The 72,089-nt window shown below is 42.4% G+C and overlaps 2 protein-coding genes across 2 annotated transcripts in view; one reads left to right on the plus strand and one right to left on the minus strand.

Annotated features, from left to right (window-relative positions):
• Nucleotides 1–296: 296 nt before the first annotated feature.
• Nucleotides 297–40,239, plus strand: LOC103127988 (vomeronasal type-2 receptor 116-like). The gene is made up of 7 exons (XM_060182210.1): nt 297–378; nt 24,705–24,804; nt 24,932–25,223; nt 28,708–29,517; nt 32,999–33,226; nt 34,630–34,750; nt 39,317–40,239. Exons 1-7 carry the CDS (start codon nt 297–299, stop codon nt 40,237–40,239), a joined length of 2,556 nt encoding a protein of 851 aa, XP_060038193.1.
• A 6,132-nt stretch (nt 40,240–46,371) lies between these two features.
• The window catches only part of LOC103127989 (vomeronasal type-2 receptor 116-like), a 32,839-nt gene continuing 7,121 nt past the window's right edge, over nt 46,372–72,089 (minus strand). Inside the window, 6 exon segments of the mRNA XM_060182211.1 lie at nt 46,372–46,632; nt 47,296–47,744; nt 57,493–57,553; nt 65,341–66,233; nt 69,880–70,000; nt 71,846–72,073. Coding sequence (XP_060038194.1) covers nt 46,372–46,632; nt 47,296–47,744; nt 57,493–57,553; nt 65,341–66,233; nt 69,880–70,000; nt 71,846–72,073 — 2,013 coding nt within the window.

Raw genomic sequence — 72,089 nt, forward strand, 5'->3', positions numbered from 1 at the left:
AAGCCTGAGTATAGTTATCAAAAGATTAGTCCCATAAGATAAGCAATTATCAGCTCTGGTAAAGGTTGCTCATGGCTTGCTTTCTAGGGGTCTAAAATTTTACCAGCTAGCATAATCACATGTTCAGTTCCCAGGAGAAGTAGCCATGGTGGATACTCTGCCGAGATGCATCTGACCAGGAGAAGCAGCAGCAGCCAAAGAGACAGTAACTTCTGGCTGGCTGTACATTTAAGTCTATTCAGCCTACCCACAATGCTTTGTACACCACCACATACTGGATCCTCCCACAGTCCACCATGTGCCTGCACAGATCGCTGCATACTATCGCCAAGTCTGACGACATCAGCACTGTGCTGAGACTTCCATCCATGGCCACCAGTATACCGTGTCACCACAGGGGGGAGCCTCAGCAGGGCCTAGAAATCCAAAGAGACTTGGTCCCTGTGATAATAAACCAGGGGAAGGACCCTAGGGTACTGTTGCCTACCAGCTCTAGTTGTATGTGGAGAGATCTCATATGCAAGTGGAACAGGACTGAGGGGGACACCTCATAAGGGATGGGATGTCCTGGGTCCAGAGCCTCTGCAAGGTGGTTCACAGAGCTACACTCTCTCTATGTCTACACAGTCTGCTTTCCAACTCCTTCAAATCTGCTAGAGATGATGTGAAAGAAGCTGAAAACTGTTGGTGAAGCAGCACTTAAGAAGAATTTATATATAGACAGATCATTATGAGAGTAATAGTCAACCCATATCTGTATCCTTGAGAGAATTACTGTTGTTTCCAACAGAGGAAGTGAGCACATAGAACTTTTCCCACTGGTCATCTTCACCAGAAACAACATCATAAACCCTCTGGTGGGCCTCTATAGGACCTTGCCCTCAATGTTGAACAACAATGGTAAAAACTACCCCACTCTCTGAAGGGGTCAACATACTCTGTCACTTGAGGAACACTGGTCCTGAAATGAGTGTAGCCTAGAATGTTCCTAGCCATGACCATGGGATGTGAGCTCAGATCTACAGGGATGAAGAGGTTACATAGGCTCCTGTGCTAAATAGGAATAGACATGAGCCCTAGGTCAGATTGATGGGGTATATAATTAATGTTATATATTTTTTTTCCTTCAAATTTGGGAGCTACTCTCTGGCCTGATCCAGCTTTCTTGGCCTATTCTCAACTCTGACTTCATCTTCCAAGACAATACTCCTAGCCCAACTGCTGTTTGTTTCAGTCAAAAATTAGTAAAGTCATGGGCCTATTGGAATATACCTAAAATAAAGTTCTTAGATCCTTTCAACAGGAGGACACCAAATGTCTTCTGTGATCATTTTACCCTTAGATTCCTGATTACTAAACAGTTTCTTCTACTTTACAGCTTAATGACTTTCAGCCACCAAGTTGTAGATGCTACCATGATACCAACCTGACTTCCCTGAGTAGACAACCTTACCAGTGTAACAAGGAACCCTACCTCCCCAGAGCTTTGCCCCACTTGGGAAAGATAGAAATAGGCTGGGGGTTTGGATTGACCTGTCAACACCCATGTTCAATGGAGAAACAATTACAGAAGCCAGTTGGAATCACCTTCTGTAGCCCATAAAGAACATCAGTCCATATTCCAAGAAGAATAAAGAGTAGGAAAGCTTCCAATGGAGGGGATGGGATTGGAACTCTGGTGGTGGGAATTGTCCTCCTCTTAAGCCACAATTTTGTTAATCACTATTAAATCACTTATAAAGAAAGTTAAAAAAGAACCCTGCCAGTGGGAATGGTGCACAATTATACCCCTGTTATCTCCTAGTTTTGTGTATCTATACTAAGTCACTAGTAATTTTTTAAAAAGATGAATTCACACAGCTGTGACACAGAGAAACACCCTCCATCCTCAGAGTGAACAATTCATATCCTGAATGAACAGCTAGGTAAGATACGACCCCACATACTGAGTGACAAGAGTGGAACCTGTTCTCAAGACTGGATTGGGTTGTTTCCCATTAGGGGAACTGAGACCCGTATGCTGGCGTTAGGATTCCACAATCTAGTTCCATCCCTGGAGAGAAAAGAAGGACAGGAAATGTTCCCACCAAGAAAATATTCCTTTCCTTTGTCAATCCTGAAGCTAAGACATAACCCCCTGTCACCCCTGGCCCCTACTCCACCCCCTAGGTCATCTGTGTCTATTTCCTGATGTCCCCTAATTCCTTATTGTCCCTTTTCCACCATATCTGAGCTAGAGCTATGGCCAGAGTTAATAGAAGGACTCAGGCCCCATGGACACAGACTTAGGACAGGTTCCCAGGAGACCCCTGTCTGGGGCCTGAAGACCCAGAAGGTTAAGAGTCCAGATGGGACCACAAACTCCCAGGCTCCATTCTTTTCTGAGTGGGCCCTGGGACAAGATGAAGCCCTCCCTGTGTCAGTGTGTCCCACACCCCACAGGTCCCCCTTTCATTCCCTGCCATCTCCCTATCCTCAGCGCTCTCCCTTTGGAGTGACACCAACACCTTCCCACACCCAGTAAATCCCTGTCTGTTCCTCTCCCACTCCAACCTGGATCTTCTGCTCCCCCAGCACACAGAGGAGGGCAGGTACCCCCTAAGGCCCTCTCCTCTTTCCTTGACACATTAAGTGCCTTATTACAGATGTCCTGCTATGCAAGAAGAGACTTTAAGGTCCCTCTCAACATTCTGTTGCATCCATGGGGCCACAGACTAAAGCTCTCATGGGGTGACCATATCTTAATAGAAAAAAAATTTTTATTATTTATTGGGGGATGTTTTACATTCAACCATAAATACAATGGTTTGTACAATGCATAACATTTCTCAGTTTTCCACATAACAACAGAACCCTCAACAGGTCCTCTGTCATCCTTTTCCAGGACCTGTACTCTCCCCTTATCCACACCTGAGTCTTTTACTTTGGTGCAATGCATCAACTACAGTCCAGGTTTTGCTCAGTGTTTACTCTTCTGATCTTGTTTGTCAACTTCTGACTGTGAGTGAAATCACCCCATATTCATCCTTCTGTGTTGGTATGCTTCTAATTCTGCTTCTAAAACCCCTTCTGTTTCATTGGTTTAATCCCCCCTGCTTAACACTCTATTTTATTTACATAACCACTGTTAACTAATCAGCGCCCTGCCTGCAGGGCATTGGTTTAATCCCCACTGGTTCATGATGTCTTTTTGCTCTGCCCCTTCTCCTAGTACTCCCTGATTTCCACCAGTCTTTTTTCGCTCCACCTTCTCTATGTCACATCCTGTTTCCACCCTACTTGGCAAGTATATATAAGGATGGGATTGTGATTAGAGATAGATTAGATTGTGCTGCGTTCCACATAAATAAAGAGATACTGCTTCCCAGCCAGCCATCAGTCCCTGATCGTCTGTCTCCCACCAGCGAAGCTAGCCCGGCACTTCTGTTTCTGACTTATTTCACTTAACATGATTTTTTCAAGCTCCATCCAAGATGGGCTAAAAATGGTGAAATCACCATTTTTAAAAACTGAGTAGTATTCCACAACTTTCTCAGACACTCATATGTTGTTGGACACCTGGGTTGCTTCCAGGTTTGGGCTATTACACATTGTGCTGCTAAGAACATATGTGTACACCAATCTTTTTGGATGGGTGTGTTGGGTTCCATAGGATATATCCCCAGGAGAGGAATTGCAGGATCATAGAGTAGGTCCATTTCTAGCCTTTTGAGAGTTCTCCAGACTGCTCTCCACAGGGGTTGGACCAACTTACATTGCCACAAGTAGTGCAGGAGGGTTCCTTTGTCCCCACAACCTCTCCAGCATTCTGGATGGCTGGGCATGGTGCACCTGGCTTTTGCTTACACATTGTACAAGGATCCTTAAGCACAAGGACAGGGGTCAGAGCCCCTGGCTCCCCACATGTGGGGGGGGAATACTTCACAAGTGGTGAAGCATGTCTGTAGGTGTCTCTCTTTCTCTCTTCCTCCTCTGTATCACACCATTTCCTCTCTCAATTTATCTCTAACCTATGCAATAATATGGAAAAATAGCTGGCGGGGCCTGTGGATTTATAGTGTCAGAACTGAGCCCTAGCAATAATCCTGGAGGCAAAAAAAAGACAGTTCTCTTTCTCTCAAACACAGAGGAGAAACCCCATTTCCTACTCTGTCCTCCCACCACTCAGTTTCTAAACAGTCCCACTGAATCAGGTCTCCATGGGCTGGAGCTGTCAGCACCCTCTCCCCATGGCCCACTGGTTCATTTTGACTCCATCCTTCCCCCAAACCTTCTCTGTGCTTCCAGGGAGGAAAAGTGAGTTGAGGGATGGAAGCCACGGTCAGGGTTTGATGAAAGATGGACCACCTTTTCTCAGGCATGGGAAGAGGAGCCCTCAGTGGAGCTAGAGTGTGAACTGCGACCTCAGGCCAGTCTCTGTGTGAATTTACTCTGGGTGGAATTCTGGATGGAAATATCTTCTCTGAAGGCTGAGTTGGGATAAACACAGAGGGCTGCACAGAGGAACATGCTGGAGGCATTGTCTTTCTTCTGCTAAGAAGAGACCATACCTGCATGGATAGGACTCTGCCACACACATCTGGAATCACCCCAGGACATGATACACTGCATGGGGATCTAGAGAAGATGGATGGATGGAGACAGATGGAGGGCCAGGAGACACAGTATACCAGGCTCTAACTTGAGGGCTCTTGTAGAAGGTCTAACATCTCCATGCCCTGCATTTAAAAAATATTTAACTCTTTTTCAGCCACCAGGTTCTATACTACCATAATGTCAACCACACTTCCCAGGGCAGAGGACCCCACCATTGTGTCCTGGAACTCCACTTCCCTTGGAGGCAAAAAAAAAAAAAGTCTGACACTTTCAACTCTCTCTTGTCTGTTGTATGGCATTTAAAGATCTCCTCCCATTCTGTGAGAGGTCTCTTGGTTTGGGTATTGGTTTCTTTTGCTGTGCAGAAGCTTTTTAATTTGTTGTAGTTCTATAGGGTTATACTTGTCTTAGTCTTCTTTGTAATTGGATTCCTTTCACTGAAGATGTCTTTACAATTTATGCAGGAAAGAGTTCTGCCAATATTTTCCTCTAAGTATCTGATAGTTTCTGGTCTAACATCCAAGTCCTTGATCCACTTGGAATTAACTTTTCTATTTGGTGAAATATAGTGGTTTAATTTCATTCTTCTGCATGTGTCAACCCATTTTATTCCAACACCATTTATTGAGAGCACTCTGATCTCTGCCATTTAATAGACTGGGCACCTTTGTCAAATATTAGATGTCCAGAGGTGTTGACATTGTGTCTATTAATGTTCCAGTACCAAGAACTTTTTATTACAGTGGCCCTATAATACAACTTGAGATCTGGGAGTGTGATACCTCCAGTTCTGTTCTTTCTCCTCAAGATTGTTTTAGTAATTCTAGTCTTTTCTGGTTCCAGATAAACATTTGTAGCATTTGTTCTATTCTGCTAAAAATGTGGTTGAGATATTGATGGGGATAGCATTAAATTTGTATATGGTTATGGGTAGCATATTTACTTTGGTGATGTCAATTCTGCCAACACATGAACATGGAATATATTTCCACTTCTTTGTGTCTTTTTCAATTTCCTCGAGTAGTGACTCATAATTTTCAGTATACAAGTCTTCCACTTCTTTAGTTAGGTTTACTCCTAGATATTTTACTATCTTTGTTGCTATAATAAAAGGAATTGACTACTGGATTTCAACTTCTAACTTGATGTATTTAGATGGCTTCTCATTGGGTGCATAGATGTTAATAATTGTTAAGTCCTCTTGATTCTGAGCATTAAGTAGTGCCCATCCCTATCTTTTTAAATTTTATTTATTTTAAAGTCTACCATGTCAGGTATGAGAATAGCTTTTCCTGCCATTTTTTGTGGTCCATTGACTTCTATGATAGTTTTCCATCCTTTCACTTTAAGTTTGTGTTTTTCTTTTTGAGTTAGGTGGGTTTTCTGCAGACAGCATATTGTTGGGTTGTGCTTTCTGATCCATCTTCCTACTCTGTGTCTTTTAATAGGTGAATTCAGACCATTGAAATTTATTGATATCATAGACTGAAGATATTTTGACACCATTATTGTAGATTTTTAGAGTGTTTTGATATATGACATATTTATGGTGGCCTGACTGGTTATAGGAGACCTTTCACAAGGTCATTCAGGTCAGGCATGGTGATACTTGATTCTTTCAACTGTTGCTTTTCTGAGAAGACATTTATGCCTCCATAAAGTCTGATTGACAGTCTAGCAGGATACGGGAGTTTCCAGAACCTGTTCAGGAACCAGAGGCTGGGCTAGCTTCACGGGTGGGAGACAGATGACCAGGGACTCATGGCTGATCTGGGATGCAATGTAATGCCGTGCTGGCTTTATTCATCTGCATTTATACTGTACAGGAAGGAAGTGGTGGGGTGTCAAAACAGGGTGTGACTAGGAGAGAGGCAGAGCGAAAAGAGAGTGCAAACTAGTGGGATTAAACCAGTGCCCTGCAGGCAGGGCGGGTCTCAGGTAAAACAGTGATTTTTAAGTAGACAACAGCGTTAAGCAATGCAGGGGAACTTGACATGATGATCAAAACATAAGGGGTCTTAGAAGCAGAATTTGAAGCAGACCAACATTTCCACCTTTCTTTTAAACTAATGGTCATAGTATCAGGAGTGTGGGGTGAACAGAAATCTATATCATGAAGGAGTTTTCAAAAGAACTGGCATAAGACATGGAGGAACAAATAGGAGAGCAGCAAGAACCAGTGTGATGCCAAGGGGAGGCCTGAAGGGGACTTTTCCTGCCTCAAAGTGCAGGGCCTAGTAGGCGAAAGGGTGTTTACTGCCTCTGGGGGAGTCTTTTGCCTCTGGGGGCATTTCATGCCTCAAAGGGTGTTTACTGCCTCTGGGGGCAGAACCTAGTAAGGAGGGGGTTTCGCTGGCTCTGGGGGCAGGGCCTGAAGGAGAGGGGGCGTGCCCTATAGAGTCCCAAGGAAGCTGGCCGCAAAGTCCATGGACTGTTGCAGTCATGCTTTGAGAAACCCAGCAGCATAAAGGGAAGCTGCTGTAAAGTTGTATAAAGTGTCCAATAGGTGTACCAGTAAGTCCAATAGAAATTCAGTCCAAAGCAGATGACCACGGAAGAAATGCCAGGGGATGAAATGCTGCATGTCTGTCTCGATGGCGAAGGTCAACCACTGTAATTCTGCTTTTCTGTAGAGAGTGAGCTTTGGAGTCTGTGAATTAGTTTATTCAGGTCGTTCCAGGTCACATAATTGTTTTCGGGGGGTGCATGGTAGTCATGCTGTCTTGTGGGCGATGTCAGAGAACAGGGGTCCAAATGGATTTCCAGGGATTCCATATGAGCAGATGGTTTTTTATGTGAAGACTTAACAGCTGTAATTCACTTACTTGTGAAGCAAAAACTTGTAGCGGATTAGAAGTTTACTATAATTGATAACTTGATTATAATTGGTTTAAGTACCTTTATAATTTTGGAAATCCTTTCTAGTATGATTTCAAGGTTGTTTAAACAGTATAAGCTCAATAGAAGAACCATGGTTAGAAGCCACAGGCATGAGAATCATTAGCATAACCATTGTGCTATCTACCCAGCCCATACTCATACAGTTTTCAGGATTAAATGTTTCACATTAATACCAAGACAAAAAAGAAAAATCCAAAGAGGAAAAAAACAATTTTTTGGATCATTTCTGGATGGCTCTAGAAATGATGGCTATGTCCTATGTCCAGCATTTTTTTTGTAAAGTCAATGTCATACAAAAATTCAGTCATTCAAATTACTCTCTTATGAAATGCAACTGAAAGCAGACAGCAAACTTAGGATATTCAGAGAGAACAATGAGGGGGGAATGTAGAGAAAAGTGGTAGGTAATTTATGTTTTTTTCACCATGAAACAGATTATTTAGATCTCACTATGTCACATCATGAGTCCAAGGAGTGTATCCTAGTCCAAAAAGCTCATCAATAGACCATTTAGGGTGCTTCTGACAGTTCCTGCAAGTAGTCTTGGTTAAAAGTCTTTCTCATTGAGCACTCAATAGATATCTTGCCATTCTCTTCTGTCCTGTAGTGTTTGTATGGAGAAGACTGCTGCTAATATTATGGGTTTTTTTATGTAGGTGACTCTGTTATTTCTCTTGCAGCCTTCATCCTTATTCCTTTCCATTATCAATATGATGTGTCTTGGTGTCTTTGAGTCTGAGTCAATTCTGTTTGGGATCCTCTGGGCTTCTTGAACTTTTATGTTGTCTAGACTAGAGAAGTTCTCAGATATCATTTCCTGAAGAATGCTTTTTTCCTCTCCCTCTATTCCTCTGGTAAGCCAATAATGCATATATTATTTCTTTTGAAATCATCCCATATGTCTCTGTTGTTGTTTTTAGTACATATTATTGTCATTTTGAGATCTCTTACTTCTGTTTAGTTGTCTCTAATTCATCCTCAATCTTGCTAATTCTGTCTTCACCCTCATTTATTCTATTCTCTCTCCCCTCTACTGTTTTCTGTAGTTCATCTATTTTGTTACCCTGTTCTGATACTGGTTAGCTTGTTCAACTAGTTGTGTTCTTATCTCAGCTATTTCAACTTTCACATATAATGACCTTGAGATAAGTAGTGTTTTCTTCCAGAGTCTCATGTTGTTTCTGCATTTATGATGACAATTCTTTCAAACTCTTTACTTACTCCTGTGACTATTTCCTTAACTAGCATTTGGATGTTGACCTCATTATTTTTTGGTTCAGCCTTTGGGGGCCTTTTAGCTGGACTCTTGTCCTGGTCCATTTCACCAAAATTTTTTTCTTGTTGGATTAACCATTCTATATAGTATATTATGAGGCCTGTGATGGGACTACGTGTAAGCGTGATAGAGCTTAGGGAGAACCACCCCCCTCCTTGGATGGAGGTATGAGAAGATAACCTCTTGGTAAGTCTCTCTCAACCGAGGTGAGCATCAGGGGGGAAACTCAGACTTGGTTCTTTCCTTCTTGACTCTCAGGCCCACAGAAACTCCAGTACTTCCCTCCATTAACTGCAGGCTACATGGCCACAGATTCGCTTATCTAAAGTCACCTTCTGATCACAGAAGAACACATCTTATCACACAACTTCATCACACACCTCAGACCCAAGACAAGAGAAATCCCAAAATATATGGCTCTTTGATATCCATCTACTCTCTGTCTCACCCTATGGGTTTAACCCCTATGTTTCTCTCAAATACCTTTGGATAATAAAGTTGCTTGTGTTATGGAGAATAGCTGTCTTGTGTCTCATCAATTCCTGTCATACCAGTCCCCTACTTTAGGGGCATGCCGAACGTTAAGAAACCTGTAATTTCTGACATATTTCAGTAATATTCCCTTCGTTTGTTTTTCTTTTTAACTCATGTCCACCTTGCTAATAAAGGAGTTCTGAGTTCTGAGTTAACATGCTGAGGAGCTCCCCGGTGTCTTTTACTTCATGTCACCCCTATCGTGAGCGAGAAAGAACCAGTCCATTACCTTTCCCCTGGAGATCACCCCGCCAGTGAGAGAGACCACGAAATCGAGGCCTGTCTCTCAGTACTTTTCAAATTATTGTCACTCTTGCCTCTAATGACTTGTGTAAAATTAAGGTACTTCAAGAGTTCACAGTTGTGGAAATTAACAGTTGTTTCAATATTATTTAAATCCCTGAGTTGGAGAACAGTGGCTGTTAAAGCCTTTTTTGTTCTTTTTCTTTCATGTAGGCTATGGGAGCCTGAGGGCTTTTAAATTATAAATAGGCTTATTAGCTTAATCACTCACCCTGGAACAAGATATAAATCAGGGTAGGGGAGAGATAGCACAGTGGTTATGCAAAGAGACTCTCACACCCCAAGGAGCCAAAGCTCTGGGCTTAATTCAGCTTCTCTGCCAAGCCTGGCAGCACTGATAGGCCTTGTGAATTTCTAAGAGTCCTGTTCATAGTCTGTAGGTTCCAAGGCAATTATTCACCATGTTCTCATCAGGAGAAAAATGTGGAAAGGCTTCCACTGCACAGCCCCACCACTAGGCTGTAGCTCCTCTCTTGAGTTTCCTGGTCAGATTCCTGTCCCCTGATGTCAGCACAGGGCCTCTCCACTGCTGCTCCAGCCTCTGAAGGAAGTAGCAATGGAGACTCACGGTTACATTTGGTGAGTCTTAGAGGAGACCTCTCCTTTCAGCAGTCTTTTTGTTGGTTAAATAGACTAGAGGTGGTCCCTCAACTGGTAAACTTCCAGACTGTTACCAGCCACTCAGTCAGTCTCTTCTTAGGTGATTTGGTGGCTTCCTGAAGTCATTGTAGTGATGCCTTGTTGTGGTCCCAGGTGATCTCCTGAGTCTGGGAGTATGGATCATCCTGCCAATGCCAATGTTCAGCAGGGAAGCAAATACAGAAGGCAGACCTTCCACCTTCTGCATTCTATAATGACCCTGGGTCCATACTCCTAGAGGGATAAAGAGTAGGAAAACTATCAGGGAATGGGATAGGCTACAGAGTTCTGGTTTTGAGAACTGTGTGGAGTTGTACATCTCTCATCCTATGATTTTTGTCAGTGTTACCTTTTATAAATACAAATCTTTTAAAAATGAGACCAAGGCAATGTGTCCATTTTCAAGAGTGTAGTGAACATGTAACCCCAATGTAGTGAATATTTAAATGTAGTGAACATATAACCCTAATGTAGTCAATATATAAATGTAGTGAACATGAACTTGTAAACCAAGTGTAACTTTAGTAACCATAGTGCACCTGCATGGAGTGAGTGATAAGATAGAAACATATGTGTGCCTTAGATAAGACATCAACCTGAACCTTGCCAAAGGAGATGGAACTCTGAGAGGCAAGCTAAGTATAAATAGAAGCTCAGAAATCAGCTAGAAGAAGCAATTCCACCTTTAATGACTGAATGGGATGCTGTGAGTGTGGCTAAAATCTTAAAGCACAGGTGGCTGCCTTCAGTAACAAGTTTCCTGGCTTCCAGAGACCCCTCGCTAATCTGGTTGCACCAGCAAAACAAAGGGCCTCTTCAGGCAACACAGCAGATGGTGACCACTTCCTGAGCCTTACCTGTGTTGTTAAGTAAGGTGAGGGTTGTCAGGTTTGACTGTGTGTTGTATGAATTGTGTGATCATTCTATGGCATCTAAACATAAGTAAAAAAACTATTGTTTAACCCTGATACGCTCTCTGAGTGAGTCCTTGGCTTTAATTGCTTTTCTTACAACAAAGAGGCAGAAGAGAGGAAAACTTCTACTCTTTCCTGCACTGCAATTTCCTGTTGTTTTTATTTCCTAACCATGACACCCATTTTGACATTGCAGATAATTGAAAATCCATGACACTGGGTATAGCAATTTTCTCCTGTTATGGTACAGGATAAATGACTTCCATAAAACATCATATGAATTAAGGTAGAGGGGCTAAAGTTGGATTCACACCCTGACCTTTCTGACCCTGCAGATGCTCAGAGCTCTGTTCTGTAGCCACAATACCCCCCTGGCTCCTTGCAGGGACTGGCACAAACGAGATTGCAGAGCCTCTCGCCTCAGGGCAGAAAGGCCCCTGGGACCTTGTGGTCACTGAGCCTGATGACATCCTGTTTGTCAAGGGAAGAGAATCCAAACATGTTTTGACCCAATGTTTTCCACTGTGATGAACAGAGAGGGGCAGGTGCAGAGCCCCAGGGCAGAAGGATCCCAGAGCTCCTTCAAAGCACTGCAGTGAAGCTGTTAAAAGGAAGGGACACTGAAAGCTGTTTGAACAAAGAATCACAGGGGCTGAAGTCTCTGTACTGTGACTCCCAGGAAAGTACCTGCATCCTAAACTTGGCACTGCTCCTAGTCCTGCCTTTGTCCTGGGCATTAGTCTGGCTCTTGCCCTATTGATTCCATGAGTTTAAGACGGAAAAACACTGGATCTGTGCTGCCATCAGCAGCTCAGCAGAGATGCAAACCTTTGAACCTTCACTAACAGGCAGTGTCATGCCATCCTATGTGATCTGTCTGTTTCTTTTCCTTCAATCTTTTCCTGTTCTTTGCAAGATGGACATTTCTCACTGCCCTCTGAAGCCTAGTGTTGACAGGGATGGGGACTGGATATTGGGTGGATTCTTCCCTCTCTACTCCCTGAATATGCAACTAGAGTCACAGAAATTCTATTGGCTGAACAAGCCAATCCGAATGTCACCCAGCAAGTAAGTGATTTATTATTATTATTTTAATTTCTTTATTGGGAAATTAATGTTTTACCTTCAACAGTAAATACAATAGTTTGTACATGCATAACATTTCCCAGTTTTCCATGTAACAATACAACCCCCACTAGGTCCTCTGTCATCTTTCTTGGACCTGTATTCTCCCCACCCAGCCACCCCAGAGTCTTTTACTTTTTTGCAATATGCCAATTCCAGTTCAGGTTCTTCTTGTGTTTTCTTTTCTGATCTTATTTTTCAACTTCAGCCTGAGAGTGAAATCATCCCATATTCATCCTTTTGTTTCCAACTTATTTCACTTAACATGAATTTCTCAAGGTCCATCCAAGATTTGCCATATCGGTGAAGACACTATTTTTTATAGCTGAATAGTATTCCATTGTGTGTGTGTGTGTGTGTGTGTGTGTGTGTGTGTGTGTGTGTGTATTATGCTTGCTCAGCCACTCATCTGTTGTTGGACACCTGGGTTGCTTCCAGGTTTTGGCTATTACAAATTGTGTTGCCAAGAACATATGTGTACACATACCTTTTTGGATGGGAGTGTTGGGTTCCTTAGGATATATCCCCGGGAGAGGAATTGCAGGATCATAGGGTAGGTCCACTTCTAGCCTTCTGAGCGTTCTCCAGACTGTTCTCCACAGAGCCTGGACCAATTTACATTCCCACCAGCAGTGTAGTATGGTTTCTTTGACTCCACAACCTCTCCATCATTTGCTGCTGTTACCTTTCCTGATGTATGACATTCTCACAGGAGTAAAGAGGTATCTCATTGTCGTCTTTATTTGCATTTCTCTGACAATCAGAGACTTGGAGCATTTTTTCATGTGTTTCTCAGCCTTTTGGATCTCTTCTGTGGTGAATATTCTGTCCATGTCCTTCCCGCATTTTCTTGTTATTGAGATTTGCAAGTTCTTTATTAGCCTCTTGTCTTATATATGGCATGTAAAGACCTTCCATTCTGTGAGGGGTCTCTTGGTTTGTGTAGTAGTTTTTTTAGCTGTGAAAAAGCTTTTTAATTTGATGTAGTCCATAGGTTTATGCTTGTCTTAGTCTTCTTTGTAATTGGATTCATTTCATTGAAGATGTCTTTAAAATTTATGCAGAAAAGAGTTCTGCCAATATTTTCCTCTAAGTATCAGAGAGTTTGCAGTCTAACATCCAAGTCCTTGATCCACTTGGAATTTACTTTTGTATTTGGTAAAATATAGTGGTTCAGTTTCATTGTTCTGCATGTTTCAACCCATTTTTTCCAACACCATTTGTTGAAGAGACTCTGCGTTCCCCATTTAACAGTCTGGGCACCTTTGTCAAAGATTAGATGTCCATAGGTGTGGGGGCTTAGTTCCGGGCTCTCAGTTCTATTCCACTTGTCAGTGTGTCTATTCATGTTCCAGAACCAAGCAGTTTTGTTGACAATGGCCCTAATATACAATTTGAGATCTGGGAGTGTGATACATCCGGTTCTGTTCTTTCTTCTCAAGATTGTTTTGGCAATTCTAGGTCTTTTCTGGTTGCAAATAAGCATTTGTAGCATTTTTTTCTATTCTCCTAAAAAATGTGTTTGGGTTCTTGATAGGGATAGCATTAAATTTGTAGATGGCTTTGGGTAGTATATCCATTTTGATGATGTTAATTCTGCCAAACTATGAACATGGAATATCTTTCCACATCTTTGTGTCTTTTTCAATTTCCTTGAGTAGTGACTCATAATTTTCAGTATACAAGTTTTTCACTTCTTTGGTTAGGTTTATTCTTAGATATTTTATTGTTTTTGGTGTTATAATAAAAAGAATTGACTTCTGGATTTCAGCTACTTCTAACTTAGTGTTTGCATAGAGGAATGCCACTGACTTTTGAATGTTAATATTGTAGCCTAACACCTTACTGTATTGCCTGATGATTTCCAAAAGCTTCTTGCTGGATTCCTTAGGTTTTTCTACGTATATTCTCATGTCATCTACAAATAGGGAGAGTTTGACTTCTTGTCTTCCAATCTCTATCCCTTTAATTCCTTGCTCCTGCCTGATAGTTATGTCATGAAATTCCAACACTATTTTGAATAATAATGGTGATAGTGGGCATCCCTGTCTAGTACCTATTCTCAGAGGAAATGCTTCCAGTTTTTCACCATTGAGTATGATGTTGGCTGTAGTTTTGCTACATATAGACTCCACTATATTGAGGAATTTTATATCTATTCCCATTTTTTGTACTGTTTGGATGAAGAAGGGTTGTTGTATTAGTTAAAAGCTTTCTCCGCATCTATTGATATGACCATGTGGTGTTTGGTCTTGATTTTATAGATGTGGTGGATCACGTTGATTGATTTACATATATTAAACCAACCTTGCATGCCTGGGATAAACCCCATTTGGTCATAATGAACAATCTTTCTAATATACTGCTGTATCTGCTTAGCTAGAGTTTTGTTCAATATTTTAGCAACTAAGTTCGTCTGAGATATTGATCTGTAGTTTTCTTTTTTGGTTGTGTTCCTGTCTGCTTTTGGTATCAAAGTGATGTTGGCTTCATAGAAGCTGGAAGGGAGTATTCCAGTGTCCTCAACTGTCTGTGTCGGGGTCTCTGGTGGGGTGATCTCCAGGATAAAGGTAATGGACAGATTCTTTCTCACTCACGCACTGGTCTACATGAAGTAAAGACACCGGGGAGATCTGCAGCGTGCTCAGATCTCGTTTATTAGCAGGTGGACATAAGTTAAATAGAATATCAAGCAAAGGGAATTATTGAAATATGTCAGAAATTACAGGTTTCTTAAAGATCAGCTTGCCCTTATGGTAGGGGGCTAGTATGACAGGAATTGATGAGATATAAGACAGTTATTCTCCATGACGCAAGCAACTTAATTATCCAAAGGTATTTGAGAGAATCATAGGGGTTAAACCAGTAGGGTGAGACAGAGAGAAGATGAATATCAAAAGGCCATATAGTTTGGAATTTCTCTTGTCTGGGGTCTGAGGTGTATGATGGAGTGTGTGATAAGGTGTATTCTCCTCTGTGATCAGAAGGTAAGGTGAACTTTGATTAAGTGAATCTTAAAGTAGGTGGCCATGTGGTATGCATTTAATGGGGAGAAGTATTGGGGTTTCTGTGGGCTTGAGAATCAAAAAGTAAATAACTAAGTCTGGGAGATGGTTTCTCCTCTTTGCTCACCTTGGTTGAGAGAGACTCACAAGAGGTTATCTTCTCAGACCTCCTTCCAAGGATGGGGGGAGATCTCCCTAAGGTCTATCAAGTTTACACATAACCCCAACACTTCTGGAAGACTTTTAAAACTTGAGGTATTAGTTCTTATTTGAAGGTTTTATAGAATACATTTTTCAAACCATCTGATCCAGGACTTTTATTTTGGGGAAGATTTTTTGATAACTGCTTCAATTTCATTTGCTGTGATGGGCCTGTTCATGTTATTTACTTCTTCTTAGTTTTGGAAGTTGGTAGGTATCTAGGAAATCGTTCTTTTTTCCAGGTTCTCTAGCTTGGTGGCATATAGTTGTTCTTAGAAGCCTCGCATGATAATTTGAATTACTGCGGTGTCTGTTGTGATATCTCCTCTTTCACTTACTGTCCAATTTATTTGGGTCTTCTCTCTTTTTTTTTTGTGAGTCTAGCTAAAGTTTGGTAAATTTTTTTCACTCTTTCAAAGAACCAATATTTACTTTTGTTGATCTTTTGTATGGTTTTCTTATTTTCAATGTTATTGATTTCTGCCCTATCTTTAGTGATTCTGTCCTTCTGGTCGTTTTCGGGTTCCTTTCTTCTTCTTCTTCTTCTTCTTCTTCTTCTTCTTCTTCTTCTTCTTCTTCTTCTTCTTCTTCTTCTCCTTCTCCTTCTCCTTCTCCTTCTCCTTCTCCTTCTCCTTCTCCTTCTTCTCCTTCTTCTTCTTCTTCTTCTTCTTCTTCTTCTTCTTCTTCTTCTTCTTCTTCTTCTTCTTCGTCTTTAAGATGTGCAACCAGGCTCTTTATTTATGCTTTTCTTGTTTCCTAATGTGTGCTTGTATGGCTATGAACTTCCCTCTCAGTATTGCCTTAGCTGTGTCCCAAATAATTTGATAGCTTGTGTCTTCATTTTCAGTGAACTCTCAAAACATTTTGATTTTTCCTTGATTTCCTCTTTGACCCAATATTTGCTAAGGAGTGTACTGTTGAGCTTCCACATTTGGGGACTATTATTAATCTTTTTTTGATTTTTTAGTGTTAGATTAATTCCACTGTGGTCTGAGAATATGTTTGGGATGATTTCAATGCTCTTGATTTTGCTGATGCTATCTTTGTGGCCTAACATATGGTTTTTCCTTGATAATGACCCATGTGGACTTGAGTATAATGTGTATTCCAATTTCTTGGGATGAATGACTCTGAAAATGTACCATAGTTCTAGTTTATATATCTCCTCATTTAGCTGACTTATGTCTTTATTGATTTTCTGCCTGGATGATCTCTCATGTTGAGAGGGTGGGGTTTTGAAGTCCCCTAATATGACTGTGTTGCTGTTAATATATTGTTGTAACTCGTGCAGTAGATATTTGATGTATTTTGATGGCTTCTCATTGGGTGCATAGATGTTAATAATTGTTAAGTCCTCTTGATTGACTGATTCACTGAGCATTAGATAGTGTCCATTCCTCTCTTTTAAATTTATCTATTTTAAAGTGTATAGAGTCAGATATGAGAATAGCTGTTCCTGCCCCTTTTTTGTGGGCCATTAGATTCTATGATAGCTTTTCATCCTTTCACTTCAAGTCTGTGTTTGTCTTGATGAATTAGGTGGGATTCCTGTAAACAGCATATTGTTGCGTTGTGTTTTCTGATCCATCTACCTACTCTGTGTCTTTTAATAGGTGAATTCAGGCCATTGACATTGATTGATATCAAAGATTGAAGATATTTTAATGCCATTCTTGTAGAGTTTTAGAGTGTTCTGATATATGGCATATTTATGGTTGACTGTTTATAGGAGTCCTTTCAGAACTTCTTTCAGGGTGATAGTAGATTTCTTCAACTATTGCTTATCTTCTTGGTGATAGTTGATTTCTTAAACTATTGCTTATCTGAGAAGGTATTTGTGCCTCCATATAGTCTGAGTGATGGTCTATCAATATACAGTATTCTTGGTTGAAAGCCTTTCTCATTGAGCACTCAGTAAATATCTTGCCATTCTCTTCTGGCCTGTAGTGTTTGTGTGGAGAAGTCTGCTGCTAATATTATGGGTTTTCCTCTATAGGTGATTCTTTGTTTTTCACTTGCAACCTTCAGGATCCATTATTTATCCTATTCCTTTCCATTCTAAATACGATGTGTCTTGGTGTCTTTAAGTCTGAATTAATTCTGTTTGGGACCCTATGTCCTCTTTGAACTTTCATCTTTGACGTTGTCTAGACTAGAGAACTTTTCAGCTATTATGGCCTAAAGATTGCTTTTATCCCCTCCCACTCTTTCTTCCCCTGGTAAGCCAATAATGTGTATATTGTTTCTTTTGAAGTCACCCTCTAGGTCTCCGTTGTTGTTTACAGTGCCTCATAATCTCTTTTTGAGATCTCTTACTTATTTTTTAGTTGTCTCTAATTTGTCCTCAATCTTGCTAATTCTGTCTTCAGCCTCATTGATTCTATTCTCTCTGTCCTCTTGTTTTCTGGAGTTCATCTATTTCGTTAGCCTGTTCTGTTACTGTTTTAGGTTGTTCAGCTACTTATATTCTTAGCTAAGCTATTTCAGCTTTCAGTTCTCTAATAACCTTCAGATAATTAGTGTTTTCTTCCAGAGTCTAATTTTTGTTTTTGCATTTCTGGTGACAATTCTTTCAAACTCTTTATTCACTCCAGTGATTATTTCCTAAACTAGTGATTGGATGTTGACTGCATTATTTTGTGCTTCACCTTTTGGGGCATTTTTAGCTGGACTCTCATCCTAGTTCATTTCTCCAATATTTCTTCTTGTTGGTTTAACCATTTTATATATTATGCTATGAGGTCCCTCTCTCAGTACTTTTCAAATTACTGATTACTATTGCCTGGATTGACTTGTGTTTAAGTAAGGTAGTTAAAGGGTTCACAGTTTTGGAAATTGACAGTTGTTTCAATAGTATTTAAATCCCTGATTTGGAGCTCAGTGGCTAAAAAGCCTCTTTTGCTCTTTTTCTTCCCTGTAGGCTATGGGAGCCAGAGGGCTTTTAAACTATAAGTAGGCTTCTTAGTTAATCACTGACTCCTGACCAAGAGATAAATCAGGGTGTGACAGAGATAATCCAGTTGTTATGCAAAGAGACTTTCGCAGTCCCACCACTATGCCACTGAGGTATAGATCTTCTTCTGAGTTTCCTGGCTGGTTCTCTGTCCCCTGGTTTCAGCCCAGGGCCTCCCTTCCTCTGTTCTAGGCTATGAGAGCAGTAGCAATGGAGACTCAGAGTTGCACTTGGTGATCCCAGGGAAGTCCTCTCCTCCGCTCAGCCATCCCCATGTTGGTGATACAGACTTGAGCTGGTGCCTGAACTGATAAACTGCAGGACTGTTACCAGCCACCCATTCTCTCCCGAGGCTCCTCTCTGTCCACCAGCCACACGTGTTTTCACTCACCAATGAACTGGTGGGTTCTTGAAGTTGTTCTAGTCCTGGCCTGTTTCAGTCCCAGGTGGTCTCCTTTGGTATTCCTAATTGATCCCAGTGATTTATTGTTTATGTGACTGTGTGTGATATAACGTACAATTGTTCGCTCTAAGCTTGTGATAGTGTATTCATTCTTTTAGTGTTTTTAAACAAGACTGGTTTTCACATTTTTGTGATTTTTATTATCTTTATTTTTTGGGTAGAGACAGTCAGAAATCAAGAGGGAAGTGGGAAATAGTGAGGAAAAGTGACAGAGAGACGACTGCAGCCCTGCTTCACCATTTGAAAAGCTTTCTCCCTGCAGGGGAAACCAGGGGCTCAAACGTGGATCCTTGTGCATTGTAACATGTGCACACAACCAGATGCACCACCACAGAGCCCCTCAAGAGTAGTTCTTAAGGGTTCAATTTTTTTATGAATTTTGTTTTGCTGCAGTAACAATAGGCAATAGGCAATAGACCATTTAATGGTCTAGCCCACTTGTGAAAAAATAGTTGTCTGCTGTTGTCGGAGTTCAGGACACCAGTAGGCCAGCTAGCTTTGCGGTGGTAGACAGACGACCAGGGACACAAGGTTGAGCGGAGAAGCAGTATTACTTTATTCATGAATGAACGATTCAAAAAACTAATCTAAACTAATCACAACCAAATTCTGTCTTGCACCCTTCTCCTCCAGCAGCAGAGTCAGGAACCAAGGAAGTATGTAGGACAGGGGACAGGGAGAAGGGAGAAGCATGAAAAGGCAAAGACTAAACACAGTCTCCCAGAGACCGGGAGGAGTGAGACCAAACCAATGTAACAGAATGACCATGTAAATAGACCACAATGTCAAGCAATGTAACAGAATGGATCCCAGAAGCAGAACTAGAATCATACCAACAATTCCCCCTTTTCTTTTTAACTAATTGACCATAGTATCAGGAGTGTTGTGTGAACAGAAACCTGTATCGTACAGGCATTTTCAAAAAAAAAAAAAAAACTGGCACAAACTTGGAGGAACAAGTAAGCGAGCAACAAGAACCAGTGTGATGCCAAGGGAAGGCCTGAGGGGGGCATTTCTTGCCTCTGTGGGAAAGGCGTATCAGCTAAAGAACATTTCCTGCCCCTGTGGGCTTTTCTTGCCTTGACGGGTGTTTTCTGCCTCTGTGGACATTACCTAGCAAGGGGGGAGGGTATGGCCTATAAAATCCCAAGTCAGTCTTTGAGAAACCCAGCAGCATAAAGGGAAGCCACTGTAGAGTTGTGTATCAGTAAGTCTGAAGGACATGCCAGTCTAAAGAAGATGTTCAATGAAGAATTGCCAGGGGGTGAATTGTTGTATGAGGAGGTCAGTCAATGGAATTCTGCTTTTCTGTAGAGAACTTGACAGCTGTAATTCACTTACTTATGAAACAAAACTTGTAGCAGGTTAGATGTTTACCACAATTGATAACTAGCTTATTATAATTGGTTTAAGCATCTGTATAAATTTGGAAGGTCTTTTTCATTTCATTTTAAGTCTGCATAACCAATTTAAGTGTAATAATATGTGGTAAGGCAAAGAACCACTGCTAGAGCCTCAGACATGAGACTCATTAGCATAACCATTGTGCAATCCACTGTTTCTAATTGAGAAGGTATTTGAGAGCTTCACATATCAACAACGTCTTATTTTTTTTTACCCTTTGTTACACCCATACAAGATGAAGACACACCCTAGGTGTGCGCAGGTTTTTTAGACCAACTTAGTTAAAATATATTGATTTTTAACTAATTTTTACCTCAGAGTTTAAATGTAAGTTAATTTTACTTTTATGAGAATTATGTTGAAAACCTTTTTCATTTAACTTTGCCTGGTAAGAATGTAGCCTTAAAGTTACATTTCTAACCTTAAAGTCAATGTTTACCAAACTTCAAACACACACATAAACATGGTCTTCAATGCAGAAGGAGAAAAACTTTTGTTATGAAGACATGTCATTTTAAACACAAATTTAGATCTGTACTGTCTTAGTTGTTTGGGGGGTGCGTTGTCCAACGGCTGTTTATTTTATCTCCTCTGCCTTCAGAGCCAAGCTGGGGATCTCGGCTAGGGGGCCCAGTCCCAGCAGGGAGCCCACGGTTCCCGGTTGGTCCGTGATATGCCCCAAATGCATAGCAGGAGGGCGGGTGGGCCAGCCATGCAGAAGGCGTAGGCTGAGGCGCCCTGGGGTGGCGGCCATGATGGGCTGCAGCCCTGCCCACTATTCTCGCCACCCTGCTCCTGGCTCCTGAGGCTACAGCAGCCAGTCTCCCAGCCCCGCCCCTCACCCTGCAGGTTTTTGCAGGCGGGCACCAGGCGGAAACCAGAGTGTGGCCCAGACTTAAATGTTCCAGAAACAGAGAAACAGTCTCATGAAGAAGGGGCAGAGGCCTTTGGAAACCTCTTCACAAGCAGAAAAGCAACCCATAGTGGATAAGTAGCCAAAATTCTTCACTTATCTGGGGGATGGGCAGGTCAGGCCACAAGTTGGTTGCCATATGTAGTAAGAGTTCGGGGCATCAGTAGGCTGGCTAGCTTCGCAGTGGTAGACAGACAACCAGGGACACAAGGCTGAGAAGAGAAGCAGTATTTCTTTATTCATGAGTGAGTGATTCAAAAAACTAATCTAAACTAATCACAACCCAAATCTGTCTTGCATCCTTCTCCTCCAGCAGCAGAGTCAGGAACCAAGGAAGTATGTAGGACAGGGGACGGGGAGAAGGGAGAAGCATGAAAAGGCAAAGACTAAACACAGTCTCCCAGAGGCCGGGGGGAGTGAGACCAAACCAATGTAACAGAATGACAATGTAAATAGACCACAATGTCAAGCAATGTAACAGAAGGGATCCCAGAAGCAGAACTAGAAGCATACCAACAATCTGTAGATGTGTGTGAGGGGGGCTATTTCTGGGTCTTCAATTTTGTTTCACTGGTCTGTGTGTCTGTTTTGGTTGCAGTACTAGGCCATTTTTATTACAGTGGCTCTGTAGTGTAGGTTGAGGCCAGATGGTTTAATAATAATATCTTTGGTCTTCTTCCTATCTCTTACTATTTCTGTGGCAATCCTGGGGATTATTTTGGTTCCAGAAAAAATCTTTGTAACTTTTGTCATGAGGATGGCATTAAATCCTTGGCAGGATGGTCACTGAGACAATGTTAGTCCTTCCTATCCAAGACTGTGTGTGTGGGGGGTCACTCCATGTGCTCTGCCTGCCTCCCTGGCCACTGGCAGCTAAGAGTCAGAGCTGCGCCCTGGGAGTCCTGGGGTGACTCTACATGTTGGGGGTGACGTGTGGAGAGGAAGAAGCCACACCAGACTCAACCAGCTCTGGGAGAGGCCTCAGAGGGGCATCTCGTTTATTGGAAGAGTAAAGGCAAGCAGATATAACCCATTGCTCAGGGTGGGGGGGAAGGTTGAGGTAATCATTCATGCAAACAGAGAGCAACACAATGTATAGTCACATATGGACCTGCAAACTAGGTCCTTTGTCATCCTGTTCCAGGACTTGAATCTTTCTCTCCCCACCCACCCATCCACCCCAGAGTCTTTTACTATGAGGTGATACACTGACTCTAGTCCAAGTTCTGCTGAGTGTTTTCTCTTTTGATCTTGTTTTTCAACTTTGGCCTGTGATAAAGATCCTCCTGTAGTCATCCTTCTGCTTCACTCAGAAACTTTTGAGGTAGGGATCTGTGCCTGTAAGCTGCTTTGTTATTCTTGTTTATTTTGTTTTTATTTATTGGAGGAAGTAATGGTTTACAGTTAAGAGTAAAACACAGTAGTCTGTACATGTGGAACATTTCTCAGTTTTCAGTAAAACAATCCAACCTCTCATCTATGTTCTCCTCGGCCATTGTATTCCAGGATCTGAACCCGCCCCCGACCTCAGAGTCTTCTACAGTTGTAAACTGGCTTTATCTCAGCTCTAGTATTCTTTGGGATTTTTTATTTATGGGCTTTCTGTGTTTCATGGCTTATTATTTATTTATTTATTTATTTATTTATTTATTTATTGTCTCCAGGGTTATTGCATAGGGCCTGCAATATAAATACTACTCAGTGCCTGTACTATGAATCCACTGCTCCTAGAGGTTATTTTCCCCCTTTTGTTGCCCTTGTTATTAATGTTGTTGTTAGTGTTATTGTTGTTATTGCTGTCATTGCTGTTGGATAGGACACAGAGAAATGGAGAGAGGAGGGGGAAACAGAGAGTTGGGAGAGAAAGATAGACACCTGTAGACCTGCTTCACCACCTGTGAAGCCACCCCCCTGCAGGGGGGGAGTCAGAGGCTCAGACCGAGATCTTTACACTGGTCCTTGAGCTTTGCGCCATGAGTGCTTAAACCACTGCGCTACCGCAGGGGCCCGGCTTATTATATGTATTAATGGTTTGTGTAGCTCCTTTGGTTGTTGCTTTTGTTGTCTCCCTTTCACAGAGCTGGATCATGATGCTACTGGACGATAGCCATCCTCTCTGGAATTCTGTATTTACTCTTTTGTGGAAGCATGGTAGTGGCCAGGCAAGTTTAATTTACTATCCACCTTGAAAACTGTGGTAAATTTTACATTAGGGAACAATCTTAATGCTCCACACGCCTGCTGGATATCAGCCTTAAATTGTAGTATTGATGATTCCCAATTTCCTTGGACAACAATGTATGAACAAGAAAAATGTGACATGTTAAGATCTGAAATTAGAGGGGGGAGTTGGGTGGTAGTGCAGTGGGTTAGTGATGTGGCGCAAAGCACAAGGACAGGCATAAGGATCCTAGTTCGAGCCCCCGGCTCCCCACCTGCAGGGGAATCACAGGTGGTGAAGCAGGTCTGCAGGTATCTGTCTTTCTCTCCCCCTCTCTGTCTTCCCCTCCTCTCTCCATTTCTCTCTGTCCTATCCAACATTGATGACATCAATAACAACAGCAGTAATAACTACAACAACAATGAAAAAACAACAAGGGCAACAAAAGGGAAAATAAATACATATAAAATAAATAAATAAAAATTAAAAACAAAAAAAGAAATCAGAGATGGGGGAAACGGCTGAATCGTAGGGCACTGAAAATTTCGTGTCTGGCATTTCTAGTTCAACCCAAAGCACTGCATACAACAGAGTGATAGTCTGAATCATTTTTTTCTTTTTTCTGCCTCAGATGAAACTCTCTCATATCTAATTAATAGAAAATAAATATTTCAGGGGCCCAGTGGTGGTGTACCTAGCTAAATGCTCACATTACAGTGCACAAGGACCTAGGTTTAAGCCCTTAGTTCCCACTAGCAAGTGGAAAGCTTCAGGAGTGATAAAGCAGTGTTACAAGTTTTACTCTGTCTCTATCTCTCTTTCTCTCTGCTCTCCTTTCAATTTCTTTCCGTGTCTACCCAATAATAAATTTAAAAAAACATAAAAATAAAACCAATAAGTCTTTGGTGCAATACACCAATTGCAGTCCAGGTCCTGCTTAGTGTTTTCTCTTCTGATCTTGTTTTTCAACTTCTGCCTGTGTGAGATCATCCCATATTCATCCTCCTGTTTCTGACTTATTTCACTTAATATGACTTCTTCAAGCTCCATACAAGATGGGATGAAAATTCTGAAATCACCATTTTTAAGGGCTGAATATTATTTTATTGTGTATATACCACAACTTACTCAGCCACTCATCTGTTGTTGGACACCTGGGTTGCTTCCAGGTTTTGACTATTACAAATTGTGCTGCTATGAACATAGGTATACCCCAAATCTTTTGGATGAGTGTGTCTGGTTAAAAACTTGGTAATTCTAAGGGTAACTAAATATACCAAACTTTACTCTTGTATGATATTTCATACGCTATCTAGGGTTGTGGTCTCCAAAAATTCAACACAAATACATATTACATAAATCTTGGATGCTGAAATATCAGGAGACAATTAGCAAATGTCCAAAAGTAAAGTTTAGGTATTCCATATCGAGAAAAATGATTAGAAACGGGACTGTAACATATTATGTTGTTGGGTGTAGCTTCAGAGATATCCCTGAGTTGAATAACTTGACCATTGTGTCTAATGCTGTGTTTTCCATCCAGGTGGCAGTTGAAGAATTATAATTACATTCTGGCCTTTCTCTTTGCCATTGAAGAGATCAATAAGGACCCGTATCTGCTCCCTAATTTGACACTCGGTTTCAGTCTCTACAACGCCTTTAATAAATATGAGAAACCTTTAGAGAACATCTTGCTTTGGTTCTCAGGAGGGAATCAGACTGTCCCAAATTATAACTGCCAGAAACAAAGCAAATCTACTGCCATTATTGCAGGAACCACACTAGAATTTTCATCAATCCTTGGACCACTTCTGGGACTCTACAAAATTCCACAGGTAAGGTAATTTGACATTCTGAAGATCTGAAGAAACAATCGAATAACACCCCACCACCACCACCACAGACTCCCCTTACCTTCCAATGAAAGAAGAATGAGACTGTGTCTTTGAGAATGAACTCATATCCTTAGTAAATCTTCTGCTGTGTTGAGATTCTACTGAGTCATTTGTTTTTTAAAAATATTTATTTTATTTATTTATTCTCTTTTGTTGCCCTTGTTTTATTGTTGTAGTTATTATTATCGTCGTTGTTGTTGGATAGGACAGAGAGAAATGGAGAGAGGAGGGGGGAAGACAGGGAAGAGCAGAGAAAGATAGAAACCTGCAGACCTGTTTCACCACTTGTGAAGCGACTCCCCTGCAGGTGGGGAGCCAGAGCTCGAACCGGGATTCTTATGCTGGTCCTTGTGCTTTGTGCCACATGCGCTTAACCTGCTGAGCTACAGCCCGACTCCCTACTTAGTCATTTCTATAAGAGAGAGAGAGAAGGAAGAATACTGCTCAACTCTGGAATTTGTGGTACCAGTGAAATTATATATTGTTTTTCTTCATATAGCTTATTTCATTTATAGTAATACCCCCAAGTTTTTAGAAAAATCTCTATTACGCTCTACATATGACTTATTGCAAATATTGTAATTGGAAGACTAGTATTTTACTGTGTAGTTATTGACACACAGACACAATTTCTTATCTCCACAAGATAGGACCCTTTTAAACAGTCTAACCTCTAATTAGGTCCCTTTTAACACCATAAACCAGGACTCTAATTTTTCTGTATCCCTCCCACCCCACTCGTCCTCCTCCTACCCCTGAGAGCCTTGGTACAATATATCAAAACTCAATTTGCAGTTTCTCTTTCTATCTTTCTATATATAAATGAGATTATTTGGCATTCATTCCTTGCTTTCTGGCTTACCTCACTTAACATAATTCTTTATTAAAATTTTTATTTATAAAATGGAAATATTGAGCATAGGACAAGAGGGATATAATTCCACACATTTCCCACTTCCAGAACTCTATATCCCATCTTCTTTCTTGATAGCTTTCCTATTCTTTATCCCTCTGGGTGTATGGACCCAAGGTCATTGTGGGATGCAGAAGGTGGAAGTCTGGCTTCTGTAATTGCTTCCCCACTGAAATTGGGCATTGACAGGTTGATCCACACTCCCAGCCTGACTCTCTCTTTCCCTAGTGGAGCAGGGCTCTGGGGAAGCAGGGCTCCAGGACACACTGGATGGGACTTCTCTCCAGAGAACTCAGGTTGGCATCATGGTAGCATCTGTAACTTGGTGGCTGAAAAAGAGTTAAGATATAAAGAAGACCAAATTGTTGATTCATCATGCACCTAAAGGCATGAATATTGCAGATGAAGATTTAGAATCTCTGTTTTGGAATAAGCTAGTAGGCCTATTTTCGGTATATTCCAAGGGGCCCATGACTTTACTAGTTTTTGCCTGAGTCTGACTCTTTTGAGATCCATCCAAGATAAGGCAAAGGAGATGAATTAATCATTTTTAACAGCTGGGTTGTTCTCCACTGTGTATATGTACCACAACTTTCTCAGTCACTCGTCTGTCATTGGGCATCTGGTGTTGCTTCCAACTTTGATTGATTACAAAATGTGCAGCTATGAACAAAGGTATGCCTAGATCTATATGCAAAGGTATTTTTTCCCTTTTGGAAAAATCCTCAGATGATAACATTGCTGGGTATTTGATTAGATCTCACTCTTTGACTTTTTTATTTTAAATATAGACAAAGACACATGGAGAGAGAAAAGGAGACAGAAAGCAGGAAAGACACCCTGTAGTGTTGCTTGAGTTCTAGGAAGCTTCCCCCCTATAGGCAAAGCAGGTCATCATGCATGATAGCATGTGGGCTCTGCTAGGTGGACCCCTTTCTGGCCCCTTACCAGATCTGAGAATTTGGTGGATGGGATGCTGGATAGAGAGCACATATTACCATGCTCAAGGACCTTGGTTCAAGCACCAGTGCCCTACGTATAGTACAGAGGCTCTTTTTTAAAAATATTTTTAAAATTATCTTTATTTACTTATTGGATAGATACAACCAGAAATTGAGAGGGAAGGGGGTTATAGAGAATGTGAGAGACAGAGAGACACATGCAGCCCTGCTTCACCACTTGAAAAGCTTTCTCCTTACAGGTGGGGACCGGGGCCTTGAACTCCAGTCCTTGCACATTGTAACAAGTGCTCAACCAGGTGCGCCACCATCTGGCCCCAGTATAGTGCTGTGGAGCTCCAAGAGCCGCTCTCCCTTCACTCCACAATTTTCTCTTTCCCTTCCTTCTATTTTTCTTTTTGTCTCTATCAAGGGAGATAAAGAAAGAAAATAATTAATAGGAAAAAAAGTCTGCCAGGAGTATTTGACTTAGCATGCAGGCATAAAGCCCCAGGAATAATCCTGTTATTAAAAATATATGTGTCTTTATAATTGTGTACATACAGTACATTTTGGTAGTGACTGTGATGTCCTCGAGATGAAATTTATATTAGTAATAATTTTTATATTTATGTATTTATTCCTTTTTGTTGCCCTTGTTGTTTTATTGTTGTAGTTATTATTGTTGTTATTGATGTTGTCGTTGTTGGATAGGACAGAGAGAAATGGAGAGAGGAGGGGAAGACAGAGAGGGGGAGAGAAAGATAGACACCTGCTGACCTGCTTCACCACCTGTGAAGCGACCCCCCTGCAGGTGGGGAGCTGGGGGCTTGAACTGGGATCCTTATGCCAGTCCTTGTGTTTTGCACCACCTGTGCTTAATCCACTGCACTACCCCCCAACTCCCCTCTAGATGAAATTTATATAATATTTAAATGAATTTCACATTAACAAAATATTTTAAAAATAATACAGTACTGTATAATGTCCACAACTGTCGGGTTCCTCAGGGAAACGAGCACCTGGTGGCTCCCACTTCTCCATCTGGCTGTTGGTCAGCAGGAGACAAAGAGCAGGGAATTGTGGGCCATCAGAGGAAGGGGTGAGTTTGCTTAGGGGTCTCCCAGTGTACCGTGGCAGTGGACGATACAACAAACCTCTTCAGGATACCGTGGCGGAGGAGGGAACCTTTTATTGTTGCAGTTATAAGTTTATAAAGGGGTAGCTGTGCAGAGGAAGTAGCCATGCTGGCAATGAGACGAATATCTCCTTATAAGGGAAAAGAGAGCAAGGCAGTGAGGAGGTGTGGATGGTGATGCAGGATCCGGGAACTAGAAATATAAGGAGGGCAAAGCCCACCAGAGCGAGGAGGGGTGGGGTGATGCGGTGAGGCTGATGGGAAGGCTGGAATTCCCCTGCGTGCACTGGCTACATCTCACAATAATCATTTCTATCTTTCAACAGCTGTTGTGGTTATATTTTCTCTTATGCTTGTGACTTTCCCAACCAGCAGGACGGTGTTTTGAGTTTTGTCAGTCCTAGTGAAAATCAGAATGTTGTGTTTCTTGTCTAGGTCACATACGGAGCATTTGATTCTTCACTGAATGACAAAGATCAGTTCCCATCACTCTATCAAATGGCTGCTAAGGACAAGTTCCTAGTGCGTGGACTGATCTGTCTACTGCTGCATTTTGAATGGACCTGGGTGGGGGTAGCCATCACAGATAATGTAGAAAGTGAGACATTCGTCTGGACATTGAAAGCAGAGATGGTGAAAAAACACTTATGTATTCTCTTTATAGAGAAGTTGCCTACCTCATGGGTAAGAACTATCAGTTTAGATGAAGGAGTTGCTCTCTCAACAGAGGATGCAAAAGTAAATGTCTATTTAGTCTATGGTGATTCTGACATTTTTATAAACATACACATGCATTCAAGACTGACTGAATATTCAGGTAAGCTGTGGATCATGGTAACAGAGTCCTATGTTGACTTATATAAAATGAAGAGCATTATGGGCCTTTTCCATGGAAGTCTCTCATTTTCATCTCCAAAGAGAGACGTGCCTGGTTTTGAACACTTTATTAAAACAGTGAACCCTTCCAAATATCCAGAAGATTTTTATTTCAAGAGATTTTGGCTTAATGCATTTAACTGTGTATTTTCTGGGTCATCACTATGTGGAAAATTCAGAGACTGTCCCCCAAATACCTCCTTAGAGTTTATGCCAGGAAACACTGACATGATGGTCATGTCTGAATCCAGCTATCTTGTCTACAATGCTGTGCATGCTGTGACCAGAGCCCTCCATGAGATGCTCCTGGAAGAAGCAGACATGGGGTTGACAAAAGATGCAAGCCTTCTAGTGCCTCTCTCCTGGAAGGTAAATTTCCTCCAAGTACAGGGTCTGCATTGACAAGCAGGGCTTGTGGGGAATTGTCTGCTGAAATATAACATACCACTAAGCCTTATAATTCCTAACAGCGTCATCAGTAAAAACAAGTGGAGAACTCTTACTGCACATGTAGCTTCTGAGTAATTACTGAGTATCTACCTCTAAAATCCTGTCTTCAGTGACATTTCAGGGTACACAATACCAAGGCAAAGTCTCATTCAATGACATTTTTTCCTTAAGGTTGATAAGGAAAAAAAAAAAAACCTGAACAAACATTCACAATGAACTTATTTAAGGACTTCATTTCGATTTTATTTATACACCTTTCCCATATTTGGGAGCTACTCTCTTCCCTTATCCAGCTTTCTGGTCCTTTTTCCAGTCATGAAATTATCTCCCCCAGACAATAACTTGGATAAACCTGCATTTCAGATGTCAGACTCATAAAAAAAAAAAACTAGTATAGTCATAGGCCCTTTGGAATATACCTAAAGTAGGCCTACTAATTACCTACAAAACGGAGACCCCCCACATCTTCAACTGCACTATTCCAGCCTTTAGGTTCATGATTAACCAACTATTTGTTTGGCTTTATAGGTTAACTCTTCTTTCAGCCACCAGGTTCCAGATGCTACCATGATGCCAACTGGACTTGCCTAGGCAGACGACCCCACCAATGTGTCCTGGAGCCCCACTTTCCAAGAGCCCTGTCCCACCAGGGAAAGATAGAGACAGGCTTGGAGTATGGATCAACCTGTCAATGCCCATATTCATCGGGGAAGCAATTACAGAAGCCAGACCTTCCACCTTCTGTATCCCACAATGACCTGGAGTCCATACTACCAGATGGATAAAGAATAGGAAAGCTATCAGGGAAGGGGTTGGAATATGGAGTTCTGGTGGTGGGGATTGTGTGGAGTTGTACTTCTCTTATCCTATGGTTTTTGTCAGTGTTTCCTTTTCATAAATAAAAATTATATAAAAAAAACTTTTCTTAAACTTCTTACCAATAACATACCAATAATGTTAATTGATGGATACTTTTCTTTATCATTTTTATATTTAATATATTTTATTAGTGATTTAATAATGACTAAAAAAAATTGTAAGATAACAGGACTACAAATTTACACAGTTTCCTCAACCAGTGTTCTATGTCCCAAAACCTCCATTGGCAGCTTCCTTATTCTTTATCCCTCTGGGAGTATGGATCAAAATTCTTTATAAAATTTTTTATTATATTGTTTTTATTTATTAGATAGAGACAGCCAGAAATTGAGAATGAAGGGGCAAATAAAGAGGGAGAGACCCCTGCAGCCCTGCTTCACCACTCATGAAGCTTTCCCCCTGCAGGTGGAGACTTGGTGCTTGAACCCTGGTCCTTGTACACTGCAGTGTGTGTACTTAACCAGCTGTGCTACCAGCTGGCATCTGGACCAAAATTCTTTATGGGGTGCAGAAGGTGGAAGGTCTGGCTTCTGTAATTGCTTCTATACTGGACATAGGCATTGGCTGTGGGCATGGGGCCATACCTCCAGGCTGTTTCTATCTTCCCTAGTGGGATAGCAATCTGCAGAGGTGAGGTTCTGGGAAACCATGGTGAGGTCATCTGCCAAGGGAAGTCAGGATGGAATCATAATAGCATCTGCAAGCTGGTGACTTAATGGTAGAAAACTATAAAGCAACATGTTCAATATGCAGGAACCCAAAGTTAGGAATAGAACAAATGAAACAAGGGGTTTTTCTCGGTGTGGGAAGAAACTAGGAAGTCTGTTTTAGGTATGTTCCATGGGGCTTATGACTTTTGTAATTTTTGTCTGAACCCAATAGGTAACATGCAGGTAGATTAAAAGTACTGTCTGGGAAGTTTGGTGTTAGAGTTGAGAATAAAACTAGAAAGCGGGTCAGGGCAGAGAGTAGATCCCAAATATGAGGAAAGTATATAAATACCATTAACTGTAAACCCCATCAATCTGACCTAGGACCCATGTCTATTCATATTTATCACAGGAGTCTGTGTAACCTCTGCATCCCTGTAGGTCTGAGCTCACATCCCATGGTCATAGCTAGGAACATTCTAGTTGTATACTCATTTCAGGACCAGTCTTCCTCAAGTAGCTGAATAGGTTGACTCAGCCTCCCTTTGGAGAGCAGGACTATTCCTACCATTGCTGTTATATAGTGAGGATGAGGTTCTAGAATGGTCTACAGGAGGTACACTTTCCTGGTGGAAGGGACAAGTAGTTTACATTATATCCACAGACCTAATGGGGTCTTCACTTCTCTGGAATCGCCTTTCAGATGGGAAAACAGACAGACAGAGAAAAATGGGGGGGAGGAAGAGAGGAGAGAGGGAGAGAGAGAGAGAGGGAGAGAGATAGAGAGAGAGAGAGAGAGACCTCCAATGTGGTGAAGGCCAGTGTCCAATCTGAGTCACGTGCAAGACAAAACAGGTAGACAAGTCAGGAGAGCTGTCTTGCCAGCCCTCAATTTGCTTAATTCAAGAAGTAGAGATGATTTCGCACCAAACCGGACTAATAACTCATGACAAAATACAGACAGATCAACTATGGGTCAAATCTACCTTTTTCATTCCTTTTCCCTGGCATCCCAAAATGGGCTTCCTTTACGACAACAGTGTGTGTCAATTTGATGAGAGATTTACATCTTTATTTCTATTTTTTTAACAGGCAACATAGGGTTCATTTCTTCATATAGCATAATATTTCTAATGAATAAAGCTTTTATGAAACATGTACACTATCCAAGTTAGTGAGCAAGGTTTAGTCCAGAAGTAATCTGAACAGGGAGGCAGGCGGTAGCGCAGCAGATTAAGGCAAGTGGTGCAAAGCGCAAGGATCAGCATAAGGATCCCTGTTTGAGCCCCAGGCTCCCCACCTGCAGGGAAGTTGCTTCACAGGTGGTGAAGAAGGTCTGCAGGTGTCTATATTTCTCTCCCCCTCTTGTCTTCCCCTCCTCTCTCCATTTCTTTCTGTGCTATCCAGCAACAACGACATCAATAACTACAACAACAACAACAAAGAAACATGTTTCTTTTAGAAAAAAAAGTAATCTGAATAGATGCCTGGCCTGTCTTGTACAAATATCCATGTCTAAACACAACTATGGGAAACACTTTAATTTCATTCATTGCTTTGCAAATTTATTTTTTGGTCAGAGGATCTGCTCTTCTCATTTGGTCCCTGTGCGATATAAAACAAACAAACTTGAACTGCCTAGACCACTCTGTGGGTACTCAGTAGAGTGGTAGATTCATTGTGTAGATACTAAGCCCCAGCAATAATACAAGTAATTATATTTATTAATTAATTAATTAATAATAAATAAATATGAGCAACTGTTATGACAAAGAACATCTGAGTTTGGAATATGAATGGTTTTTATAGGCCTGGGTCTTTTGTCTCTAACTTGATTACACTTTTCTTTTATAAATTTGCTTCTCCTCTAGCTTCACAGATTTCTGAGAAGTCTCCAGTTTACTAACAGCATTGGGGACCATGTATCCTTGGATGAGCAAAGAGAATCTAAAAAACAATATGACATCCTGAACATTGCGCTATTTCCTACAGCTCAGGACTTCTTGGTTAAAGTAGGAGAGTTTGTCATCAATGGTACAAGTCATCAAAGTTTGGTCATCCATGATGAGGTTATAGAATGGCCTATGGGATTGGAAAAGGTACAGTGACATTCATCACCAGTTATGGGCACTATAGAAATATAAACATTGTGGCACAGCTGGTTGAGTGCATACATTTCTGAGCACAAGGGCCCAGGTTAAACTCATGATCCCCACTTGCAGGGGAAAGCTTTATAAGCAGTAAAGCAGTGCTGAAGATGTCTCTCTCTTCCTCCATATCTTCCCTTTTAATCTCAATTTCTCTCTGTCTCTATTCAATAAATAAGTAAATGAATACAATAAAATGTGTTTAAAAATCAAAATAATCTTAGTAGAGTGATTAAGGATCAAAATAATAATCTTAGTAGAGAAATTAAGGATGTGGTCTTCTGTTTCAGTGCTATTATTACATGTAGTGTAACAACTGATTGTATATTATTTTGAGAATTTTCCATATTGTTTATTTTTAGATAAAGACAAAGAAGGGGGGTTGGGGCATTAGTACAGTGGGTTAAGCACACATGGCACCAAGCATAAGGACTGGAGTATGGATCTTGGTTGCTCAAACCAGGAAAATAACTCCTAAACAAGTTGAATATTGAAGGCAAACTCGGACTCTGTGGGGTGCATTCCATCAAAGCAAAAGACTTTGGGGAAGGAGTTAAGGAAGGGAGGAGAAAAGAGGCCTTAAGGCTCAGGTGAAGGATGATGGGGAAAGGATCTAAGCTAGGGATGAAATTCTTCTCAAGTGGGGACCAGAATCTTGAACCTGAGTCCTTTCACACTGATGAGTGTGCTTAACCTAGTGACCTAGTGTGCTACCACCTGGGCTCTTCCACAGTTATTCATATAGGTGTGTGTGTGTGTGTGTGTGTGTGTGTGTGTGTGTGTGTGTGTGTGTGTGTGTGTGCCAAGAAGTGAAACTGAACCCAAGTTTCAACAATGTCCTAGAAATCATTAACCCCCAAGTCGAATGAGTCAAAATTTGTGTATCAGAGGAAATATTAGGAGGCATAAGTAAACTGTGGAATTGGATGTAGTATTTGAAAATAATATATCTGATAAGCAGCTATCAGGAATAGATGAAGAAGACTGAAAATCAGACATCAGATATTTGTTTTTCTAAATGTCAAACCCCATAAATAGGAATTTTCCTAGAAATGATGTGCACACGATATCACCAATAATCAGGGTAACAAAAGTCAAAATCACAATGAAATCTTCCCTGATAATTATTAAATGTATACTAAGAATTCCAGTTGCTTACAAGACCAGGTTTTGGATATCAGTTTCATGACAATTTATACACACTTTACAGTATTGGACTGCAAACCACTCTTAAATTATTTAAAATGACATATTTATATTACTTGCTTTTTTACTATGATAAAAAAGATATTAAAGGAAAGTTCTGTCATGTTATGGTTAAATAATGGTGACAAAAGTTCTCTTTCCTACCTTAGCCTCCCACATCTGTGTGTAACCAGAAGTGTGGTCTGGGATTCAAGAAAGTTACACTGTCTAAAGACATCTGCTGCTTTGAATGTGTCTTTTGTCTGACAGGAGAGATTTCAAATACACAAGGTACGGCAATTTATAAATGCTCGCTAGGACTCCATAACCCTCATTACTTCAATGAAAAACAAAGACTTGAAATTGGTGTCTAGGCCACTAGTGCATTCTACATGTTGCTTTTTCAACATGTTAACTTTTTTTTTTAAATTATTTTTTTATTTTTTATTTAAAAGAGGAGACATTAACAAAGCCACAGGATAAGAGGGGTACAACTCCACACCATTCCACAACCAGATCTTCATATCCCATCCCCTCCCCTGATAGCTTTCCTAGTCTTTATCCCTCTGGGAGTATGGACCCAAGGTCACTGTGGGATGCAGAAGGTGGAAGGACTGGCTTCCATAATTGCTTCCCCTCTGAACATGGGCATTGACTGGTCGATCCATACTTCTAGTCTGCCTCTCTCTTTCCGTAGTAGGGTGGGTCTCTGGGGAAGTGGGGCTCCAGGACACATTGATGGGGTCGTCTGTCCAGGGAAGTCTGGTTGGCATCATGCTGACCTCTGGAACCCGGTGGCTGAAAAGAGAGTTAACATACAAAGCCAAAAACATTGTTGATGACAGATAGATGATAGATGATAGACAGACAGATAGGTGCTACATAACAGATAATAGATTAGAAGTAAGGCTAGAGTGCTGCTCAGTTCTGGACTATGATGCACCTGGGACCTCTGAGCCTCAAACATGAAAGCCTTTTACATAAACATTATGCTATCTCTCCAGCCCCCATGATTATATTCATTTCTTAACTCGTGAACCCAATATAATTATTTTTACTTTAATTTTGCTCTCCTGTTAGTGAATATTTTCTGTCTGACTCAGCTTTTTAAGAATATTTTTATTTATAAAAAGGAAACACTGACAAAAACCATAGGATAAGAGGGGTACAACTCCACAAAATTCCCACCACCAGAACTATGTATCCCCTCTGCTTCCCTGATAGCTTTCCTATTCTTTATTCCTCTGGGAATATGGAGCTAGGGTCATTATGAGGTGCAGAAGGTGGGAGGTCTGGCTTCTGTGATTGCTTCACCGATGAACATGGGCGTTGACAGGTAGATCCATACTTCCAGTCTGTCTCTCTTTTTCTCTAGTGTGGTGGGGCTCTGGGGTATCAGGACTCTAGGACACATTGGTGGGGGTCATCTGCCCAGGGAAGTCCGGCTGGCATCATGGTAGCATGTGGAACCTGATAGCTGAAAAATGTGTTAAGATATGAAGCAGAACAAACTGTTGCCTAACTGTGAACCTAAAGGCAAGAATATTGCAGATGAAGATTTGGGGTCTCCATTTTGGAAAAAGCTAGTAGGTCTATTTTAGGTCTATTCCAAGGTGCCTATGACTTTATTAGTTTTTGCCTGCACCTGACATCGAATACGCAGGTGGACCAGGTATTTGTCTGTGGAGAGGCTGTCATAGTTGGAAAGGGAGCTAGAAAGCTGCATCAGGGAAAAGAGTAGCTCCCAAATATGGGGAAAGTCTATAAATATTGTTAATTGTAAACCCCACTGATTTGATCTAGGGCCCATAGTCATCACAAGAGCCTATGTGGCCTCTGCATCCCTGTAGGTCTGAGCTCCCATTCTGTGGTCAAATCTAGGAACATTACAGGCTGCACTAATTTCAGGACCCATCTTCCTCAGGTGGAAGGTAGAATACGTTGTCCAACCTCCCTTCAGAGACTGGAACACTCCCTACCATTGTTGATTCACATTGAGAGCCAGGTCCTATAGGGTCCCACAAAGGGGTCTATTATGTTGTTCCTCATGGAGATGACCAGTGACAGTAGCGAGAGGCATCTATCAGAGGTCTAGGCCCATCATGTCTGTGTGGGAGTACATGATTTCAGTCATTTATCAACTTAACAGACTGTTTTGTTACTTGGATCAGAAAAGTAAAGCAATGATGTGTTCGGTAAATAGCATCTCACGTCATAGCACTTGCTTTCCACACTGGGCATCTCTATTCACTCTAGTCACAAATGCAGGCATGTTCAATCTTGCATGGTATCATCTGCTCCACTCACTCACAGTAATAATACATCTTGACTTTATTAAATGTCCAGTATCAGGGATTGTGGGCATACTTAAATAATACCTTGATCAAAGGTGTGATCTACTCATACTAACAACATTAACAATTTTATTTTTTGTTTGTAAAAAGGAAACATTGACAAGACCATAGGATAAGAAGGGTACAATTTCACACAGTTGCCACTATCAGAATCCTATATTCCATACCCTCCATTGGAAGCTTTCTTGTTCTTTATCTCTCTGGGAGTATGGACCCAGGATCATTATAGGGTGCAGAAGGTGAAAGGTCTGGCTTCTCTAATTGCTTCCCTGCTGAACATGGGCATTGACAGGTCGATCCATACTCTCAGCCTGTCTCTCTCTTTCCCTAGTGGGGCAGAAATCTGGGGAAGTGGAGCTCCAAGACACATTGGTGGAGTCATCTCCCTAGGGAAGTCTGGTTGGCATCATAGTAGCACCTGGAATCTGGTGGCTGAAAAAAAGAGTTAAGATATAAAGCCAAAGTGCTGACTAAACATGAACCTAAAGGCTGGAATACTTCAGATGAACATTAACAATTTTATACAAAAAAGAAAACATTAAAAGTATTAGGGTAACTAATCGTATCACCTGGAATCATGTGGCAGGGAACAACAGACGTATATCTTTACTGAAACATAAATAGAGCTTAGGGGCCTAGTGATGGCTCACCTGGTTCTGTGGACATATTACAAGGTGCAAAGACTTGACTGTGAGCCTCTGGTCCTGCCTGCAGAGGGGATGTTTCAAAGCAGAGAAACAGTGCCGAAGGCATCTATTATTGTTTCTCCCTCTACTCTCCATTTATCTTTTTAAAAATTTTTTTATTTATTTATTATTGATTGCATAGAGACAGAAAGAAACTGAGAGCAGAGGGAGAGAGAGAGAGATAGACCTTCAGCCATACTTCACTACTTTTGAAACGTTGCCCCTGCACGTGGGGGGCAGGGGCTTGAACCTGCATCCTTCTATCAATTTCTCTCTTTCCTTTCAAATAGAACAAAGAAGTAAGGGACCACCAGGAGAGATGATTTTATTATGCCAACAAAGTGACCTAGTGATAATCATGGTGGCAAAATAGATAAGTAAAAGCAAAAGATAGTAGTTCCCTTTTAAATGTAAGTCGTGCTTAAAAGAACTGTCAATAATGGTCAGATTCATCTACCGAACAACCCTGAATTAATAAAAACTTTGAAGACTCCTGTCAAGTTTTGACAAAATGTGCTTTTCTGCGAAACCTTCAGTTTCATACTAGTTGCCAGTCAGAACTCAAGTCAGCTGAGTTGTGAAGACCTCGTGAAATGAACTCCCTGCAGGTGGGAAGCCAGGGGTTCGAACTGGGATCCTTGAGCCGATCCTTGCTTTTCGCTCCATGCCATGTGCACTTAACCCACTGCGCTACTGCCTGGCCCCCTGAAAAGTTTTCATTTTAAGGTTGTGTCATACAGGTCAGTGCTAAAAAGAAAATGCCTCAAGTTCAATCTTCTTGGGCAGATCAAAGAACCCCCATTATTAATGTCTCTCTTTCAGTCCCCCTATCTCTGTTCTCCTTAAATTTTCTCTGTCTCTATATAGCCATTAAGTTCATATTTTAAAAATTCATACGATGATGTTATATAGTTTTATACCATACCCAGCCACAATGTCCTGTACTCCCATCCTCTCAAGGATAAGCATCATAATTCACAGCTTCCAGGTGTGTGTTGACTTGCTTTTCAAAGTTCATGGGTTTTAAGATTCCACATTCACATGAAATAAACAAGTAGTTATCTTTCACCTTGCATTTCGCTGCTTACTTACACAATATCTCTCCTTTCACCTCTCCATGAAATGCTTCTGAATATCTGGGCATCTATTCCATCACTTCAGATCATGAGATCATATGACAATTAATGAAACTGACCTCATGCTCAGATCAAGGGAAGACACCAGTCTAGAATAAAACCATGTCTTTCAGTATGAACTAATACATTTACAAGGCAGGTCTTTATTACTGGTCAGAATACAAAAGAAGAGCTGTGATGTATTTTTTTTCTGGAGAAAATTGGTTCTAACAGCTTTCAGACCATCAAAGTGCTTCTTCCTCTTTTTCAGTCTGAATGTGAATAATAAATCCAGATGCCTAATTAAGCACATGAAAATATATTTTAAAATCACAGAATTTCAAGGTTTTGAAATCCCAGTGTTTGAAAGCCAGTGTTGAGTGTAGAGAACTATTATATAGACTCTCCGTGATTGGTAAATCAAATAATCACAGGATTCGCTGATTGAGAATCATGCTAGGCTGAACTCATGTTTGAATGTCCTCAGTCTTAGTTGGCATTTGAAAAATATTCCCCTTGGGTCAGGAATATAAAATCTTATCTTGGTGTAGCTAATGTTTACATCAGATGGAGTCATTATATACAATGAATCCAAAGGTCATAAAATAAAATGAATCAAAAATCATAAAATTATATTTTGGCTTTGCCTTGACGTGAGGATGAGGTGAGTTTTCATTGTCAAGCCTTTGCTTTTCTTTCCAGATGCACGGGAGTGTATCCAGTGCTCTGAGCAAGAATATTCAAATGAAGAGAGAACCCACTGTCTCCCCAAGTTGGTGACCTACTTGGACTTTGAAGATCCCTTAGGGATGGCTCTGGCCTGCACAGCTTTGTGCTTCTCTGTGCTCACAGCTGGGGTTTTGTGGGCCTTTGTGAAGCACCAAGACACCCCCATAGTCAAGGCCAATAACAGGACTCTCAGCTATGTCCTGCTCATCTCTCTCCTCCTCTGCTTCCTCTGCTCCTTTCTATTCATTGGTCGGCCACACCCAGTCACCTGCATCCTCCAGCAAATCACATTTGGACTTGTGTTCACTGTGGCTCTTTCCACTGTGTTGGCAAAAACCATTATTGTGCTGTTGGCATTCAAATCCATGAAGCTGGGAAGAACCATGAGGTGGCTGTTGGCATCAGGGGCTTCTAACTATGTCATTCCCATCTGCACTCTTGTCCAAGTGATTATCTGTGGCATCTGGCTGGGACTGTCTCCCCCCTTCATTGATGTAGACACACACTCTGAGCCCAGGCACCTTCTCATCATGTGTGACAAGGGCTCAGTCACTGTGTTCTACTGTGTTCTGGGCTACCTGGGCTCCTTGGCCCTGGTCAGCTTATCCTTGTCCTACCTTGTCCGCAACCTGCCTGACGCCTTCAATGAAGCCAAGTTCTTGACCTTCAGCATGCTGGTGTTCTGCAGCGTCTGGGTGACCTTTCTGCCTGTCTACCATGGTGCCCAGGGTAAGCTCATGGTGGCCTTGGAGATCTTCTCCATCTTGGCCTCCGGTGCTGGTCTCCTAGTGTGCATCTTTGCTCCCAAGTGTTACATTATTCTGATCAGACCTGACAAGAACTCTCTGAAACATCTAAGGAACAAAATGGGCCTCAGGAAAAACAGACATACTTAGGTTTTTATCCCACATGTCTGTCACATTTTAAGGGATTTAAACAAATGAACCAATTTGATTTTACATTTCAATTCTGTCACCCAACTAAGTCTTTCATTGGATTCCCAGTAATATCCACTCTTTTAACATGGATTCGTTGTGTGAAATTTCCCTCCCTTAGACATAGGGATTTATAAACACAAGCACTGCCTCAGATCCATCATACTCCCTGTGTATTTTTATTTTCTATTTACTTCTATGTTCTAGTTACCAGATGAAATTATAGATATTCCCATTTGACAAAGCAAGTGGGTAATATTATGAATTTGTGTTTTGCTTCTCATTCATGTAGAGTTCTTATTGTAATGTTCACTTGAAAACATTTTAGGATGGCTAAAACTGGAAAGAGGTTTATTCTGTCAAATGTCTGTCCTAACATTTCTAAGACCCTGGGATTAAATCCTGACACTACATATGAACACAGTTGGAAGCAGCAGTTGGGCTGCATGGATGATGGTTTCACCTTTTTGTTATCTCAACCTTTGTTTCTCTCCATATATACTTAGATATGTATTTCCCTCTGTATTTAATCATTCCATATATAAGCTAAACTTTCTTAAATGTGTCATCTCCTCTCCACAAAGTCCGTAATAAGCTGTTACTGTAAAACACTTTCAAATGCTACCTGTAACATACATCAAGTTTCTGTGCTTCTGTATGCAATATCCTGTGTTCCAAAGTTTTAGCAATTTATCACTTTGTAATTTTTTACTTTGCTTCAGTCTTTCTCTTAAATAAACCAGAATCCAGATAGTTTTTTTGCTTTAGTTGATGTGTATATATGCATCAAGCTTATCACTGGAGATTGGTACTGACCCCGTGAATCTACTGCTCCTGGGGGATTCTAATTCTTTTCTTTTTTTCTTTCTATTTTATTTTATAGGACTGAGAGAAATTGAGAAGAGAAGGGAGATAGAGTGGTAGGGAGAAAAAGACATACCTGATGACCTAATTCACTCTTTGGGAAGTGGTCTTCTGCATTTGGGGAATGAAGACTCAAACCAGGTCCCTTTTAAGTGAAAAGTGTGTGCTCAGCTTGGGGCACCACTACCCAGCACCCTGATAGGCTAGGCTGTGATTCTTTTTTAAAATTTGTTTTATTTGTAAAACAGAAACACTGGCAAGTCTACAGGATAAGAGTGGTACAATTCCACACAATTCCCACCACCAGAACTCCATATTCCATCCCCTCTCCTGATAGCTTTCCTATTCTTTATCCCTCTGGGAGTATGAACCCAGAGTCATTATGGGGTGCAGAAAGTGGAAGATCTGGCTTCTATAATTGCTTCCCCTCTGAACAGGTCGATCCATACTCCCAGCCTCACTCTCTCTTTCCCTAGTGGGGCAGAACACTGGGGTAGGGGCCATTCTCATCTCTGACACAACAGACTTTACATTAAATAAAGTAATAAAAGATAGGCATGATCATTACATAATGATCAGAAGATCAATCAATCAAGAAGATTTAACAATTATAAACTTATGTGAACCCAGTGAGTGTCGGGACCTGTTGTTAAAATTTGGGGGCTCCAGCTGGCTGGGCTAGCTTCACGGGCGGGTAACAGAGACGACCAAAGACATACAGCTGGGCAGGGAAGCTGTATTTCTTTATTCAAGAACAACGATTCATAAACTAAACCAAACTAATCACCAAAAAGAACTCTGCTGCCTCTTTCCCCCACGGCGGCACCATGCACTCTCGAACTCTGGAACTCTGGAACCCTCTCGGGGTTCCTTGGGGCGGGGCCAAGTGGGCCCGCAAAATTAGCAGGACTGATCCAATTTTCTTGGCGGGGGAGAGCTAGAACAACCCAATGTAAAGCATACAACAGGGACCCTCAGATATTGGTCCCCGACTCCCCCCCCCCCGGGGAAGAAGGTCGCTGCCACTGCCCCCAGCCCAAAAGGACACTCAGATGCAGCAGGGAAGTCTGTCAAGCAGTTCTTCATTTATTATGTGCTGGGTATTGACATTTAAAGGAATTTTTGGCGGGCGGAACTTTGGCAGGCAGGATTATTTTATTTTGCAAAGGGGGGGTAGGTGTGGTTTTGCTGAAGCGGTTTCCGAGAAGTACAACCATTGAGATTATTCTCGGAAGATTAGTGGCCGGAAGCGTTCTCATACCAGAGTGATGAGGAAGTGACTTATGGGCCTAGGGTGTGTTCCCACACTTTCCTCTTTTTTGTTTTCTTTGTCAGAGCTGTTGTAGTTTGGGGGCCTGTTGGTGGCATAGCCTGTAAGCCTCGGTGTCTGTGCCTGTTAGGTTGCCTCATCCGGGAAGAGAACATACCCGTCTTTGGTCATCATACCAGCTCAAGTGAGATCGTTCTCGGGGTGCATGCCTGTCTTAGGTTGCCCCTCTCAGGAAGGGCCTTACCCGTCATTGACTACCACACCAGCTCACAGAACTCATCAGACACTTTCACTTTGCATTTCTCTCAAGGCCGTTTGGATCCAGGGGGTCTTTTGCCCACTACGATTTGTGAGGTCTTGGACCACATGAGACAGCATAACTACCGACTTAAACCTTTGATGGATAAGGCCAGTCACTCAGTTTAGGGGCCAAGGGTAAGGAGCAAAAGCAAGATCACTAAGGGCCCAGCAAGAGAGGTAGCAGGGTGGTCAGCCAAGGAGATTGGTTAAACCAGCTTTCCTTGACCTATTAGAGGTCATTAGTGTGGTGAGGGAGGAGGAGTCAGTTGGAGTAATGGTAGTAGAGGTGGGGGGCTTTGGCTTATTTCTGCCCGTTTGGGATCCTTTTATTACAGGATTGGGTCCAACTGGGCAGGATGGTGGTGTCTGTGGCTGCCACCTGATGGTAAAGAAAGTCCCTGGGTCTTTTCCTGACACATATAACCTAAGCCCCCAGATCTTTCCAGTCCTCCACTGGCTATCTGACTGCACTCCTTGCCATGTTTTAACTTTGATGTTGAAGGGATTTCGTTTGCCTACTGCTTGTCATTCTGTGCCGTTTCGCTTCATGTCTATTTATGTATCTCTCTGAGCCCATGGTGCCATGGTCTTGCACCCGCATGCTTTACAGTGATAGTCGGCCTGTCCCTTGCAATCTGGGGAAGCCTCAGCAGGGCAGGCATACCACCCCATGGATCTTACTGTTCCCTCTATTCCTGTTTGTCCACTTGCACCGGGAACCCAGTTCCAGGTTGTTCTGTCTACAAAAGTTCTAATTTTGGAGCCAGACTGTTTCATGTGGGTGTCTATCTCTAGGGTTAGATCACATAGGTCTATGTGAAAGCATGGCTGATCTGTCCCTGTGTATTCCCTAATCTTTTCCCATTGGGGAGGCTCAGTGTCCATTTTCCTGGTGGATGCCTGTGGGAGGTTATTGTATTCCCGAGTGTGGTGGTGGTCCAGGTTAGCCAGCATAACCAGACTCCGGTGCTCGACGTGTTTTTCAGCATGGTGGTGAGGGCTCACCCTTCAGCGGATGCCTCTGAAAACAAAGAAAGGACCCTCAGGAACCCGTGTTTTTGGGCTAGGTTAAATTATTCAGAGGGGGGATTTCTGGGGACTATGGTGTTTGTGTTAGTGGACTGCAGGGGCAAATGTTTGATATTCCTGGCTTGTATCCAGATAGGTCTGGGTTCATTAGTAGAAAAGACACACCCGAACCCTCGCCCCATCATTAGGAGGGGGTCTGGGTCTCTCCATTCTCCAGTCAGCTGGTCTCTCCAATGAATAAGAATCTCTGGCTTTGGGGTGATGTTAGCCCAATGTCTTTGAATAGGTGTGAGGGGTTCATTTTTTTGAAAATTGAGAATATTTAAGGTGAAGAGGGCAAGACTTAGCTGTTGATGTGGGCTAGATATCCCCCCTTTTTGTTTTAAAAGCTGCATTTTTAGGTTTTGGTAGAATCTCTCAACAATTGCTTTTCCTTGGGGGTTACAGGGGATCCCCATGACATGATGGATATTCCAAGTATTAAAGAAATCAGTAAGGGTTTTACTGACAAAGCCAGGGCCATTATCCATTTTGATTTGGAACGGAAGACTGAGGACAGCAAAGCATTGTAGGAAGTGTTGTTGAGCATGCCTAGCCTTTTCTCCCATGTGGGCTGTGGCCCAGCAAGCCCGCGAGTATGTGTCTAGAGCGGTGAAAATGTATTTGAGATTTCCAAAAGGGGAAAAGTGTATAACATCTGTTTGCCAGATTGCATTTGCTTTAAGCCCTCAGGGGTTAACTCCTGGTCCTTGTACGGAGAGGGTGTGGAGGTAGGGTTGACAAGACTTGCAGGTCCGGATGATCTGCTTGAGATCAGTTACCAGAACAGAGGGAAATCTATGTTGTAGCCCTCTCCAGTTAATGTGGGTTAGGTAGTGTAATTTTGGGGATTCACTGACATGGAATGCAATAGGGTTTCTGGAGGCAGTTCGGTCTGCCAAACTGTTTCCCTCAGATATAAGCCCAGGGAGTCCTTGATGACCCCGTAGATGAAAGATAAACAACGGGTGTGAGCACTGCTGTAGCAGAGATCTAGCTTGAATCATGAGGGGGGGGTAATGGGATTAGAATCTAGCTGTATGTGTGCCAAGAGCAATCCTGGAAGCAACTGGGTAACATATAGGGAATCTGAGAAGATGTTGATGGGCTAGGGGAAGAGAGAGAGTGCCATAACAACTGCAAAGAGCTCTTTGTATTGGGCTGACCCCTGGCAAGGTTCGAAGTAACACTGAGGTTTAGGGTCAGCCACAACAATTACGGCTGATCCTCTTTTGCCCCTGTCTGTGAAGACATCTTTGGCTCCCCTGATAGGTTTTCGCTTAAACCGTGTCGGGGAGCACCAACTTAATTTACAGAAAGCTGGAAGCCATTTGCTGGGACCATAGTGGCAATTGAGGTTGCCCTCTTAGCCTTCTAGAGCTAGGGTGAGTCTGACATTGTGCCGTATGACCCAGACAAGGTCACCCTATCAGTAGGGCAAAATTATTGTCCGAGGGTCAGTGGAGAAGTTTCTCTGGGATATCTCTCTTCCCTTAATAATCAAGTCAACAGTTTGGTCTGTTTTAGAGTAAACCCTAGTGCTGCTGTCCGCTGCCAGGTGAACCCACTGAATGTGTTCTTCTTTTTGTACTAGAGCGGCCATGAGTGTTTGTTCAGTGGGAAAAATCCACAAAGAAAGACAAGCAGATGGGTCAAATCGGGCCAGATGGGCGTGGTTTAGGCAGTCCTGAATCTCCTGAAGCAGGTCTTTATGACGATCCGAAATTGTAACGTTATCATGGACCGATGAGACCCTCAAAAGTTCAAAAAGGGGAGTTAAGAGTCCTGTGGGTATAGGCACTCAAAACTGGAGCCAATTTAACTCTCCCGTAACCTGATGCCATTCGGGCAGGGTATAAGTATGCTTGAGTGAGAGTTGTGGTTTCAGAGGGGAGACTCCTGACAGGGTTAGCTCAGTGCCCAGTATCTTGAACGGGGGGATTGTTTGAATCTTGGCAGGGGATGGGTGGAGATGTCCTTGTTCTAAAAGGAGCATCAACTCTGTTAAGGCCTTGTCTAAATCTCTGGTGGACTGTGTTCCAAGAATAATGTTATCCATGTAAACAAAAAATTTTACATGGGCCTGTTGGATAAGGGGTTCGAGAAGAGCACGAACATAGGTCTGAAAGAAAGATGGGCTATTAGCCATATCCTGGGGTAACACAGTCCATTCAAACCTGGCATCAGGGGTGTCAAAGTTTGTAGAAGGTACCGAGAATGCAAATTTCTCACAATCATTCAGGTGAAGGGGAATAGAAAAAAAGCAATCTTTAATATCAATGATCACTAAATGTAGGTGTGATGGGATGGCTGGTATCCAGGGCATTCCCCTTAGGGGGTTCTCCTGAATGATCATTCTTTTATTTGTCTGTTGGAGGTCTTGTAGCATTTTCCATTTTCCAGAATTTTTTTAATGACAAAAACTGGGGTGTTCCAAGGGCTGTTAGAGGGTCTAATATACCCGAGTTGTAGTTGTTCCTGCACTAACTCAAAGAGTGCCTCTAGCTTCTCCCGGGGGAGGGGCAACTGTTCGACCCATACAGCAGGTCCTTCTTTTCACTGTATGGGCGGCACCTGGGGAACAGTGGCCTTCAGAGTTGGGGGTGTCTACCATCGGGTTGGTTAAGGCTACACTGTCTCCTGAAGTAATTAACACTGGCTCCCATGGTGATGCAGGCGAGGGCCTCCCCCAGAATGTCTTGTCCTAACAGGTTGGCCGAGAGACCTTTAGCGATGAGGGGGCGGACCCGGCCTCGGTTGTTCTCCTCATCTTCCCAATCAAGGTTGGTCTCCAACTCCCATGATGTTATGTCCCCCCCTACACCATGAATGACAGGCCCCTGTCTAATAGGCTAAGAGGAGGGAATCTCCTTGGCCTTTAAGAAGAGCGTCCTGTCTGCTCCTATACCTACCAGGCAATTAAACCATTTTCCTCCTATCTTAATAGCCATTTTGGGCCTGATCCCAGAACTATGGGGATGGTCCAGTGAGCCTGGTGCTGTCGGGGTCCCTCTTGGTTTAACAGGGCTGAGGGCAGCCCCCCATGAAATTTAAAGCCTTTCCATCTTTATTGTATTTGGATCGGCACTCTGTCTTCCAGTGAAACCCTTTCCTGCACCTTGGGCATGGTGTGGAGGGGGGCCTGGAGCTTGGCAGCCAAACCTTGCCTTTAGGGCACTCCCTCTTAAAGTGGCCCTCTTCTCCACATTGGAAGCACCTTCCCCTATTCATATGGGGCGGGACTTGAGAGGCAGCTGGAAAAGCTCGGGTGAGAGCAGCTGCGAGGGCCTCTGTCTGTCCTCTCAGGGCAGTGGCAAGAAATTCTGACTGTTGCCTGTGGCTCCCTATATCCCTGGTGGTCACTATCCATTTTTCCATGGACTTATTTTTAAGCCCTGAACAGGCCATTTTATGATCTGCATTCATTCCTTCCCACACCAACATTTTGACAAACTGGTCTCGGAGAGCCGGGGGGGGGGGGGGTGAGGGAATTTCCTCTGCATAATTTTTTCTACCCTATCAATAAAAGTAGCTAAATCTTCTCTGCTTTTCTGATTGATTCCTGAGATGTGAAGGTCCATGGGACCTTCAGCCAATTGTCTCCAGGCCGATAAGGCTAGGTGTCGAATCTGACCACGGTAGGGGTCAGGGAGGGCGGCCTTCTGGGGCCCTGTACTCCATTGATCTGCCATTCCCGAGAGCTGGCCAAATGTTAAGGGAATTGCTGGTTGGGCTGCTAGGTTTCTCTCAGCCTGCATGTGGCACTCCTCTTTAAAGAGGGAACACCATTTAATGTATTGTGACCCCGACAAGACCACCTTGCAGATGGTACACCAGTCCTGAGCAGTACAGGGTTGATGTGCCAGACTCTGAAGGATCATTTCTGCCCAAGGCGAGTTAGGGCCGTTTTTCAAGACAGCCTCTTTCAAATCCTTAAGATTTTTCGGCTCCCACAGATACCAAGCTGCGGGTCAAGCCGGATTTGGATTAAGGTTGACAGGATAAAACTGATATGGGTCTCTCTGTTTGTTTAATAGTTTCTTTGGATGTGCAGAAGCTTTTCAATTTGATGTAGTCCCATTGGTTTGTTTCTGCTTTGGTCTTCCTTGCAATTGGGTTTGATTCATCAAAGATGTCCTTGAGGTGTAGGTGGGAAAGTGTTTTACCAATGTTTTCCTCTAAGTATTTGATTGTTTCTGGTCTGACATCTAGGTCTTTGATCCATTTGGAGTTGATTTTTGTTTCTGGTGAGATAAAGTGGTTCAATTTCATTCTTCTGCATGTTTCAACCCAGTTTTCCCAGCACCATTTATTGAAGAGAGCCTCCTTTTTCCATTTAATCCTTTGGGCCCCCTTATCAAAGATTAGATGCCCATAGGTGTTGGGATTTACTTCTGGGCTTTCAATTCTGTTCCACTGGTCTGTGTGCCTATTTTTGTTCCAGTACCATGCTGTTTTGATGATGATGGCTTTATAATATAGTTTAAGGTCTGGGAGTGTGATGTCTCCATTTCTGTTTCTTTTCCTTAAGATGGTTTTGGCAATTCTAGGTGTTTTCAGGTTCCAGATAAATGATTGTAGTGTTTGTTCTATTCTCTTAAAGTAGCCTGAAAGATAAAGATGAGTATGGGATGATCCCATTCATCAACAGAAGCTGACTTAGAAGATCTGAAAGGGAAACTAAAAGCAGGACCTGATCAAATTGTAAGTAGGGCACCAAAGTAAAAACCCAGTGGTGAGGGGTAGACATGTAGCTTCCTGGGCCAGTGGGGGGTGGGAGTGGGCGGGAGGGATGGGTCACAGTCCTTTGGTGGTGGGAATGGTGTTTATGTACACTCCTAGCAAAATGTAGACATATAAATCAGTAGTTAATTAATATGAGAGGGGGAAATCAATTGTATGTCTCAAAGTTTCTCAAAACACAAACTGAATCTTTTTAATATATAGGCTATGTATTTGATATACGACTCTCTCAAAAGCCTAGACCAAGTAGATTAGAAGCTTCCAATAGCACAGCTATATACAAGATACTGGGTACTGTACAGCAAACCATAACAAAAGGACTTTTCAAAGTTAACCCAATTAACAAATAATGTGATGATAATATTAACTATTGATTGTCTTTTTGAACCCTAAGACAGCAGGAACCTCACATCTTCACTATAGAGCCCCTACTTCCCCCAGTCCTGGAACCCTTGGATAGGGCCCACTTTCCCGTATACATCTCCCAATCCAAACCAAATAATATTGCATCCGCCGATCACAACCTAACCAAAGCAACGATTGCCATCTCAACATGCTTCACCTCAGACTGTATCCAGAGACTTCACGTGTGGAATGACAACCCTTCAGCTTCATTACTCGGGTGAGATCTTTCCTTTAATAGTACACTCTAATTTCATCTCAGGTAGTTCACTTTCTAACAAAGTCCCATAACCTAGATATACACCAGTTTCTGTGAGAGAGAGCTTATGTGCACACGTATCCATAAACTACTGCAAAATATATACCTGAAAGCAGGATTACACTAGAGTTTGCAGTGAGTACCTCCCTAACACTTCCTCTCCACTATTCCAAGCTTGGGATCCATGATTGCTCAACAAATTGTTTGGCTTCATATGTTAACTCTCTTTTCAATCACCAGGTTCCAGATGCCACCAGGATGCTGGCTAGGCTTCCCAGGATTGAAGACCCCACCAATGTGTCCTGGAGCTCAGCTTCCCCAGAGACACACCCTACTAGGGAAAGAGAGAGGCAGCCTGGGGGTATGGACCGACCAGTCAACGCCCATATTCAGCGGGGAAGCAACTACAGAAGCCAGACCTTCTACCTTCTGCAACCCTCAACGACCCTGGGTCCATGCTCCCAGAGGGATAGAGAATGGGAAAGCTACCATGGGAGGGAGTGGGTTATGGGGATCGGGTGGTGGGAATTGTGTGGACTTGTACCCCTCCTACCTTATGCTTTTGTTCACTAATCCTTTCTTAAATAAAAAATTAAAAAAAAAAAAAAACTGATATGGGGCGGGTAGAGGTGGGGTCAATTGGATTGGGGCTGGCAGATCTGGATGAGGAGGGTTGTTTCCTCCAAAAATATCTTGGGCTATCTGATCCTTGATATCTACCGGATCGAGATAATCCCTGAGCAGGCCGGGGGATGGGTCCTTAGGGGGAGGATCTACGCATGAGTCCGGACTATGAGAGTCAGGGTCAGGGGTGGGTCCCATTGCTGCTACTTTCTCCAAGGGAGGAAAGCAAGCCTTAAGGGCAGACAAAGTGACAGGGACTTCCAAGGGAGGCTCTTCTCCATATTCGACTTCCCTCTTTTTAACAACGGTCCCAAGTGTCCCAAGAAAAGGGATTGGCCCCCTTGATCCATGGGGCGGCCCTTAAAACGGTCTCCCATGATTGAAGGGCATGGCGATCAGAAAGCTCAATTCCACGGCTCTTGAGCATGTACTTGAGAGCCTTGAGGGAGGGAGGGATCCTGTCCTTTAGATGAAATTGTGCCCATGGCAGAATCAGAAGAAAAAGAAGAGGAAATATATGAGAAAGGATATTAAGACAAGGCAACCAAGTAAAACAAAAAGGAATAAAAGGGGAGACCTGAGGGGGGAAAGTATCTGTTCTAACCTATCATCAGGAAGGAGGCCAAAGGGGGTCCACAGTCTCCCTAGGGGGGTATAGGAATCAGGAATAGGGAGTGAAAAAGAACTGGCACCCGGGGCGTGACAGACAATCAACTGTGCTCGCCTGGCCGGGCCCCTCATGGGACCTTAAGGAGTCTTAGCTTAGGAGTGGCCGTATAAACCCCAACCTCGTTCTCAACACTGTGGAGAATCTCCACTGAGCTGAGACGACTCCACGGACACACAGGTTGAGAGCCCAATGACTGTGAGGCACACAACATGTACAAAGGCATTCATAAAAAGGCATTCATTCAGTCAAGAAGGGGCAATTGCCTGTCTGGCTGCCACTACTGGAATGTCACAAGTCAGGCCTTCAGGATTCACCAGAGAGTAGCTCTGGCCAGAACCCATCAGTTGCACTGACAAGGTCAATTCTTTCATGAATTGCCAAAGTGGAGAGAGAAAGTGCAAGAATGAAGAGTTATCGGGAGTGACCAGCGCCCCAATCTGCGACCTCCTGTCGCCTGGCCAATTTACTTACCCCCGGTGAAGTCTGTCTCTTGCCCCACGTTGGGCGCCACCTGTCAGGACCCTCGGCTCTCAGTCCCTGACCCCCGGGGGAAGAAGGTCGCTGCCACTGGCCCCCCAGCCCAAAAGGACACTCAGACGCAGCAGGGAAGTCTGTCAAGCAGTTCTTCGTTTATTATGTGCTGGGTATTGATATTTAAAGGAATTTTTGGAGGGCGGAATTTTGGCAGGCAGGATTATCTTATTTTGCAAAGGGAAAGAAGGTGTGGTTTTGCTGAAGTGATTTCCGAGAAGTACAACCGTTGAGGTTATTCTCAGAAGATTAGTGGCCGGAAGCGTTCTCATACCAGAGTGATGAGGAAGTGACTTATGAGCCTAGGGTGTGTTCCCACAAATGAGGGCCCATCTAAAGACATCAAACACTTACTGAAAGAGCTACAAAAATACATTATTAAATATTACATCAATAGTAATAGTAGATTTCAACACCCCACTCTCACACTTAGACAGATCAACTAAGCAGAAAATCAACAAAGAAACAAAAGGATTAAAGAGATGGTTGGATTAGGCTGTAACTCTTAAGTAAATGATTTTCTGATTTTGTGTAAAGAAACGATGTGAACAATTAAGTGGCAGTTAGTGTTTTCAAAAAGTGTGCACCTGTCACCTCCACAAAATTCCAAAACATCTTTAGCTATTAAACAATCATACCAAATTAGCACCGATACTATTCAGCTGATGTTTTTTTTTTTTCTTTTCTTTCTTTCTTTTCTTTTTTGTCTCCAGAGTTATCACTGGGGCTAGGTGCCTGCACCACAAATCCACTGCTCCTGAAAGCCACTGTTCCCTCTTTTGTTGTCCTTGTTTATCCTTGCTGTTATCATTATTGTTATTAGTGGTAGTATTGCTGTTAGATAGGACAGATAGAAATGGAGAGAGGAGCAGAAGACAGAGAGGGGAGAGAGAGATAGACACCTTCAGCCCTTCTTCACTGCCTGTGAAGCGACACCCCTGCAGGTGGGGAGCCGGGGGCTCGAACTGGAATCCTTACGCCCATCCTTGTGCTTCAATCCATATGCACTTAACCCATATGCACCACCACCCTGCACCTGATTTCTATTTTCTATTCCATTCCAGTGGAATGATTTGGTGTGGTGTCTTCACATGAATAAAAGCATGCAATACTGTGATACCATAAGATCTGACTACCATCAGAAAGGATAACCTTTCATGTATACATCATAACAGTAGCACTTCATTTATGGGGAAGCAATATTTTCATTATAGTAATCTGAAATTGAGCGCATTCACCTTTTAATATGCATCTCTCTTGTTTCCAATTTTAAACTGTTGTAGTCAAACTTCAATAAAGATCTCTGCTAGTGTGTGTGTCCATTATGTTTGCACCTAGGAGTGAAATCTCTGCGTCATTTCACTTTTCAAAAGTAATTAATGAATTCCATCCCATTCACATAAATTTCACAGTAGATTTTGTTTATATATATATACATATGTGTGTGTGTGTGTGTGTGTGTGTGTGTGTGTATTAAAATTTTCTTTTTGGGGGGATTGATGGTTTACAGTCAACAGTAAAATACAATAGTTTGTACATGCATAACATGTCCCAGTTTTCCACAGAACAATTCAACCCCCACTAAGTCCTCCTCTGGCATCATGTTGCAGGACCTGAACCCTTCCTTCCACGCTAGAGTCTTTTAATTTGGTGCAGTTATATTTTTAGATACTCTAATAATCATAGTATTTTCACTGAAATGAAACATCAGGTATAACTGAAATTTCAATGACTGTATCATGTTTTAAGTGACTATATCATGACGTCAGTGCCCATATTACCATACAAAAGGATCCAAGTTCAAGTCCCTGACCTCCACCTGCTTCAAGAGTGGTGAAAGAGGGCTGCAAGAGTCTCTCTTTGTCTGTCTCTACTTCTCTCTGTCCTCCCTCTCAATTTCTTTCTGTTTCATCCAATAAAAAAAAGCTTTCAAAAAAATTTAAAGGTCTATATTTTTTAAAAAGTCATGCTTTCATTTATATACCTTATTAATAATGATTTGTGCTTTTCAGTTGTAGGTATATATGACTTTGGATCATTTTATTGGGGGAGAAAATAGGGGATGTGTCCCACAGTGGGCTTCTGCCAAATGTCTCTGCTGAATATGTCTGTGTGACCTTTCTACCTAATCTCTCATGTGGAACCCTTTGTCCCTCTGCTTATTGGGTAGCTTTGAATACAGCTATGTCAAGTATACACATATTAAGGGAATATGTACACTTTTTATATTTATTTATTTATTTATTTATTTCCATTTTGTTGCCCTTGTTTGTATTGTTGTTGTAGTTATTATTGTTGATGTCATTGCTGTTGAATAGGACAGAGAGAAATGGAGAGAGATGGGGAAGACAGAGTGGGGTAGAGAAAGACAGACACTTGCAGACCTGCTTCACTGCTTCTGAAGTGACTCCCTGCAGGTGGGGAGCCAGGGGCTCAAACCAGGATCCTTATGCCCATCCTTGCACTTCAAGCCATGTGCGCTTAACCCACTGCACTACCGCCAGACTCCCATATGTGCACCTTTTAAAGTCAAACATAAACATCTAAAGCTCACTCATAATTGAATGATCTCTCTCTCTCTCTGTTTGTAGACCACTAGAAATCAGAAGGTTTCCAACAATAAATTTCTGCTTATTATATTAAAAGTAAATAGAGATTTATACTGTCTTTATTGCTTGGCAGTCACTAACAACCCTTGTACTCTAAAAACATTGACTATAATGTCCTTTTCTAAGAATTATTGGGGGGTGGGAGGGTTTGAGTGGTGGCACACCAGGTTGAGCACACATGTTACAATGCACAAATATCCAGGTTTGAGCCCCCAGTTCCCACCTGCAGGGAGAAAGCTTTGCAAATGGTGAAGCAGTGCTGCAGGTGTCTCTCTGACTCTCTTCCTCTCTAACTACCCCTTCTCTCTCAATTTCTGACAGTCTCTCTCCAACAAATAAATAAAGATTAAAAAATTTAAAAAATTGAACTCTGAGAAGAAAAGAAATCCAGCTCTCCAGACATGATTTTTAATTTTTAAATATTTATTTATTCCCTTTTGTTGCCCTTGTTTTTTTTTGTTGTTGTAGTTATTATTTTTATTAATGTCTTCGTTGTTAGATAGGACAGAAAGAAATAGAGAGAGGAGGGGAAGACAGAGAGGGGGAGAGAAAGACAGACACCTGCAGACCTGCTTTACCACCTGTGAAGCAACTCCCCTGCAGGTGGGGATCCAGGGGTCTGAACCGGGATCCTTAGCAGGTCCTTGCGCTTTGGGAGAAGTGCACTTAACCCGCTGCTCTACCGCCTGAATCCCCAGACATGTTTTTTAATTGAGGATAAAAAAAAAATGTTTTAAAAAGCCAGACTTGACCTGTACTCCAGGAACTATAGTCCTTGTGATTCCCAAATCTGTATGCCCTAATTATCATGTTTTACTGCCTATATAGTATAAGTGACAGATGTACATATTTTCCAAAAGAGGCCTAATCACTTTTTTTTTTTAGTAACTCCAGCAGTTTTGACAAAAACTTTGCATCTGTTACACTCTAGCCTGCAAGAGAAAGACTGAAGCCAGCACTGGAGATCCTTGGCACCGTTCAGAGAACGATCCATTCATTGGATGGACTCAGTTTGTTTGTTTTTTGCTGTTGCAAAAAGCTTTCTTGTTTCCATCTGGTCCAAGGCTTGGAGAGAGGGTTCCAGAGTGGCAGAAGAGCTGCCTCCCAGGAGCAGGGAGAGGCTCCAAATGAAGCCTCAGACACAAGGCTGGGGGGGTTGGGGGCTCCAGAGTCTCCTAGTCATGCTTGAGGGTAAGACTTTCAAAGAGATACTCGCCCAACCCACCCTGTGGGCCCCTCCAGGCTGAGGAGGTTAGTGACGTGGTCACCCATCTTCTTGATGATTTTCACCCCTTCTTTTTATTTTTTTTGTTTATAAAAAGGAAACATTGACAAAAATCATAGGATAAAGGGGGTACAACTTCACACAATTCCTGCCACCAGATCTCCGTATCCCATCCCCTCCCATGTTAGCATTCCAATTCTTTATCCCGCTGGGAGTATGGACCCAAGGTCATTGTGGGATGCAGAAGGTGGAAGGTCTGGCTTCTGTAATTGCTTCCCGTCTCAATGAACATGGGTATTGAGTGGTCGATCCATGCTTCCAGTCTGCCTCTCTCTTTCCCTAGTGGGGAAGGGCTCTGGGGAAGTGAGCTCCAGTACACATTGGTGGGGTTGTCTGTCCAGGGAAGTCTGCTCTGCATCATGCTAGCATCATGAACCTGGTGGCTGAAAAGATAATTAACATATAAATCCAAACACGTCTTACAAATTTTCAGTTACCAACAGTACCAGAATTAGTATTTTTAATGCTTTCAGTACTACTTTAAATAGTAAGACAAGTTATAAATTAGGTTTTTTAAGCACCTCTTACAGGTAGCTAGAAAGTTATGAAATAAAACTATTGTAGAGATTTAGTGAATTTCAATTATTGTAATGTAACTATTAGGTATTGCAAGCAATGACAGACTTTTCATGGAATCACTAATGCTTTTTTTTCCTTCATAGTTATAAAGGTTTCATTGAAGTACTACCTATACCTATATTTAGATTATTCTAAATAAATTAATCACTACTATAGTAGACTACGAAGAAATGAAAATATTTTTACTTTTTTCTCAATTTTATTGAGGATTTTATATATTTTCCTCCAGGGTTATCGATGGGGCTGATGCCTACACCAGAAATCCACTGATCCTGGAGGCCATTTTTTTCCCTTTTGTTGCCCTTGCTGTTACATCGCTGTTGTTACATCTATTGTCGTTGCTGGTGGTTAGGACAGAGAGAAATCAAGAGGGTAGGGGAAGACAGAGAGGGGAAGAGAAAGATAGACACCTTCAGACCTGTTTCACCACCTGTGAAGTGAACCCCCTGTAGGTGGAGAGCCGGGGCTTCAACCCAGATCCTTATGCCTGTCCTTTAGCTTTAAAAAATGAAGAAGAAGCTTCACAACCAGTGGAGTGGTGATGTACTGCTGCAATGTCTCAGCTTCTCTCTCTCTCTCTTTCTCCCTCTCTCTCTATATATATCTCTCTGTCTCTTTCTCTGTTTCTATAAGTGATTGAAAGAAAAATTGTTTACTGCGGCTCCACAGTCCAAGGTTAAAAGTAGAGGACAACTTTAATGTATAGGTGAGTAATTATCTGCTAAAATAAGTAAATAAATAAGTTATACAAACATATGTCTATATCGAGAGAGGGTGGGTGCAATGGAGTTGCTCAGGAATGAAGTCCCAGCAGCAAAAAAATTTTTGACCTTTGCATGTTTTTTTTAATGTGACTGGAAAAATAAAGTTACAAAATAAGTGGATAGAAAAAAAAAAGTCTGGTCCCCTCTCTCATGAAAACAAATAAATAAAGCTCCTCTGAAAGAAACAATAAAAGGTGCCCTTAAATACAATACATTTTGTAGTCTGGGAGGTGACACAGTGGATAAATCATGTAGACTCCCAAGCATGAGGTACTGAGTTCGATCCCCAGCAGCGCACATGCCGGAGTGATGTATGGTTCTTTCTCTCTCTTCTCCTATCATTCTCATTAATAAATAAATACAATTAAATTTTTAAAAGAAAGTATTGATGGCTCAATAATATATATATATATGTATATATATACATATATATATATAATTTTTTTGCCTCTCGGGTTATCACTGGGGTTTGGTGACTGCACTATGAATCCACTGATCTGAAAGACACCTTTTTTTCTTTATTTCATTCTTTCTTTCCTCCTTCCTTCCTTACTTCCTTCTTTCTTTCCTTTATTTCTTCTTCTTTCTTTTTTTACCAAGTACTGCTCAGCTCTGGTTGAAGGTGGTGCAGGTGATGGAACCTAGAAACAGGCCATCTATTTTTTTCCATTGCTGGTGTTGTTGTTGTTGCTATTGCTGTTGGTGTTGCTGCTGTTGTTGTTGGATAGGACAGAGGGAAAATGAGAAAGGAGGGGAATACAGAGAGGGGGAGAAAAAATACACCTGCAGACCTGCCTCAACTTTTATAAAGCGAGCCTCCCTGCAGGTGGGGAGACAGGGGCACTAACCAGGATCCTTGTGCTGGTCCTTGGACTTCTTACTTTGTGCACTTAACCTGGTGTGCTACCACCCTGCCCCTTGAAAAAGGATATACTGTTTTAAAAAAATTAGATGGGCTTGCCTCAGTCACAAAACAAAGTCACTCTCCCTCAAAACCCGGACTCACTCACACCTTCATTTTGAACATAAATGAGATTCTAGCCAAGACCTCTATCAAAGACCGCTGTAGGAGGGCAGAGAGAGGGCTCCATTATCACTGCCTGGCTCCCAAAGGACAGGGGAGACTGATAACGGCATCTCAAGAGTCCCCTGTCCCCAGGCCCAGGCTTGGAGGGGGCAGCAGTGGGTCAGGGGCAGCACAACTGCCAGGAGGAACCCCAACAAGTGCAGGTCCCAATGCAAGAGCCTCCAGGCCTCTTCATAGCCAGCAGGGATGCAGGAGAGGAGAGGTGAATGTGGCTAAGTGTGTGGCAAGATAAATTCGGGGGGCTTGGCAGTGCCCCCTGCCAGCACTTACGCGGGTTGACACTCAGCCACGAAGGTAAGCTAACCGGTTCTCCCTCGCTCATTCAAGGACTCCGCAATATAGACAAGAGACACTGGGGAGAATTGGAACACTCTCGTTTATTTGGGGGTAGGCTCGGGTTTATATAGGGATGCAGACAAAGAACATTTTTCAAATACATCAGAAATTACAGGTTTCTTAAAGGTCAGCTTGCCCCTATGGTAGGGGGCTGGTATGACAAGAATTGATGCAGATACATAAAGGTCAAGATAATTAGTATCCTGATGCAGACATTTAATTACCCAAAGGGGTTTGAGAGGAGAATAGGGGTTGAACCAGTTAAGGTGAGATAGAGAGAAGATAAGCAAGGTTTGATGTAAATTTAAGGACATCAAAAGGCACTGTTACGAGTGTGTGATAAGGTGTGTTTTCCTTTGTGATCAGAAGGCAAGGTGAATTTTGAGTAAACTAAGCTTAAATCAAGCATCCATATGGCCTGCAGTAAGTGGAGAGAAACAGTGAGATCTCTGTTTCAGTGAGAGTCTGATAAGGGGAAACTGAGTCTGAGAGACATTTTTCCCCTTTGCTCATCTCTTGTGAGAGAGGCTAACAAGGGGGTGTCTTTCCAGTCCTTCTCCCAAGGATGGGGGAGTGGTTTTCCCTAAGCTCTACCAAGCTTACACATAGTGCCACCCCCCCCCCATTTGCTCTGGGACCTGGGTTCAATCCCTTGGCTGCCATTTGCAGAAGAGAAGTTTCACCAGTAGTAAAGCAATGCTGCAGGTTTTTTTCTTTCTTTCTCTCTCTCTGTTGCTATAATTCACATTGGTTTGGTCTCACTCCCCCGCTGGGAGATTTGGTTTAGCCCTTGCTAGTTTTGCGCTACTCCCTTCTACCTGCCCCCTATCCTACGTACTTCCTGGGTTCCTGCTGCTGCCACAGGAGGAGAAAGATGGAGGACGGATCTGTGTGGTGATTAGTTTAGGTTAGTTTTTGAATCGTTGCTCCTGAATAAAGAAATACAGCTTCTCTGCCCAGCCGTGTGTAACTGCCTGGGCAGAGAACTGTCTCTGTCTACCACCACGAACCTAGCCTGGCCTACTGGGGCCCCCAAACTTTAACAACATATGGCGCTCCACATGGTACCTAACCTGCACAACCCCCAGATAAGTGAATCTACTATGGGATGCTTTTCTGCTTGTGAAGAGGTTTCCAAAGGCCTGTGTCCTTTCTTCACAAGACTGTTTCTGTGTTTCTGGAACATTTCTCTCTGGTTTCTGCCTGCCGCCCACCCACAGAAGCCAGCTCGCTGCCACGTGACATGGTCGTTGGGCATGCGCTCCCTCCACACTGCTCGGCCACTGGGAGCAGGGCAGCAGACATGGCGGGCAGGGCTGCAGCCCATCCTAGCTGCCACTTCGGGGCACCTCGGCCCTTGGTTTCTGCACTGCTGGACCACCCGCCCTCCTGCTATGAAGTCTGGGCAGATACTGGACCACCTGGAGACTGCGGGCTCCCTGCCGGGACTGGGCCCCCTGGCCGAGATCCCCAACTCGGCTCTGAAGTCAGAAAAGCTAGAATACTCAGACATCCCTGCAGAGATCGCAACCTATAATTCCTGGAGCTGAAGTTGTGCAAGAGGCCACTGCTAGACAACGCATTCCCCAAACGGCTAAGACAATACAGATCTAAATTCGTGTTTAAAATGACATGTCTTAGTAACAAAGGTTTCTCTCCTTGTGTATTAACGACCATGTTTATGTGTGTGTTTAAGGTTTGGTAGACATTAACTTTAAGTTTAAAAATGTAACTTTAAGGCTATATTCCTACCAGACAGAGTTAGATGAAAAAGGTTTTCAACATAGTTCTTATAAATGTAAAATTAACATACATTTAAAGTCTGAGGTAAAAATTAGTTTAAAATCAATATATTTTAACTAAGTTGGTCTAAAAAAAAAACCCGCGCACACCTAGGGTGTGCCTCCATGGGTGTAACAAAAGGTTAAATAGACTTTTGATATGTAAAACTCTCGATTACCTTCTCAATTAGAAATGGTAGATTACAGAATGGTTATTTAATGATTCTCATGCCTGAGGCTTTTTTCCCATGGTTCTTCTGTTTACCTTTCCACATTTTATTGTTTAAACTTTAAAAAAACCTTAAAATAATACTAAAAAAGACTTCTAATTGTAGTAGAGTTATCAATTGTGGTAAATTAACCTGCTACAAGTTTTGTTTCATAAGTAAGTGAATTGCAGCTGTCAAGTTCTCTACAGAAAAGCGGAATTCCAATAGCTGACATTCCCCATCGAGACAGACATACAACAATTCACCTCCTGGCAATTCTTCGGTGGACATCTGCTTTCAACTGGCACTTCTATCGGACTCACTGGTACACCTCTTGGACACTTTGCACAAAACTAGCAGCTTCCCTTTATGCTGCTGGGTTTCTCAAAGACTGACTGCAGCCAGCTGCCTTGGGACTCTAGGCCATAGCCCCGCCCCATGATAGGTAACGCCCGTCGAGGCAAGTAACGCCCCCCAGAGGCAAAAGAAGCCCCCAGAGGCAGGAAATGTATTTTAGCTGATAAAGTCTTGCCCACAGAGGCAAAAACGCCCCCCTCAGGCCTTCCCTTGGCAGCACACTGGTTCTTGTTGCTTGCTTACATGTTCCTCCATGTTTATGCCAGTTTCTTTTTTGAAAATGCCTGTATGCTATAGGTTTCTGTTCACCCCCACACTCCTGATACTACGGTCATTTAGTTAAAAAGAAAAGGGGGAATTGTTGCTATGCTTCACATTGGTTTGGTCTCACTCCCCCGCCAGGATATTTGGTTTAGCCCTTGCTAGTTTTCTCACTACTCCCTTCTCCCTGCCCCCTATCCTACGTACTTCCTGGGTTCCTGCCGCTGCAGCAGGAGGAGAAATATGGAGGACAGATCTGTGTGGTGATTAATTTAGGTTAGTTTTTGAATCATTGCTCCTGAATAAAGAAATACAGTTTCTCTGCCAGCCATGTGTCCGCGAGTCTCTGTCTACTGCCATGAAGCTAGCCCGGCCTACTGGCGCCCCCGAACTTTAACGACATCTCTCTATCTCCCTGCCACTATCTCAATTTCTCTCTGAACTAAGAAATTTATCTATGAAATGAATGATGTTTATGGCTTATATCACTAAACATGGTGAGGTGAGAATTTTTTTGTTTTTTATATTTTATTTCTTTTCCCTTTTGTTGCCCTTGTTTTTTATTGTTGTTGTAGTTATTATTGCTGTTGTTATTGATGGCATCATTGTTATACAGGACAGAGAGAAATGGAGAGAGGAGCAGAAGACAGAGAGGGGGAGAGAAGACAGACACCAGCAAGCAGACCTGCTTCACTGCCTGTGAAACGACTCCCCTGCAGGTGGGGAGCTGGGGGCTGGTTCTTGTGCTTCACTCCATGTGCGCTTAACCTGTTGCACTACTGCCTGACTCCCACAACATGAGAAATTTTACCCATCTCTCTCTCTCTCTCTCTCTCTCTCTATATATATATATATATATATATATATATATATATATATATATATAATTAAGTTCTCAATAAAAGGAAAATATGTATATATAGTGAAAAAAGTCCAAGCAGTAGTGCAGTGGGTTAAGCACACATGGCACCAAGCCAAAAGACCGGCATAAGGATGCTGGTTTGAGCCCCCTGCTCACCATCTGCAAGGAGGTCACTTCACAAGTGGTGAAGCAGGTCTGCAGGTGTCTGTCTTTCTCTCCCCATCTCTGTCTTCCCTTCCTCTCTGGATTTCTCTCTGTCCTATCCAGCAACAACAGCAGCAATGGCAACAATGACAACAACAACAATAACAAGTGCAACAGAAATGAGGAAAATGGCCTCTAGGAGTAGTCGATTCATAGTGCAGGCACCAAGCCTCAGCAATAACCCTGGAGGCAAAAAAAAAAAAAAAAGTCCAACACTTGCACCTCACTCACTCACACATTACAGATAAGAAAATACAGGCTGGAGTTGGGCAGTAGCACATGCAGCAGGTTAAGCGCATGTGGCACAAAGCAAGGACCAGTGTAAGGATCCTGGTTCAAGCCCTCGGGCTCCCCACCTGCAGGGGAGTCGCTTCACAGACAGTGAAGCAGGTCTGCAGGTGTCTTTCTCTCCCTGTATCTGTCTTCCCCTCCTCTCTCCATTTCTTTCTGTTCTAACAATGATGACAACAATAGCAACAACAATAATAACTACAGCAATAAAAAGACAACAAGGGCAACAAAAGGGGAAAAAAGAAAGAAAATGCAGGCCTTCATATTCTCTTGTTTTATATGAGGAGGAGATTGAGGGGAAGGGGTGTTTCAGTACATGATACTGCTAAAGGACTTAAGCTAGGGGTGGTACGAGTGTTCTGCAGAAACCTATGAAGATGATATGGGAAATTACCCATGTGGCAACCACTGTACTCTAAACCGTTAACTTCACAGTAAAGCCGATAAAGTACTTTCTGACTTCTGAAAGTGAGTAGGAAGACAGATGAAAAGTCATAACCAAAAAGCAGTCAACCACTAAGTAATGCAGGCTTTGCAATCAGTTCTGGACACTCATGGAAACGTTATGATACAGAGAGCATTTCACAACTGTTGCATAGTGATGGTTCATGAAAAGCTTTGTGAACAGACCATTATATGTAGCTAGGACAACTTGTAAATGGGAACCATACATTCCGTGGGGGGGGAGGGGACAGCTAGATCTATATTGAGAGAAACAGAGTAAGAGATGTCAAAACCAACTCCACCCACCGTCCATGGAGCTCCCTTGGGGTCACTCATGGTTCCCTACATTCTGGGAGTGACTAACAGGGAGAATCCCATACATGGTAAAATGGACACTTCACACACTGAGAACCCTCACAGCCCCATTCATCCCCCAATCTATTTTAAAGTAACATTAACACAAAAAACTCTATAGGGGAGTGGGTTGTGGAGCATCTGGTTGAGGACACAGGTTACAATGTGCAAGGACCCTTCCTGCAGGGGGAAAGCTTCATGAGTGGTGAAGCAGAACTGCAGGTGTCTCTCTGTCTCTCTAGCACTCTCCTTCCCTCTCAGTTTCTGGCTTTCTTCTTCCAATAAATAAAGATAATTTTAAAAACTCTAAAGGGAGGAGAAAATTTTTTTAAAATGTAGCATATATTTTGTCAAATATAAGCATCTACAATACTTTTCTATCAATAAATAGAACATAGAAAATTAGTTTGCCATCAACAATTTCTGGGGACCATGATTTTGAGTTAATTCTTGTGTTTATGAAACTTTATGATTTCTTAGGAGCAATTTCACACAGTGACTTAGTTTAAAAATAGGTGAACATTGGGACTGGACAGTGGTGTTTTTTTATTTTTATTTATAAAATGGAAATATTAACAAGACCATAGGATAAGAGGGGCATAACTCCACATAGTTCCCACCACGAGAACTCCCTATCCCATCTCCTCCCTTGAAAACTTCCCTAATCTTTATCCCTCTGTGAGCATGAACCTAGCATCATTATGGCAGGTAGAAGGTGGAAGGTCTGGCTTCTGTGATTGCTTCTCAAATGAACATGGACATTAGCAGGTTTATCCATACTCCCAGCCTGTTTCTGTCTTTCCCTAGTTGGGCAGGGCTCTGGGGAGGTGGGTCTCTAGGACACATTGGTGAGGTCATCTGCCCAGGGAAGTCCAGTTGACATCATGGTAGCATCTGGAACATGGTGGTTGAAAAAGCATTAAGATATAAAGCAGAACAAAAAATTAAATAATCAGGAACCTAAAGACAAAAATATTTCAGATGATATGATTTGCTCATGGTGTTTTAAGCATGCATCCTGACATGTGTATGGACCCCAATTCGAACCCTCTTTCTCCATCTGCAGCAGGGATGCTTCACAAGTACCAAAGCAGATCTCTAGTTGTGTATCTTTCTGTCTTCCTCTGGATGTTTACTTCCTCTCTCAATATTGTTTTGTCCTTTCCAATGAAAATATTTTTTTAAAATGTCACCAGGAGTAGCAGTGGATTCATAGTTCTTGTGCTGAGCTCCAGCAATAACTCTGGTGTCAGTGGAAGAAAGTAAAATAGATGAATGATATTGCTTTAAAAAAGAAAATCATGTGGGCAGCAGAAGACAGTGGGAAGACTAGCAGACCTGCGTTGAAAGATGAGCCCACTGTCCCGGCAAGTACAGACCATAGTTTCCAGAGGTCTGAGTGGGTCTGACCCCAGACCGTCCCCCCGGGGATGAGATATGGCAGGTACCCCCTTTTCTCTAGAATTTATGATGGCTGGACCTGTGGACATGGGTGCCTTTCTACACATGCCACCTCCCCAATTTCCTTCTTTAATTAAAAGCCATGGATTCCTGTGTGTGTTTAACTTGAAAACTGCCAGAAAACATCTGTTTGCTCAGCTGCCCCCCTTCCCTGCCCTGCTGCCCTAAAGTGCCTGCAACTTACCTCCAGAAAAATGTACATTGTAAAACTTGTGACCGAGCCTTGTGTGGTAACTTTTTACGTGTGATCGAATAGCCTGTAAGTCAAAATTTGACTATGTATTGTCTTACTCTGTGTTTGGGTTAATGGTTACCTCAACCTTCTCCCCAAGATTGGGATATATATACTTGTTTTTTCCTTCAATAAATGAGTCACCCACCTTTCTGAGGCCTCTCCCAGAACTGAATGACTGTGATTCTCATTTCTCCAAGCCCATCACCCCTGACAAGCAGTTACCCCAGAACTCCCAGAGGACTCCTTTTGACCCTCAATACCTGTGGCCGGAGGCGGGGTGGGGGACCCAGAGCATCAGCCCGCAGACCTAGTCAAGAATGACCAGTATCCAGCACCACAAGTGACCACAGGTGATGGTGAAGTTGGGGTCATGAGTGAAGGTTGTTCATGCCACTGGCTGTAGACTGAGCAGCAGTATGGATGGGACAACAGTGGGGCCCATAGGCATTTGAAAGGTGGTAGTAGTGGGATAAAATGGGGCTAGAATGGCAGGAAGTGAGTCATGACAAACAGGAAGCAAGCAGATGTGCAGAAGCTGGGAAGCCAACGGGTTGTGGACAGTGTCATGTATTCATCATGTAGGCCACAAAGCTTGTATTTCTGTTTTTCTTTCTTTTATTTACTCTTTATTGGAAGATTAATGTTTTAGTATTGTGGTTTTTCTTTTTTCTTTTTTTTTTTCCTCCAGGGTTATTGCTGGGACTCAGAGCCTGCACCATGAATACACTGCTCCTGGAGGCCATTTTCCCCCTTTTGTTGCCCTTGTTGTTGTAGCCTTGTTGTGATTATTATTGTTGTTTATGATGTCATTTGTTGTTGGATAGGACAGAGAAAAATGGAGAGAGGAGGGGAAAACAGAGAGGGGAAGAGAAAGACAGACACCTGTAGACCTGCTTCACTGCCTGTGAAGGAACTTCCCTGCAGGTGTGGAGCCAGGGGCTTGAACTAGGATCCTTAGGCCAGTCCTTGCACTTTGCACCATGTGTGCTTAACCTGATGCGCAATAGCCTGACCCCCATTATTGCAGTTTTTCAATGAACAACACATTTGGACTATTCTAAGGGTTGCTCATCAACACATAGTTCTCACTAAGGTCATCTCAGTCACATGATACTTTTGAAATGGAAAATCAGATTGATTTGTAAAAATTTGGTAACTGTGACAGACACATGGGATAAAAACCTAAGAATATGCATTTCTCCTGGGGTCCATTTTATTCCTTAGATGTTTCAAAGAGTTCTTGTCAGGTCTGATCAGAATAATGTAACACTTGGGAGCAAAGATGCACACTAGGAGACCAGCACTGGAGGCCAAGATGGAGAAGATCTCCAAGGCCACCATGAGCTTGCCCTGGGCACTGTGGTAGACAGGCAGAAAGGTGACCCAGATGCTGCAGAACACCAGCATGCTGAAGGTCAAGAACTTGGCTTCATTGAAGGCATCAGGCAGGTTGCGGACAAGGTAGGACAAGGAAAAGCTTACCAGGGCCAAGAAGCCCAGGTAGCCCAGAACACAGTAGAACACAGTGACTTAGCCCTTGTCACACAGAATGACCAGGTGCCTGGGCTCAGAGCCTGTGTCTACATCAATGAAGGGGGGAGACAGTCCCAGCCACATGCCACAGATAACCACTTGGACAAGAGTGCAGATGGGAATGACATAGTTAGAAGCCCCTCATGCCAACAGCCACCTCATGGTTCTTCCCGGCTTCATGGATTTGAATGCCAATAGTACAACAATGGTTTTTGCCAACACAGTGGAAAAAGCCACAGTAAACACAAGTCCAAATGTGATTTGCTGGAGGATGCAGGTGACTGGGTGTGGATGCCCAATGAAGAGAAAGGAGCAGAGGAAGCAGAGGAGGAGGGAGATGAGCAGGATGTAGCTGAGAGTCCTGTTATTGGCCTTGACTATGGGAGTGTCTTGGTGCTTCACAAAGACCCACAAAACCCCAGCTGTGAGCACAGAGAAGCACAAAGCTGTGCAGGCCAGAGCCATCCCCAAGGAATCTTCAATGGACAAGGAGGTCACCAGCTTGGAGAGACAGTGAGTTCTCTCTTGGTTTGAATATTCTTGGTCTGAGCACTGGCTACAGTCTTGTGCATCTAGAGAGATAAGCAAAGAATTGTATTTATTCACAACATTTATTTTTTTTAAATAATTTTAGAGTTGATTACCTTCCAATCCATTATCTATAATGACTCCTTCAGATGCACACAATAGATACACCAAGATAAGATTTCCTATTCTTGATCCTAGAGAAATGTTTAAATATAAGACTGGCACATTCCAAAAGGAATTTCAGTCTAAGGCAGGTCTAGGTTGTCTAATCCTCTGGTTATGTGATTTATCTTTGACATGGATTCTGTATAATAGTTCTTTACATTCAACACTGGTTTGTAATAGACAACCTCGAAATTCTCTGAGTTAAAATGCTTTTATGATTTAATTAGAGTTCTCATTTTTATTATTCACACAAAAGCTGAAAAAGAGAAAGAAGCATCCTAAATCTCTGAGAAAATATTTTTCTGCAGAAAAAAAAATGTATCACAGTTCTTCTTGAATATTCTGATGAGAGATAAAATCTTCCCTTTATACAAATCAGTAATGTTTAAAGATGTGGGGTTCACGTAGCCCAATAGCCTCAGTACAAGAATGAAGTTAGTAGCAGTCTTTATTTTTTTTTCTTTATTTTTCCAATAAGGCAGAGAGAAACTGAGAGGGCCAGTGGGGATGGAAAGAAAGAGACAAAGACAGATACCTGCAGACCTGCTTCACTTCTTGTGAGGTGTCCCCACTGTTTATGGGGACTGAGTTTTCAAAACCGGATCCTTGGGCATAGTAAGACATTTGTTGTACTTTGATCCTCTAATTGAAAATGCAGCCCCTTAGGGAGATTTGTTGGGATGGTAGGAAAACTCTCTGAGGAGGGAAGCCTTACTACTCATAACAACCACATATGGTGGGCAAACTTCTGACTAGGCCGTGCAACGTCATAATACTCAGAGACATTAAAACAGCACATGGAAGTACACGTGGTAGAGAATGATGTTGTTTCACAGCAGTGAAAAATCAGATTTTAACAGGGTCAGCGGGTTAAAGTCCATGTGGCACAAAGCACAAGGACCAGAGTAAGGATCCCCGTTCAAGCCTCTGGCTTCCCACCTGCAGGGGAGTCACTTCAGGCAGTGAAGCAGGTCTGCAGGTGTCTGTCTTTCTCTCCCCCTCTCTGTCTTCCCCTCCTCTCTCTATTTTTCTCTGTCCTATACAATGAAGACGACATCAATAACAACAACAACTACTACTACAACAATAAAAAGGGCAATTAAAAAAGGGGAAATTAAAAAAAGAAAAATCATATTTTGGAATAAGCTCAGTGAGAAAAGACCTTCTTATTAATAGAACAGTAAAATTAAAGTAAGAATTAAAGAGTTAATGATTTAATGGAGGGGGCTGGGCAGTGGTGAACTGAATTAAGCATACATTGTACCAAGTCCAAGAATCCATGCAAGAATCCCGAATGGAGCCCCTGGCTAACCACCTGTCGGGGGAATGCTTCCCAAGGTGTATTATCTTCCTCTCTCTGTCTCTATCTTCCCCTCCTCTCTCAATTTCTCTCTGTCCTAGCCAATAAAATGGGGGGATATGTGGCTTCCAGAAGCAGTGGATAGCACTGAGCCCCAGCAATGATGCTGGAGGGGGAAAAAACTGATTCAGTGGAAATATTGGGCCTAGAGAGGTATCACTATGGTTTGCAAAAAGGTTTCATGTCTCATTCTCTGAGATCAAAGGTTCAATCCTCAACATCACCACAAGCCAGAATTGATTAGGGCTCTGCTTGATCCCTTTCTTTCTTCTCCTCCTCCTCCTCCTCCTCCTCCTTCTTCTTTTCACTTTTTTCTTTTGGGGGGGATTAATGTTTTACATTTGACAGTGAATACAATAGCTTATACATGAAGAATAGTTCTCAGCTTTCCACATAGCGATACAACCCCCACTAGGTCCTCCATCATCTTTTCTAGGATCTGTATTCTCCCCTGCACCCACCACCCTAGAATCTTTTACTTTTGTGCAATACACCAACTCCAATCCAAGTTCTGCTTAGTGTTTTCTCTTCTCATCTTGTTTTTCAACTTCTGCCTGTGAGTGAGATCATCCTATATTCATCTTTCTGTTTCTGACTTATCTCACTTAACATGATTTCTTCAAGCTCTATCCAAGATGGACTGAAAATGGAGAAATCATTTTTAATAGCTGAGTAATATTCCATTGTGTAATAGACCACAAATTGCTCAGCCACTCATGTGTTGTTGGACACCTGGGTTGCTTCCAGTTTTTAGCTATTACAAATTGCTATGAACATAGGTAGACACAGTTCTTTTTGAGTGGGTATGTTTGGTTTCTTAGGGTATATCTCCAGGAGATGAATTGCAGGGTCATAGGGTATTTCTAACCTTGTGAGAGTTCTCCACACTGCTCTTTCCACAGAAGTTGGACCAAGTTACATTCCCACCAGCAGCGCAGGAGGGTTCCTTTGTCCTCACAATGCCTCCAGTATCTGTTGCTGCAGCTTTTTCTGATATATGACAGTCTCAGAGGAGTCAAATGATCTCATTGTTGTCTTTATGGTTGGTCTCTTTCTATATCTGTCTTTCTCTTGGCATCTCTCTCATTAAAGTAAATAAAATATAGAGGTCAGTGGTGGTGCACCTGGTTAAGCACACACATTGCAGTCTACAAAGACCTGGGTTCAAGCCCCCAGTCCACACCTGCAGGGAGAAAGCTTTGAAGTGGTGAAGCAGGGCTGTAGTTGTCTCTCTGCTCTGTCTCTTTCACTCTCTATCACCTCCTTCCCTCTCTATTTCTTTCTCTTTTTTTTTTCTGCTTCCAGGGTTATTGCCTGTACTATGAATCCACTTATCCTGGAGGCCATTTTTTCCATTTTGTTGCCCTTGTTAATGTTATTGCTGCCACTGCTGTTGGATTGGACAGAGAGAAATCAAGAGAGATAGGGAAGACAGAGAAGGGGAGAGAAAGATAAACACATGCAGATGTACTTCACCACTTGTGAAGTGACCCTCCCTACCTACAGGTGGGGAGCTGGGGGCTCAAACTGGGATCCTTACAGGTGCCTTGCACTTTGCACCATGTGCGCTTATCCCACTGCACTATTGCCAGTCCCCCCTCTCGATTTCTGACCATTTCTACCCAATAAGTAAATAAAGTTCATAAAATAAATAAATAGAATATAAAACGTTCAAGTATACAGGCCCTTTTCACTAAGTGAATAGCAAAAATCAGATGAAAGTTAAAATAGGGCTCAAGGATCCTGGTTTGAGACCCAGGCTCCCCACCTGCAGGGAGGGGGTGTCACTTCACAGGCGGTGAAGCAGGTCTGCAGATGTCTATCTTTCTCTCCCCTTCTCTGTCTTTCCCTCCTCTCTCCATTTCTCTCTCTCTTGTCCAACAATGACAACATCAATAACAACAAGAAGAATTACTACAATAATAAAAAAATGAGGGCAACAAAAGGGAATAAATAAATATTTTTAAAAAGAAAGTTAAAATAGTGAAATAAAGCTTTAAGCAATTTGTGGGATGCTGGGGGCCAGGCGGTGGTGCACCTGGCTAAGTGCACATGCTATGATTAGTGGAGTCCACTGATGTAATAGAAGCCAATATCCAACTTTTGCTTTTCATTGAAGTAATTCAGGTCTCTGAGTACAAGTGAGCACTGATAAGTTTTCCTACCTTGTGTATTTGTAATCTCCCCTGTCAGACAAAAGACACATTCAAAGCAGCAGATTGCCTTAGCCTGTATAACTTTCTTGAATCCTGGACCACACTTCTGTGTACACACAGATATGGGAGGCTAAGGTAGAAAAGAGAAAGTCTGTCAGAACATTCCTTTTGTATTGTGGTATAAACAGATATCACAAATATATCATCTACAAGACTTTAAGAGTGGCATGAGGTCCAGTATTGTGAAATATATATATATTATAGAACTGATGTCCAAAACTCCATCTTGTAGAGCTAGCTGGAATTCTTAGTATTCATTTCATAATTGCCAGGAAAGATCAGAAAATCAAAGCTTTTGATTTTCATTACTCTGATAATTAGTGACGCTGAACATTTTGTTGTTGTTGATCACATACACATTATTTTGGGGGGAAATATCTATGTATGGCATAGGCTAGATGGATCAGAATTATCTAGTCATGTCAGTAAATAAATAGTAAATAGCATTAAATGACTTAAGTCATGGTGACGTCTAGTATAATATTGTCAATTCTAACCACAGGATTTTCAAAGTAAACCAAGCTCCCAAATAAGTTGGTGATCATAATTATCTACTTCCTTCTCAAACTCTAAGACTGCATAGAACTTTCCCCATTCTCCTTAAAATATTTATTTCTTCCAGTTCTGAAATATCTGGGACTTTGCTTATATTTCTTGATGGTTCTCCTCTTAACCCCTTACCCTGTTATACTGCCTCTGCTGACCTTAAGAAGAAAAAGTAGTAATACTTCATTGGTTCTTTGTCATTACCCAGACTTCACCACTCAAAGCTGATTTTTCCAAGTAGAGAGACAGAGAGAGATAGTAGAACATGGTAACTCTCTCCAATGCAGTAGGAGTCAAGTATCAGTCTACGTTTTGCTGGCATTACAGCTAAACCTAACACGTCCCCCTTACATAATGTAAGTAAGCATTTAAAATATAAGAAAGGCCAGTGACATTTCTGACTTGGATAGCATGTTGTTTTGTCATCCTTTATCACTGCCCTCATGGGGCGCGAGCGCTTCCACACTACAATCATCCTCTCTGGCATTATGCTATTCCACTGCAGAATACTGTGCCCCAGGATGGTTTCATAGCCCCCATGTCCACTTGGTCGATTCCAAATTATATTCCTCCATGAGGATCATTTCTGGAACCATCCGTTCCACCCCGGTTCCATGGCTGCCAGTTCTTAGCAACATCGCCCCACCAGATATTCGTCGGGATGCGGCATCATCTAAGTTCATTTCCCACGTCTACGCTCGACCGGACCTGCCAATATGCGTGGATATCTTCGCCCACCCTGTCCAACGCTTGACGTCTCGTCACCCAATCTGGTCCCCTACGCCTACACTGAACTTCTCTGTTCCAGACTCTTGGAAACAGAGTTGGCAGTCAGCTGAGGTAAAGAACAAACACCTCATCACAGACCCCTGCAAGCGTCCACCCGGCTTTGACCTAACATGTTATGATCGGGCCCTCCTCAATCGCTATCGAACAGGCCATGGCCGGTGCGCCACTATGTTCCATCGCTGGGGAGCCAGAGACGACCCGAACTGCCCCTGCGGCTACAGACAGACTATGACCCACATAGTCAATGACTGCCACCTCTCCAGATTCAAAGGAGGTCTCAAAACTTTACATCAGGCTCAACCTGACACTGTTGACTGGCTACGGAAGAAGAGCAAACGCTAGAAGAAGAAGACTGCCCTTTTGCCTTCTCTATCTTTTATATAAAAATAAAAATAAGTGGTGTAAGCTTTATCTAAAATTTAAAAATTGTGAAGGACTATCAAAATAGTATGCACTCAGTACATTACACAGTAAATATGATGTTAGTTATAAATCAGAAGTGTGAACACTCTATCTCATGTTAAGACTTTATTTAGATGTTTCTATAATGTCCATAAGTAGAAATGAAATGTTACTGTACCTTTTCCAGTTCAATAGGCCATTCTATGGCCTCTTTATTGAGGACCAAAGTTTGGTTATTTTTACCATTGACGACAAACTCTCCCACCTTAACTAGGAAACCATGAGCTGCAGGAAATGACACAGTGTTCAGGATATCGTATTGTTTTACTGACTTTCTTTGGTCTTCCAAGGATATGTGTTCCCCAATGCTGTTAGTAAACTGGATGTTTCTGAGAAATAAGTGAAGCTAGAGGAAAAGTAAA

Source organism: Erinaceus europaeus, chromosome 23 (genome assembly GCF_950295315.1).
Source record: "Erinaceus europaeus chromosome 23, mEriEur2.1, whole genome shotgun sequence".
NCBI classification, from domain to species: domain Eukaryota; kingdom Metazoa; phylum Chordata; class Mammalia; order Eulipotyphla; family Erinaceidae; genus Erinaceus; species Erinaceus europaeus.

Coding starts and splice junctions, on each gene's coding strand:
- LOC103127988 (XM_060182210.1), top strand. CDS start 297: ATGTGCCTGCACAGATCGCTGCATACTATCGCCAAGTCTGACGACATC. Junction 25,224..28,707: donor GACTCTACAAAATTCCACAG/GTAAGGTAATTT, acceptor TTTCTTGTCTAG/GTCACATACGGAGCATTTGA. Junction 29,518..32,998: donor TAGTGCCTCTCTCCTGGAAG/GTAAATTTCCTC, acceptor CTTCTCCTCTAG/CTTCACAGATTTCTGAGAAG.